The sequence below is a fragment of the Ursus maritimus genome, unplaced genomic scaffold, assembly GCF_017311325.1.
Source record: "Ursus maritimus isolate PB19 unplaced genomic scaffold, ASM1731132v1 scaffold_23, whole genome shotgun sequence".
Lineage (NCBI taxonomy): Eukaryota > Metazoa > Chordata > Mammalia > Carnivora > Ursidae > Ursus > Ursus maritimus.
This window is the reverse complement of record NW_024424786.1, coordinates 33,563,081-33,618,629: the sequence shown is the minus strand read 5'-3', so window position 1 is coordinate 33,618,629 and position 55,549 is coordinate 33,563,081. Positions and strand designations below refer to the sequence as shown.

General features: G+C 38.0%; 4 protein-coding genes across 4 annotated transcripts; all 4 read left to right on the top strand.

The window, feature by feature from the left end:
- Positions 1-6,946: 6,946 nt before the first annotated feature.
- Positions 6,947-7,934, top strand: LOC103666093 (olfactory receptor 1030-like). The gene has a single exon (XM_008694119.2). It carries the CDS (start codon positions 6,999-7,001, stop codon positions 7,932-7,934), a length of 936 nt encoding a protein of 311 aa, XP_008692341.2. The 5' UTR covers positions 6,947-6,998.
- Positions 7,935-17,688: 9,754 nt separating this feature from the next.
- LOC103666089 (olfactory receptor 1030) lies at positions 17,689-26,719 on the top strand. Its single transcript, XM_008694117.2, has 2 exons — positions 17,689-18,639; positions 25,778-26,719. The coding sequence occupies exons 1-2, from the start codon at positions 18,049-18,051 to the stop codon at positions 26,717-26,719; spliced, it is 1,533 nt and encodes a 510-aa protein (XP_008692339.2). The 5' UTR covers positions 17,689-18,048.
- Positions 26,720-36,954: 10,235 nt separating this feature from the next.
- Positions 36,955-37,893, top strand: LOC103666232 (olfactory receptor 5M8). Its single transcript, XM_008694250.2, has one exon. It carries the CDS (start codon positions 36,958-36,960, stop codon positions 37,891-37,893), a length of 936 nt encoding a protein of 311 aa, XP_008692472.1. The 5' UTR covers positions 36,955-36,957.
- Positions 37,894-46,729: 8,836 nt separating this feature from the next.
- LOC103666087 (olfactory receptor 5M3-like) lies at positions 46,730-52,156 on the top strand. Its single transcript, XM_008694115.2, has 2 exons — positions 46,730-47,321; positions 51,159-52,156. The coding sequence occupies exons 1-2, from the start codon at positions 46,730-46,732 to the stop codon at positions 52,076-52,078; spliced, it is 1,512 nt and encodes a 503-aa protein (XP_008692337.2). The 3' UTR covers positions 52,079-52,156.
- Positions 52,157-55,549: the final 3,393 nt, after the last annotated feature.

Genomic DNA, 55,549 nt, shown 5'->3' with positions numbered 1-55,549 from the left:
AAGGCCTTAAGAGATCACTCTGAGACTGGCTCTCCCAATCTCCTTGCTGTGGGCTTTGGCCCTGAATTAACATGTCAGGTAGCCAAGGCAAAGCAGACTTGGGGCTCAGCTTACTTAAACACTTGCTCCTTGCACTTGACTTAATGCTCTCACAGTTTCTTTGGTTTCCATGGGACATGGGCAGCACCCAAATTTCAAAATTTTCTGCCTCCCCTAGTAGGGGAGTATGAAAATACCTACGATGTGAACCCGAGATGTGTTGCATCTGTGAGGCTGAGCACTCCACAGCAGCATTCCCAGGACATGTCTGAAAGAATCTAAGGAGCAGATCTAAGGTGGGGGCCTAGAGTTTCCTCAAGAGCCTACGTGCAGCTGGGTCAGCCGGGAAGCCTTAGCGGGCTGTGTTAGGCCAAGAGAGATGAATGACTGCAAGATGCACTTGTCCCGGTGGGGGGCAGCAGAGCAACCATGCAGATCTGAGGCCAAAAAAGGTCAAAGAGAAGCACAAGCATAAGGGACCCAGATCTAAGCCTCTCTTCCCCCAGTGATAGGGGGCCTCAGAAGTCATAAAAGCAAAAAAATGATTGAAATGTGAAGGACGGGGCATTTACCTAAAGAGAAAGATCAAGCAAAGAGTTTATTTAAAATTGATGGCTCTAAGTCCAAAGGTGTTTAAGTAAAGTCATACTTCACGAGTCTATGTGATATGTAATTATGTCTCAATGTAAGGACTCAGGTAATGTGACAACGAAAGATATTTTGTCATTAAATTTTCTTCTGAAAATATAAGAGAGAAATGTGCAAAATATTTATATATCAGTTGCCATGAACATGTAAAAAGTAAATAAAAAAATCTTTACTTGTCAGGTAGGCTAAAATTGCCCTAGTTAAACAAACAAGCCAACAAAAGAAAACTGTATATAGACTCTTTGTCATTCTGAAAATGCTTTTCTGTTTACTTGGTTTGTTGAGATGGGTAGAAACTCTGGGAAAATATTATAATTATCCCTTATATTTTATAACACTTAGTCCTAAATCCATGCTACCATCAAATCTTTCATGAAATATGCTGGTAAAAAATTTTTTTGTTTGTTTTTTAAAGATTTTATTCATTTATTTGAGAGAGAGAGAGAGAGAGCACAAGTGGGGAGTGAGGAGGGGCAGAGGGAGAGGGAGAAGCAGACTCCTTGCTAAGCAGGGAGCCCAACATGGGGCTCCATCCCAGGACCCTGAGATCATGACCTGAGCTGAAGGCAGACACAACCGACTGAGCCACCCAAGTGCCCCAAAAGAAATTACATTTTAATGTTTAGTTTAAAAATTGTTTCATTTAAGATGATACATTGTATTCATTATAGAAATTTGAATTGCTCACCAATTTTATGATAATTGACCTATGGTTGATGACCTTGCAAATGTTTTTACAATAAACTTCAACATTATACACTTCTGTATACATGCTTTGATAGTTGAAATTTTCTCTGGATTTTCATAAATTCAGTCCAGACAAATGTGGTTAATTGGTTTTATAGCAGATTCACTATAAAAAACATACTTTGAACCTTGTTTTGCCACATCTCTGCACAGCAGAACTGTCTCCAGAGGAGGGGATAAACAATTACAGACAATTTTCAAAGTTGCGTTTTTCACATTTACTTTACCCTATCTGCTGGCAGAGCACACACCTTTGCAACTTGTATGGCAGCTACTCCCATCCCCACGTATTTCTGAGATACCAGCCACTAGTATGCTAAGCATTTAAAAATGAACATCCATCTTCATTACAAGACAAAAGTCAGGTGCATTTAACACTTACAATATCCCTGTAATATAGCTATAATTTATTTCTTACAGATGAAAAGCCTGACACTTGGAGAAATTGAGTGTCTTTTCTCTAAGAACATAGAGAGGTGATTCAAACTGAATGTTCTTTGAGATATTCTGAGGCTGGCTTTGAAAACATTTCAAACCATATGGGTTTGTTAAGATGTTTAAAGGCTAATAATGGATTTTATGGATAATTAGGTTTCAGACATCCTTGAAAAATTATAAGCACACACACACACACACACACACACACACACACATTTCTTATGAAAACTAAAGGCGTGAGGAGTGCTGAAAACTATTATAGATTCCAGGCACAAGGGTTGGGTCTGGTACTAGACTGATAGTAGTTGAGAATAAAAAGTGCTCAGAGCCATGAGTTACTGTTCTTGTGTCATGAATTTTCTTCATAGCATTTCGCCAAAGTTGAACTTTTTATTAAAGAAATGAATTTTATAAAAATTGGGTAATACTTTTTTTGAACGATCTCCCAATACTTTTAAAGCAACATTGAAAGCCTCTCTGAAGTTTCTTTGAATTTCTACAGTTCCTTTTCTCTTCTTTTTTTCCTCTTCCTCCTGCTCCTTCTTCTCAATTTAGGGAAATTTGACTCAAGGTATTTAAAAGCCAAGGAGATACTATTTGGAGGGAATGGGAATGAAAGCAGGAAGTCAAACATAACCAGAGGTTTCTGGAAAGCGTAAATAGATGAAAGGGGGTGCCAACTGTGAGAACGAGGATTGAGGCAGGGGTTTCTAAGTGACTTTGAGGGAAAATCTTTGAAAGATACTTTGGATTCCATTCATAACATTCTTCACATGCTTATCTAAGTAGGGTGAGTGGAGATTGGTGAGATTATGGAAAGGATCCTTGCTGCTTGCTGTCTGTCCAACAACACAAGTCATCCAATTCTCTATGTGATTAATGAACATGTCTCGTCCCCATCAGGTGTGCTGACTGGCCGTGGCTCTGGAAAGGGAAAGAGACCAAGAGTTATGCCAGTGGTCAGCTGAGTCTGGGTGCCTTCAATTTAGCAGAAAGGAACGGAAAACACTGTCATATCCAAGTCTACCTGCAATAATGCTGGTAATGACAATATCTGACTCATATGTATGGTCCTCAGTTGATCCAGGATCCAGAAGCAGGGTAACTCAATGGTCCTTTTGAGCTCCAGGCCTAGAACATTCAAAACCCAGATATATCCCAAAACTTTAACAAAATGACTAATCGTTCTTACCATACTGTTCTTGCTGTTCCTACTCCCACTGCAACATTATTGAATAACTACAGTGTGCTGCTCTGGCCTGTGTTAGGGACACGGCATAAAACATTTCACTCAGACTGTTCGCATGAAGAGAACTTAGTGAGAGGATATACAGAATACAGGCAAAGCTACAGAAAATGGTCAAAGAAGTTGAAGCATCTGGAGGTTAGCTGTAGAAAGTAGTGTCCACCCCATGTTCTGAAATGACCAGGCAGTGAATATAGTCCCCGGACCCAAGGAGAGTTAGAAGCAGGAAGCAAGTCCCTGGCCACCTTCTTCCCCAGCACACAGCTCAGCAGGAGTTTTGCTTGGAAGGCTGCAGCCACTCTAGCACCTTCATTGTGAATCTGGGCGAGAATGAGAACCAAATGGAGCTACTTTTCTCTTTCTCCCACCTCTGCTATCCTGCTGGTTTCTCCCATTGGCCAAGCTCAGCTGAAACTGGACACCAAAGGAGCTTTATTGATGTGATCCACACGGGATAAACTCCAGGGAGACAAAGAAAGGTAGAGAAGAAAGAACAGGCAAAAGGTTTGGGGGGGGGGGCAGTGAGGGAACAAAGGGAGAATCACCGGCACATCTATATTACCTGTATATCTGTAATGTTCCCACAGTACATACATAGCTATGCAAAATTAGTCCTATTAAAAAGACAAAGCACAAAGCTCAGAATTAGTAAATAACTAGCCCAAGTTCAAGAGAAGTTAATTGATCTTCCAGTGGCATGCATGCCGAACTCCAAAACTTTCTCTGTGTACCAGGCACCATCCTACTCCACATGTTGTAACCAAGAGAATCTATCATTCCCCCAATCAAAAAATATTAAGACATTCAAGCATAAGTTAAAATAAATGATGAATCCCATGATGATGAAACTTCATGATTCTCGGGAGATTTGAGTCCCTGTTGGTATTGGGGAATGGGCCAAAACCACGTCCTCGAGGAGCTTAGGTAGGATTCGCAAGAGAATAAGCTAGTGGCTATGCATAGTCTGAACGATTTGTTGCTAGAAATAATTAAACCGTAGGGATTTGGTCTCTATATGACAATTCTGTTATAAACACTTCAGGTTTTTCTATCCATACTGTTATTGGGAAATCATGCTATTTTCAAAGGTAGGATTTGGTATTGTAAAAACATATTTTGGAATGTAGAAATAAATATTTTAATCAACAAAAATAAAATTATGGACTGATGAATTCGCAGATGTCTTGATTTAAATCCTAATGATCTGCTAAAAATAGAATTATTTATAAGTGCTCAATAGAGAAGTAGTTCAACTGGAAACAGAACTAGGCTAGAAAGAACATTCATTCCGTATATAATGATTGGCTCCATTTGGGAAGCACTGTTCTAAGTGCCACTGAGGCTACAACTAATGATTAGATAAACTCTAGTCCCTGAGACTCACACTTCGATGTTGAGTGTTCTTTTAGACTAGACCTGGATTTTTCACCCAATATCATAGGAGCTACAACTTAATAAGTGCTTCCTACATGTCAGACACACTTGAAGTTTTACCTGAATTAAATCTCTCATATGAGGGAGCTGTTATAAGAACCAAATTTTATGCATGAGGAAAATTAGATACAGAGAGATGAACAACTTGGTTAAGTCCCATAGCTAGGAATCGGACACGGGGGCTTTCTGGAAAGGACGCCTTGGTGAAGACTTCCAATATCTGTTCACGTTGATGCCTCAAAACCTAGCCATGTATACCGTCTCTCTTCATGAAGAAAATTAGGGAGTGGTGTTGAATACCTTTCTAGTTCCTTCCAAGTTAATAATGTTACTCTTAATGATTATAAGCATCCTATTGTATAACGTTCTGTACCCCTTCACAGAGAATCAGCCACTCTTAGGTTAATGATCTACATTAATTATTTCAATTGAATTTAAAGAAAAAATAAAGTTAATTAAAATGCATTTCATGCAGATGCCTTCACTAAACCTTTTTCACTCCAAATTGCGTGATGACCACCTATCAGGAGCCATCAGCCTTCTTAAAATAAAGACCAACCTTCTAGACTCTGTGGGTGCTTGTGTAAGTGCCAGCAAGCATCTACTTGAGAAAGTCTCAGGGTGGGGGTGAATGTCAAGAGTGTCGAGCCTCACGTGTCTCCAGGGCCACTTCCGTCTCCCTACAAATGCTTCTCTCTGAGTTCTCTTTGTTCAAATCATGTAGGATGTTGTGTTTTGTTTCTTTAAAGAAAAGTTATTTTCATAAAGTACTCAGTTAAATTATCTGAAGGGTTCAAGCTGGCATTACCCACAGTAACAAATAGAGACATTAATTATTTTGACATTTGATTTGTGAGTCAATAAGTAGATATTTATTAAAAATACCATCCCAGCATCAAAGAGCACTTGGCTATTATGGCAATTACTCCAATCTTAAGAACTTAGAAACACACAAAATAATTGTGATTACATTGATTTAGGTGATTTGTCTTGCATTTTATTATCCTGATCAATAAGTCCAAAGTCCACATGTGCAGTGAGATAATGCAATGGACAAGAATGTCGGAGGCATTTACAAAGTGCCTTACAAAGTGATCCCTGTCTATCCTTGGCCTTGTAGCTATTAGGAAGAGGCAGTTTAACATTGCCATACCCAGGTGTATGTTACTGAAGGATGGTACAGGCTTTCCCTGATGGTCTTTATGGTACTTTTACCCTGCAGAAATGTGAGGAGATGCGCTTGAGGGTATCTTATGTCTTATTTCAGTTGTATAATTAATATGATTATTATTCCAGTAAGAACATTTCCATGTATTGGAAACGTAAGTAGAATTTATGTTATAGAATTTTTCTTAATTTTTGTAGAGTTAAAAGGAGGCAGAGTTACAATAAAGTTATTACAATGCATGGATATGTTTGTTAATCTTTTCTTCACTATTGTCTCCTCCCCTACACTAGGGAACATTTTAATACATGTTTTCCCTAATCTCTCCTCCAATGAATACTTGGTGTCAACAATATATATGTAAGTGTATATCTTATACATATAGATAGTTTATATACAGTACATGTATCTTTTCTTATACCAAATACATAATTGATTTTTAGGTGTCCTGAACAAATTTTTGGCCCTGGTATAAGGCATTAATACACAAAACAAAGGAGATCCTAGGCCGAGTCTTAAAAGTTAAGTAAGATTGGGTGATATGAGGGCCACCTGAGTAGAGGAGACACTAAGGGGAAGGACATGCATGGCAGAGTTAGGAAACAAATGGCTTGAAATTATCTTGAGTTCAGAGGGGCAGGAGGACAAGTTCTACAGGGATAGGCATCAATCCATTCAGCTGCACAAAACAGATGAGATTTATATACAACATCAAAAATATACTGAGAGGGGCGCCTGGGTGGCACAGCGGTTAAGCGTCTGCCTTCGGCTCAGGGCGTGATCCCGGCGTTACGGGATCGAGCCCCACATCAGGCTCCTCTGCTGTGAGCCTGCTTCTTCCTCTCCCACTCCCCCTGCTTGTGTTCCCTCTCTCGCTGGCTGTCTCTATCTCTGTCAAATGAATAAATAAAATCTTAAAAAATATATATATATATATACTGAGAAACAAAGGATTGCAATGTTCAAAAAACTATAGTGTTTAAGGAAATTGTAAGTGAACTAATGCAATAAATCTTGCAGAGAAGATAAAGTCTTTTCAACACGAAGAGACTTGCAGAAAAGCATTTAAAATATGACTGCCTTTATACAAGGAGCTCTCTACTAATTTAGAGGTTTAAAATATCCATTGCATGCTTACTAAGCTATTTCTTTATGTCACAAGTGTTTAAAAGTTTTAGAGAAGACTGATCAGATGACATGATGGGGGTGGGGGACACGTGACAAAAGACACATGTGTTGCTTTCCTTTCTTTTAGCCCTCATTTGAAGCCAAGGACACACAATGTTAAAGAAAAACTACACAGCGGTGAGTGAGTTCATTCTCCTGGGACTGACGGATCGAGCTGAGGTGCAGCCTGTCCTTTTTGTGGTCTTCCTAGGGATCTATCTTATCACAGTGGTCGGCAACGTGGGCATGATTTTGTTAATCAGAAGTGACTCAAAACTTCACACTCCAATGTACTTCTTCCTCAGTCACCTCTCCTTTGTGGATCTCTGTTATGCCACCAATGTCGCTCCACAGATGCTGGTTCATTTCTTATCCAAGAGAAAATCCATTTCCTTCCTGGGTTGCCTTATACAATTCCACTTCTTCATTGCCCTGGTGATCACTGATTATTATATGCTCACAGTGATGGCCTATGACCGCTACATGGCCATCTGCAAACCCTTGCTGTATAGCAGCAAGATGTCCCGATGTGTCTGCCTCTCTCTCGTTGCCACCCCTTATATTTATGGCTTTGCAAACAGTCTGGCACAGACCATCCTGATGCTTCGCCTCTCCTTCTGTGGACCCAATGAAATCAACCACTTTTACTGTGCGGACCCACCTCTCATAGTCCTTGCCTGCTCAGATACTTACGTCAAAGAAACTGCCATGTTTGTGGTGGCTGGTTTCAATCTCACCTGTTCTCTGGCCATCATTCTCATCTCCTACATTTTCATTTTCTCGGCCATTCTGCGCATCCGCTCTGCTGAGGGCAGGCGGAAAGCCTTCTCCACCTGCGGGTCCCATTTGATGGCTGTCACCATCTTCTATGGGACATTGTTCTGCATGTACCTAAGACCCCCTTCTGCGACATCTGTAGAACAGGGGAAAATTGTAGCAGTGTTTTATATCTTTGTGAGTCCTATGTTAAACCCTGTGATCTATAGCCTGCGGAACAAAGATGTTAAAAGAGCAATCAGGAAAGTTCTCCAAAAGAAGTTGTTAAATTAAGTAGACACTTCGGTCATGGGTATGTAGCATATCTTATTATCTGAGCAATTAATGAGCATTTAAAATTAGCAAGTCACTTTCTGTCATCACGTGTTTTTTGTCTTTCATAATTTGTCTATGAGACTTAGAAGATATCAAAATATTTGCTAGCATTTAAAGTGCCATCTCAGTGAATAATAATAATAATAATAATTAATAATAATGAACGTTGCATAGAAATTGAAAGACGACTGAGGTCATTGCTATTGCTCTACTTATCAACAAACTACAACGTGTTCTATCAATACATTTGTACTGGTACAAATCTACAAAAGACAGAGTTCCCGAATGATGCTACGTCAATGATCATTGGTTCGATTTTTATAGTGCTTAATAATTTTCAAACTAATATCCAGAAACTTCTCAACCATAAGCATGTTTTTCTTCGGGTTTTTTTTTTTTTTTTTTGGCCTTTATACAGATGATGTAGTAATGAAGATCTTTAGGTATCTCAGATTACTCTAAGAAATATCTTTACAGTCATAATATTAATTGGATGGAATCCTCATTCATAAGGGTTTTGATGGAATGGTATATTTTACTTAGAAGTTTTTTTTCTTTTTAATCAATATTCACCTTCATCATAAAACTGGCTTTGTGGTTTCACTTGTTAATTTTTAGCTAAGAACTATTTCCAACATACGTGGAAAAATAGAAAATAGCGTAAAGACTGTACAAGCATAACTGATCATTATTAAGTCTTCACCCTTGCCAATTTGCTTCAGACATTTCACATACTAAAATATTCTCAAATTGAGCCCTCCCTGCCTGACTCTGTTCCTCTCTCCTCTGCCTGCACTCAGTTCTCATTGAATTTAATATTTCTTATCCCTATATAGAGTTCTAATATTTGCTGGTGTTTATGTATTCACAGGATTAAATAATGTTACTTTGCTAGATTCAGAATTTGTTATAAATGAATTATGCTCCCTTCTGCAAGTTATTCTATTTTCACTAAATATTGTTAGATTCTTCCCTGCTGGTTCACGTAGCGTCAATTATCACTGAGATAGTCTATGTCAGTATATGAAGATACCACAGACTGTCTATCCATTCTGTTATTGATAGATGAATACATTTTTCCTGTTCCTGGGTAATATGAAAATCTAACAATGCATTTTCCTCTGAAATTCTGGGTGTGTACCAGTTTAAGAGATCCTCTCATGTATTCCTTGGAGGGTAATTTCTGGGTCATAAGTAAAGAACATCTTTAAATTTAGAGGATATTGACAAATTGCTCTACCAAATTGCTCTCATGCAAACAGTGAGATTGGTCTTTACTCCATACCCTTGTCAATACTATATATTACCAGACTTGCAAAATGCTTTCCAATCTGATGGGTGTAAAATGGATTCTCCTTTCTTGTTGAAGCTTTTGTGTTGTCATTAGAAGTGTGGTGAAGTGTTTTTAAGCCCTTTGATGCTAATTGCAGGGTTTTCTTTTCTTTCAGTTGTATGTCTAGATTCTTTGTTTATTGTTCAGATGGGTTATTTTATCTTTCTTTTGTACATTTGTGATAGCTCCTTGTGTATTCTGTACGAGGTGCTCACCTTTTAATGGTATATACGATGTCAACACTTGAACCTGTTTTTAGCTTGTACTTCAGTTTTGTGCCTCATACACTTGGTGGGATGGACATTTTTCATTCTAACAGTTCAAATTTTAATCTTCTCTTTATGGTTGTGCTTTGTATGTCTTGTCTAAACAATTCTTTCTTAATATAGAGATATTCTCTTATATTTTCTTTCAATGCTTTAAAGTTTTGCATATTTAAGTCTTTATTTTTGCTGATATTATAAATGTTGCAAAACAGTCTTTAATCCTGGTTTTTAAAGAAAGTAACACATTTTCTGTTTCTTAAATATTCCATATGTTTCTCATTAAGATTTTAGCGAAAATTCAGTCATGTATCAAGTTTTTTTTTGGGGGGGGTTGTTTATCAGTCTGGTTCTCTCTTGTGGGACCAATCTGTCAATTACTTCATGGATGTGAATCATTTTTATAAAAATAGCTTTACCACCCCTTTTCTGGAATTTTGAACATTGGAGAATTTTCTTGAAGGATCAGTGGCAGAAAATACAATTAAGATGTATAGAAATACTTTATTCTCCAGAGTTCATGTCTGTTATTTTCTCTGAAGGCACACGATACCCACTTCAATGAACCAATGGTGGTGGCAGTGAGAATGACAAGAAGAGAAAAAGCTATTCCTAGTCTACAGTGAGGTCTGTGTCCGCCCTTCTGTTTGGCATTTGCCATCACAAGTCTTCCTGACATGGGGGTTCGCGTATATTACAGTTCGTCATCAGTTCTTCATGCCTCGCTCATCTTTCCCTTCTTTTTTTTCTTCCTTCCTTCTTTCCTTCCTTCCTCCTTCCCTCTCTCCCTCTTGCCCTGCCTTCCTCCCTCCCTCCCTCTTTCTCTTTCTCTCTCTCTTTCCCTCTCTCTCCCTCTTTCTCTTTCTTCTCTTTCTTTTGCAAACTGGTCCAACCCCCAAACTTGAAACTGCCACATCTCACAGAGAAAACAGCAACAAAAGTGGGGTGTTAGGTTTTTCCCTCTTCAGGTGTTACAGGTCGTCCGTTTCCCAATGGACAGTTTGCACACCCATCCATGTCGTGGCACCCTACTTCTCATCTTTGGCTTTTTCTCGTGAGACTACAAGTTCTGTAAGTCAATAATGTTGAAAAAAAAAACAAAAAACACTCTCAGAAGAGATTGGCTGAGCAGAGCAGAGTTCTATGAAGTCCAGGTCAATGTAGCTAATGTTCTTTAATATCTCAGTATCCTTACAAATGTTTTATTGCTTCATATAAAAAAACTGAGAGAGATGCTTATGAACTTTATTTCTCTTTGTAATTTTTTTCCATTTTATTATCTCACGTCCAATAACAAACTTGTATTACTCCTTTTATCATTTTGTATTTTCTATCTCATTTTGGGTGATTAGAATTTGAAGTGTTTTTGCCGTTTCCATTTTATTATCTCACGTCCAATAACAAACTTGTATTATTCCTTTTATCATTTTGTATTTTCTATCCCATTTTGGGTGATTAGAATTTGAAGTGTTTTTGCCTATAGTCATAGGTCACCAGCAGTTTTCGTTGTTTTTGTTAGTTGATTCCTATTATATATATTTGTACCTTTTTGCTTTCAGGTCCTGAGTCTTTTAATTACTGAGTTTCATAATTTACTGTGAATATACATACTTAGATACATTTTCTAACAACTTATTTTGTATTTTTTAAAAAAATTTTTCGTCTTTTTTCCCTTTTGCTAACCTGAATTAAAGTTGTTTTCTAAACAACTTTGATTCATAATTTTATCATCTCCAGATTGTGAGCTCCAGAAGGCAAGTTTTTGTTCATTATTTTATTATTTTATTTTATTTTTATTTTTTCAAGGTTATTTATTTTAGAGAGAAAGAGAGTACATGAGCAGAGGGAGGCGTAGAGGGAGATGGAAAGAATCCTCAAGCAGACTCCCCACTGAGCGTGGAGACTTATGTGGGGCTCAATCCCAAGACCTTGAGATCATGACCTGAGCTGAAACCCAGAATTGGATGCTTACCTGACTGAGCCATCCAGGCACCCCTTGCTCATTATTTTAAAGCCAGCATATTCCCCAAACATAGAATATAGGTGGTTCAATAAATCTGTATTGACGAATAAATTATCTTTATGCCCTTTGCATTATAATTATTTGATGGCAAACTCTACTCTGCACTACTTTCCACCATGATCTTCATGAATTCCTACCAATTGAAAACCCTGCTGTGAAACTTTAATATGCGTACCTCATCCCTCCCACCATGAAGCAGAAACTGTTTAAGGACACAAATGTTTTCACTTTTTCTGATCCTCTCTACATTGGCAGTACAGTGGTAAACACAAGGCTTTCCCTGAATGTTCTTAACCCTGTGGGTGAATGAATGAATGAATGAATGAATGCCAGTAAACCTGGAGGATGTTTAGCATGGTGTGAGCTTGTCACATTTCTTTGCCCAACTATCAACAATGTGATATCAAGGACTATCAATTGGCCTGTTTGAATCCCAGGATCACAATTTACAATTTGCCTCTACCAGAGAAAGTTACTTAATCTCTCTTAGCCTCAGTTTCCCATCTGTAAATTAAGATAAGAGTACTCATGCCCTGTGGAGTGGTGTGAGACATAGCTGAACTAATGTTTGCAAGGTGCTAAGCCTGATACCTGAAACATATTGAGGGTTCAGTGTCTGTCCCCTATAATTAATTACCCTTATTTTGATTTCTTTCCTGTGGTTTCTTAAACAAATTAGTCACTGATTGCATTTCATCTCTCTAGAGATTTCATGTGTGAGGGAGAAAGAAGTATGCTCCATAAAACACAAAGTCACTTGGGGAAGGAAGAACCAAGATTTGTTGTGTGTTCACAGAATTAAGTACACATTACACATTCCTTATATTATTCAGCAAGTGTCTGTTGAACTATTATCTCCCAGGGCCTGGGCTAGATGCTGAGAGCATAGTCCTTGCCTGGAAGGGTTTGCAATGTCGTGGTGGCAAGAGAGATACTGGCAGGTAATTAAACAGAATGTGTTAGACAGGGATGGTGGCAGAGCTAAGAGCACATGGCACAGTGCTCTGATGTCGGATCTGTGGAGGCAGAGAAAGCATCTTTGAAAGCCATCTGTTTGAGCCTTTCCTACTGCTAGAAGCAGCTTGAATCTGGTGGGAATGAGGAAAGTGCTAGATGGACGGGAAGCTCAGGGAATATTTAAATCCAGAGATGGGTAGCAGGACAACGTGTGACTGCAGGTTGAGGCATGGCAGCTACCTACAATTGACAATGAAGTCCAGTGGGCCTGTGAAGACGGGCATCGAATTCTACCCTGCTGCTTAGTAGTTCTGTGGCACTGGGGGACTTAGTCCATCACTGCTGGTTTAGTGGAGACTGTGTCTCTTCAGCTGAACATTCAGGATGGAGACCCTGCCTCTTAGGGTTACTTTGAGGACATTCGATTACCTACGTGAAAGCTGTCCACACGTAGGAAGTGCTCACCAAGGCATTTGCCGATGCCCTGTGTGTTTCACAATTCTACCTGTGCCTGACCCTCTTCAGGACTTTGATATTTACCAGAGGAGACATTCTGAACGCTCTGCATTTTAGGTGAAGAAACAGTTTTAGTGTGAAAGAAAGAAATGGAAAAATCAGATGATCGTCAACATTTGAATATGAACATTTTTTGGAGTGCCTTCCCCAGAGATCTTAGGACAAATATGCAATTTGAAATTATGGAAAATAAGACCGAGGCATATGATTTAGCTTTCTGATCGCAGAGTGTCCTAATTAATCCCCAGAGGCCTGATTCCCCACATAAGGCTCATTGAAGCTATTCTCCAGCTCTTCTGAGACTTGCTTGATGACCTATCTGTACGTCCCACATCCTGGTATAAATGCAACTACATTTCATAGCTTAGAAAGGCCTCAGTGAACTTCCTAATCAGAGGTGAGAAAAGAGGTGCATATCACAACTGGAAGTAAGTGTTTGTGTTTTTATGTTCTTTATTTTTAGTCAAGAGGAGATTGCAAAACTTCTCAAACTGAGCCACAGCAATTTGCACCTCATTTGTGTGAAATATGTCCAGGTAATGTCTTATGTTCTCAGTTCCTGAGTTGAAACACAACTAATTTCCCTGAAAACTGGCTTTTGAAATTTCCATTGATCTTCCTGGATAATATTTTACAGATCTGTCACTGGCACAGAAGAATCAAAAAAAGCAGAAGTTCTGCTTGTTTTTAGAAAAAAACAAGGACCCTTTCCGGCATGGGTTAGAGCTTACTCTAACAGAAGGGTGTTAGAGTTGGAGCCAGGTGATTTATGAGTCCCTTTCTTTTTATCTATCATCTCTCTATCTTTCTATCTATCTATCTATCTATCTATCTATCTATCTATCTATCTATCATCTATCTATCTATCTATCTATCTATCTATCATCTATCTATCTATCTATCTATCTATCATCATCTATCTATCATCTATCTATCATCTATCTATCTATCTATCTATCTATCTATCTATCTATCTATCTATCATCTATCTATCATCTATCTATCTATCTATCTATCTATCTATCTATCTATCTATCTATCATCTATCTATCATCTATCTATCTATCATCTATCTATCTATCTATCTATCTATCTATCTATCTATCTATCTATCTATCATTTATCATCTATCTATCATCTATCTATCTATCTATCTATCTATCTATCTATCTATCATCTATCATCTATCTATCTATCTATCTATCTATCTATCTATCTATCTATCATCTATCTATCATCTATCTATCTATCATCTATCTATCTATCTATCATCTATCTATCTATCTATCTATCTATCTATCATCTATCTATCTATCATCTATCTATCATCTATCTATCATCTATCTATCTATCTATCTATCTATCTATCTATCTATCTATCTATCATCTATCTATCATCTATCTATCATCTATCTATATCTATATCTATCTATCTATCAATCATCTATCTATCTATCTATCTATCATCATCATCATCTATCTATCTATCATCTGTCTATCTATTTATTTACTTTTTGGCAAGATTTTGAGTTTGTGCATTTATCCTGTTTGTGGATCCATAGTTTCAATGGTTTCATTACATTTTTTATAAGCATCCTATTTTAAAGAAAAGGAAGAAGGCTCAGGACCATTCTTTCACTGCATTCTTGCTAAGGGTTCTTCCTTAACTTTACTTCCCTTTTTTAAGGAACAAAGTCTTTTCTCATTCTCTTGTAATTGAACGGGCTACAGAATTTGTCTAGACAGTTAGCCTGTTGAGCTGTGTTGCTCTCTAGCACATTCTCACAGGGCTGAATCCTTGCCTGAGGTTGTTTTTTTTTTTTTTTAAATAATTTTTCTTCTTTTTAGTTCTTCTTTTCACTGGAGTGCTCTCCTCCTTGTATATCCCCAGCTCTGGTAGTCTCTGTGTTCTAAGAACACCTGGCTTCATGGGCAAGCACCCTGTGCGGTTGACCTTACCCTGATTTCAGAAGCGTGTTAAGCTAGGTTTCATGCCCTGTCACCATCTTGAAATGCTTGATAAGTTTTGAACATGAATAACTGACTTTCTTATTTTGTAGTGGACCCTGTTTATTATGTAGCTAATCTTAGTTCCAGGTTTTACCATTTGCAGTTTTGTACTGTCCTTCTGCAACTCCTTTGCTGGTTCTTTCCTCATTAGTTAGGGACTTTTCCTGGTTGTACGCTACTAAACCCATAACTCATTGTTAAGAAGATGCTCACCTTTCACTCTGGCCTGACACAAGCAGCTGGATCACCTGTGATGTTCTTTCTCTGCAAACACATGTTATTTATTATCTTTTTTGTGTCTGTCTCAACTTATCAGAACTTCTGCTCTACTTTCCAGTGGATTATTTCTGGATCTCACCCAGCTCATGGGTCAAGACCATTTCAGATCCCATAGGCAGTCATTAAGTGACATGCAACAAATGAGTTTTTCTGCAAATGAGCCTCTGAAGTCCAATTTCCTTCTGTGCCTTTTATAAATCTGAGATGTCCACATCCTGATCTTTTTTTTTTTTTTCCACTTTTCTCTGTCCTGGGATCACCATCTACACTCTTCCTAGGGTTTCCTGGGTGCAGACGAATATGAAATTATCCCCTAAGTCACCTTGTTGATGTCATTTAAAGAAATATGCTGTTTAAAGGGTAATTTCCTGCTAGACACTTCTGGAAGAGTAGCTACAAGTCTCCACTGACTCCTGTTCTGCAGTGAAGGTCATTGCTATTCTTGGTAGGAAACTCGTAAGTGGAGATGAATCAGGCTTTCAAAGAAGTGAATCATTTACATTTTAGGGAACGTCTAAGCTGGGACTTTTGCACTCCTCTGCATGAAACCTGTACACGTACACACATCCTTAGCAGTTCCAAAGAAAGATCACATATGGTACCTTTGCCTCTGTTCTTTATTCTTCCTAGAACACCCTTCTTAAAATAAGCCTACTGCTTGTGCTCATCCTCCCTCAGTTTGTTGCTAAAAAAAGTCACCTTTTCATGAGAACTTCAGCGATGTTACTATTTAAAAGTTGAACACCCGCTCCACAAAACTCCGTTTTGTTCATTTCTCTCTGTAACACTGCCGTCTGAATCACCGTTCACTCACGTGCGGTACTCTGCGCCTCTGTCCACTAGATGCGAAAGCTGGAAGGGCAGGAATTTTTGAAGGTTCTGTTCGCTTTGGCATCCGCAGGGCCATGTGATTACATGATATGTTGAGTATCAATAAACACTTATTTTATGAACATCTAGTTTGATGTCCACAATGACTTTAGAGGCAGGCAGAACAGATGTTATCATTCCCACGTACAAATGAGGAAATGAAAACTCACGACTAAGGATCATTGCTCATTATCAGTAACTGTTATGTATTCAGCAAATGTTAAGTACTTACCCTTCTGGATAAAGGAGATAAAGTGCAAAAGGCATTGTCATTGGCTCTCTAAAACTTTCAGTGACTCATTTTGAAATGAGATAAGAATTGGGCAAGTTTTAAAAAATTGAATATGAGAAAAAGGGCAAAAAAAGGCATTTGAGAGCAAGGAAGAGGAAATTCAACACTAGTAATGATGTAAAGGACAGCTAAAAACCATGGGGATTGTCATACCCCTAGAGAGATAGAATTTGTGATTGGGACACCAGTTAATAGTCTGCCTTCAGCTCAGGTCACGATCCCAGAGCCCTGGGATCAAGCTCTGCATTGGCTTCCTGCTCAGCGGAAAGTCTGCTTCTCTCTCCCTCTGCCTCTTTCTCTATCTCAAAAAATAAGTAAAACTGTAAAAAAAAAAAAAAAAAAAAAAAAAAAAAAAAAAAGTTGTGATTAACAACTTAAATACCAACTGCAAAACTTATCAACACATTATGTCATCACTGTAGACTGTTTGCAAAATACGGAGTGAGAATTAATAGGATTTGATGATTCTTTGTTCATTTATTTGCTGTAAGTTTACGAGACTGCTGTGATTGCGCCTTTTAAAATTGTGAATCTGGGAACATCTGCTTCATAATTTCCTGGATAATTGCTACATGTGAAGATCCCCATATTCCATATAAGGGGTTCTTAAACAAACTTTCTGTGACTTTTCTTGATTAAAAAGCTTTCTAAGAAATTTTTTTGTACGCTAACATTCACAAAGCTCTTCATTCTCGTAAGGACGTGAGGTCATGTCAAGCTCCGTGGGGATAGAGAGAGGAGTAAAAACACTTGTAAGTAATCCATTTTTCATGCTTACACTGTTTCTTTCTCTTTTCTTTTTAAAATTCAGTACATAGAAAGTCAGAGTGTGCAGGGCATCTGGGTGGCTCAGTTCCTGGAGCGTCCGACTCTTGATTTCAGCTCATGTCATGGTCTCAGTGTTGTGGGATTAAGCCTCCCAACCGGCTGAGTCTGCTTGAGATTCTTTATCCTCCTGTGCCCCTCCCCCGCCACCCCCCCATGCTCTCTCTTTCTAAATAAATAAATAAAATCTTAAAAAAAAAGAAAAAGAAGTCACAGTGCAATAATGAGCTAGACTTTGTCCCTGCCCCTGAGGAAGGACAATATGAAGAATGGAAAATAGACATATTATGGTGATATAATGTGCTACAGAATGAATGAGAAGTATGTAGGGTGGGCTGGAAGCATCAAACATACGGGGCCTTATAGGATAAGTAGAGTTTGAGAGGCAAAAAATATTGCAGAGAGAAAGAGGATATGTAGCTCAGTTGTATATATGGATATAGGAACAGATATAAGTATAGTTATCTCTAAGTATAGCTGTAGGTATAACCATCGGTGTCTAGAGAAATACAGTAGTAATTCAATACAAAGACAAATGAAATAACGGGTTAGTAGAAGTACAGAATCTGTTTAGGGTAGTATTCATTTTGAATGACACATGGAGGTACTGAGAAAAAAATCACTTCAATAGTCAGTAATATGATTTGTACCTTCCTGTCTGCTTTATTTCTATTGTTTCCAGCGCAGGTCTGGACGCTCAGAAAATGTCCATCACGAATGACAGTGCAATAAGGGAATTCATTCTCCTGGGGTTTACAGATCGCCCCGAGCTCCAGCCTCTCCTCTTTGTGCTGTTTCTGGGTGTGTACCTCGCCACCCTCTTGGGCAACCTGGGCATGATACTATTGATCAGGCTGGACTCTCGCCTTCACACACCCATGTACTTCTTCCTCACTAATTTGGCCTTTGTAGACTTGTGCTATGCCTCAAATGCCACCCCGCAGATGTTGACTAATTTCTTATCAGAGAAGAAGACCATCACCTTTGCTGGCTGCTTTACACAGTGTTATGTTTTCATCGCGCTTCTCCTCACTGAGTTTTACATGCTGGCAGCAATGGCCTATGACCGTTATGTGGCCATATGTAACCCCCTGCGCTATAGTATGAAAATGTCCAGGAGAGTCTGCATCTGCTTGGCCACGTTTCCTTATGTCTACGGCTTCTCAGATGGGCTCTTGCAGGCCGTCCTGACCTTCCGCTTGAGCTTCTGTAGATCCAACGTCATCAACCACTTCTACTGTGCTGACCCGCCGCTGATTAAGCTTTCTTGCTCTGATACTTATGTCAAAGAGCACGCCATGCTCATATCAGCTGGCTTCAACCTCTCCAACTCCCTCAGCATCATTCTGGTGTCCTATGCCTTCATTATTGCTGCCATCCTCCGGATCAGATCAGCGGAGGGAAGGCGCAAGGCATTTTCCACCTGTGGTTCCCACATGATGGCTGTGACCCTGTTTTATGGGACACTCTTCTGCATGTATGTAAGACCACCCACGGATAAGACTGTTGAGGAATCCAAAATCATAGCTATCTTCTACACCTTTGTAAGTCCGGTGCTTAATCCATTGATATATAGTCTGCGGAACAAAGATGTAAAGCAAGCCTTGAAGAATGGCCTCAGAAGAAATGTGGTCACTAAGATGGGACTGCCTCCAGTTTCCAATAAATCATAACTAAACTTTTGGCTAAAATATCCTTGTATTCTGATGACGTATTTTGATATTCTCTATGAATATGTCTCAAATATCTCAGCTAAAAATCTCAGGTCTGGGGAAAAAATGAGTTTCACTTCTTCATCTAGGCTCTTGTCCCTTAACATGTGGTCCACAGGCCAGCAGCAACGGGATCATCTTGGGGTTTGTTAGAAATTTAGCACCATATTTTTCACTTAGATCCACTATATCCAAATCTGGGTTTTAATTACATCACAGGTGACTCGCAAGCACATTTTGAGGAGCACTGTCTGTTCTAAGTGAAAATCCCCACTTGATATGGCATGGAACATTCCTGTGTGCTTATTGTTTACAACGATTAATGGGATAAAGATGCTCTCAGCTCAGTTCCTTGGATTTATTCTATTCTTATTACCATCTATCTTTTGGGACTAGGAGTCTTTATGAAAGCACATCCTTCTGTACTTCTCTGAGCTACTAAATAAAACCAAAACCCATGGGTCATGAGAATGGTTCTTGTTTCTTGTGAATGTGCTTTTATAGTGGTCAGTATGGGAGTGGGAAGAGAGGCATAGAGTGATCTCTTTTTCCTCCTAGCTCTGAGCTCGTGGATCCTGTCTGAGGCCTCTGAACTATAGGGACCGACTTCTTCCTTCTGACCTGCAAGCCTGAATCTACACACTCAGGTCTAGGAAAAGAAAAAATACTTTCGGTGTCACTTGGATTTTAAAATTCAAGAATTACTTGGCATTATCTTTTATCTTCTTTTCTACATTTTTATTTTTATTATTTTTATTTTTTTAATTTTTTTTATTATATTATGTTAGTCACCATACAGTACATCCCCGGTTTCCGATGTAAAGTTCGATGATTCATTAGTTGCATATAACACCCAGTGCCCCATGCAATACGTGCCCTCCTTACTACCCATCACCAACCTATCCCATTCCCCCACCCCCCTCCCCTCTGACGCCCTCAGTTTGTTTCTCAGAGTCCATAGTCTCTCATGCTTCATTCCCCCTTCTGATTACCCCCCCCTTTCTTTATCCCTTTCTTCCCCTACTGATCTTCTTGGCATTATCTTTTATCTTCTCTTCTACCTTTTTAAGTGCAAGTTTGGATTAAGGATTTGAGTTTTACTTCTTTTCTTATATAAATGTTTATATAGTTTACCTAAACACTACTTTAGCTGAAAATCACTAAATTTGGTACTTTTTACATTCAGTTTGCAAAATTATTTCCCCTGTGCCTTCTTCTTTAACCAATGGGCTATTTAGAATACCATGCTTAATTACCATATATTTGGAACTTTAAAACATATTTCATTGTTATTCATTTGTAATTTAGTTCTGTTGTCAGAGAACATATGCCTTATGATTTTAATCTTGGAAATTTGCTAAGCCTAGTGTTTTTTCCAGCTTTATTGAGATAAAATTGCCATATAACATTGTGTCTGCTTAAGGTGTACAGTTTAATGACTTGACACATGTCTATGTTGTGAAATGATTATCAAAAGATGATTAGTTAACACATCTATTGTGTCACATAAGCATGATCTTTTTTGTGTGTGTAGTGGTGGTAGTTGTGAAAACGTTGACGATCTACTCTCTTAGCCCTTTCCAGGATACAGGTCAGTATTGTTAACTGTAGTCACCATGCTGTACATTAGATTCCCCAGAACTTACTCATCTTACAACTGAAGGCTTGTTCTCTTGATCAGCATCTCCCCATTTCTCACATCTCCAGCCCTGCCAACCAAGACTGTACTCTGTTTCTGTGAGTCCGACTTTTCCAGATTCCACATAAAAGTTAGATCAGTCTTAGTCTCTCTGACTTATTTCACTTAGCCTAATACCCTCAAGGCTCATCCATGGTGACACAAATGGCAATTTCCATTTTTTAATGCTGGGATAGTCTTCCATTGTACATCATCGTTATTCCTTCATCTGCAAATGGACACTTGTTTCCATGTCTTGACTATGGTGATTAATGCTGCAATTCGTGTGGGGGTGCGGATATCTCTTCGAGATCATGATTTCATTTCCTCTGGATATATCCCCAGAAAGGGGGCTTGCTGGATCACATGATGGTTCTATTTTTGATTTTTTGAGGAAATTCCCCACTGTTTCCATATTGACTGTACTGATTTAAATTTGCATGAGCAAATGCACATGGGTTCCTTTTTCTCCACATCCTCTCCAGCGCTTGTTATCTCTTGGTTTTTGATAATAGCCATTCTAATAGCTGTGAATTTATATCTTACTGTGTCTTTCATTTGCATTTCTCTGATGTTTGGTGATGTGGAGCACCTTTTAATTACCTGTTGGCTATTTGCATGTTTTCTTAGGAAAAAATTATTCACGTCCTTTGCCCACTTCTTAATTGGTTCTTTGCTTTTTGTATTGAGTTGTATAAGTTCTTTATGTATTTTGGATGTTAACCTCTTCCTGGATGTGTGGTTTGCAAATATTTTCTCCCAATCCATAGGTTGTCTTTTCACGTTGTTGATTGTTTCTTTTGCTGTGCAGAAGCTTTTAAGTTTGAAGTAGTCTAATTTTCCTTTTGTTACTTGTGCTTTTGGTGTCATATACAAAGAATCATGGCCAAGACCAATGTCAAAGAACTTTTTTCTTATGGAAGCTCTCATACTTAAGCCCTTAATTCATTTTAAATTAATTTGTGTGTGTGTGGTATAAGATAGAGGTCCAATTTAATTGTTCTGCATATGGTTATCCAGTTTTCCCATCACCACTCTGAGGAGACTATCCTTTCCACGGTGTGTATTTTCGATTCCCTTGTCAAATATTAGTTGACCTTATATGCATGGCTAGGCTCACAATTCTGTTTCGTCAGTCTATGTGTCTGGTTTTTAATTTTCATTTTGTTTTGGTTCTTTTAATGCCAGTACCATACTGTTTTCATTACTATAGCTTTGTAAAATAATTTGAAATCAGGAAGTGTGATGCCTCTGGCTTTGTCCTTTCTCATGTTTGCTTTGGCTATTTGAGGTCTTTTGTGATTTCATATGAATTTTAGGATTATTTACTTTGTTTCTGTGAAAATGTCATTGGATTTTTTTTTTTTCTTTTAACTGGAATGACATTGAATCCACAGATGGCTTTGGAGAGTATGGACATTTTAACAATTTTAACTCTCTTTGAATCCGTAAACATTTGATATCTTTTTAATTTATGTCTTCAATTTCTTTCATCAAAGACTTGTTGTTTTAGTGTACAGATCTTTAATATTTAGGTTAAATTTATTCCTAAGTATTTTATTTTTCTTGGTGCTATTGTAAACAGGATTTTTTTCTTTACTTCTTCCTCAAATATTTCATTGTTAGTATATAAAATCGCAACTTATTTTTGCATGTTGATTTTGTATTCTGCATAAGCTTACTGAGTTCATTTATTCTAACAGTTGTTTGATAGTGTCTTTAGGGTTTTCTATGTATAAGATCATATCATCTGCTGTGACATTTTTCCTTCTTTCTTTCTGATATTGGATGCTTTTTTCCTTGCCTAGTTGTTCTAGCTTGGACTTCCAGTATTATGCTGAATAAGAGTGGTGATAGTGGTCACCTTTGTCTTGTTTCTGACCATAGGAGAAAACTTTCAAATTTTCACCATTGAATATGATATTAGCTGTGGGCTTGTCATATATAGTCTTTATTATATTCATGTATGCTCTTTCTAGACCCAATTTATTGAGAGATTTTATGATAGGACGTTGAGTATTGTAAAATGCTTTTTATGCATCTGTTGAGATGATCTTATAATTTTAATCTTTTATTCTATTAATGAATATATCTTTTTCTTCACAAATGACAAACCCCTGTGGATACCCTGTACTATATAATAGATAATGGGTATAAATGAATTTGAGTTTTGCTTTTAAAGTTTGATATGTGTCCTTTGAGCAAGCCCTTTAACTTCTTTTATTAACTTACTCTTATTTGGTAATAATAGTAATAAAATATTATAGGTTTTTAAAAGTGTTACTTTATTACTGTGTAATTCACATGCAAAAAATGTCCACTTTAAGTATAATTCAATGTGCTTTGACAAAAGTGTACATCCATATACCTGCTGCCACAACTGAGATATAGAACATTTCATCACTTCCAAAATTTCCTTTTTATCCCTTTGCTGATGGTTACTTTCCTGTATTCCCAGTCTTTGGTAATCATAATGTGCTTCCCTAACTATATTTCATATAAATGGAATTAAAGCATATACGGTGTTTTGTGTGTATATTCTTTGACTTAGCAAAATATTTTTGAGAATCATCTAGTTGTTCTATGAATTCATAATTTGATATATTTTCTATTATTGAATAGGATTACATTTTAAAAATTTACCACTACGTGTTTATCCACCCATCTGTTATTAGAATCGGGGTTGTTTCATTAAGTATCAGGCTGTCTTACGTATCAGTCTTAATGAAGGAGTGATTTCAAGTGCACAAGAATATTCTCCCACCAACCTGATATACACTCACATGGAACAGATGTGGTTACAATAAAAATTATGACTTCATACCTTCCTATGTGAAAGATGCCTTTTTCTTTCTTCCTCACCTGATCAAGGCACCATGGATATAAAGTCATCACCTATGAGTTACCTTGCTAGACCTTAATAGGCAGAAGTGATCATTTTCTGTACTATGTTCCTAGTCCACTTTGTGATTTTTTGTGTACATTTCACAGTATATTCGATAATAGGGCCAAAATATTAAATAAAGTTGTGAAGTTGGGATGGGGGATTAGAAGATACATAAGAAGTTTAGGGGTCTTAAGCAAACCGTAGAGCACTTGCCCTTTAATAGAGGAAGCTGCTACTCAGCTCTCATCATTTGCTTCCATGCTAGAATGCAAACCCTGAGAAGTCAGATTATATTGATTTTTAGAAGAATTTCATGATATTGCAATTAGTGCAAAATTTGTCAATTTAAAAACACCACGCCAACCTGAAGACATTGGTAGGTGAAATCCTGCTCCATTTTTTTCAGTAAATTCTTTCAATATATATTTATAGAGCACTTAGTATGTTCTAGTCACTGTACTGAGTGTTGTGTATATAGAGGATATAAAATTTTGGTTTCTTATCTTCTTGGAATTCATGGTCTGGAAGGCAAGACAAATCTTAAGCAAACAAACATTACATTTACAATTAGTATTGTAATGAATGTCATAAAGGCACTGAAAAAGGTCACATAAGCAAGAACAGTTACTGTGTTGAGCAGGTTTAATTTAGGTAGAGGAATACCTTTCTCAGGAATTGACATCGAAGCTAATATCGAAAGGATGGGCAGGCAATAACCCAAGGAAGTTTGGGAGAAGTAGTATTCAAAGCAGTTACAAGGCTTATAAGAAATTTCTGAATTTGAAAGAAGGGGGTCACAAGACCAGTATGGCTAGACCAGTGGATGAGGGACAGAATGACAGAGAATACAGAGGTAGACGATATTAGGAACTTTGATTTCAATACATCATTTGCAGAATGTGCCACAACTGAAGCCTTCACAATTAGACTAAGGATTATGAGCACATGCTCCAGATTCTCTCTCTCCCCCTCTTCTATTGCCCCTCCCCCATGACAGGAGCTCTCTCTCTCTCTCTCTCAGAATAAATAAATAAACCTTAAAAAATGATTACAAACTTGTGCAGTCACATTATGGAAATCCCAAGACTCTAATTAGTATAAGTCTACATAAATTGCTATTTCCCTGGAGTTTTCTCTTTTAGTAATATTGTAATTATTTCTTCAGGGTAGGTAAAAATATTTTAGGAATAAGAGCTTCAAATTACAATTTGGGTATAAATGAGTCCCAGGAACTCATCACTTGGACCACTAGTGTCTCTGAATCTTTCCTGGGTCAGGTAGGAATGACAATTCTACTTCTATACTTGTACTTTCTCTTCCTGTTTCAGTTTTGGATCTTCACCAGTAAGAGGTGACGACAAAAGCAACTTTGAATGTTAGCTTAATTTCTTGGACAGTTAAAACAAGTTGGTATGCATGTTTATTGAAATTGGTCACTAAAAAACATAAAAGTCTCATTGGAATTATGTGTTTACACTAATTATTTTACTTTACAAATAGCATTCTCTCCAGTCACTCATAATTTAATACACATTGAATAACCATATCAGAGGAAGCACTTGATAATCTCATAATTTTTAAGAATAATACCTGTTGAAAGAATAGCTCCCCCCCCAAACTTTATCAAATAATTGAAAAGAGACAGAAGCAGGAATTATTATTATTATTATTCATTCATTCATTCATTCTAGAAAAAAATAAAACTCTTATAGAACTTTATAAATCTCTTTTTAAAAATTATTTGGGAGAGAAACTTTTGGGGCAAATCTAATATTAACATGTCCCCATTTGGTCTGACTCCATTCCTGGGCTCAATGATGAAGCCCATGGTTTTATAGTGAACTGTAAGCGCCAGTTGGAGGTTCGATCCATTTCTAGACAAACTTTGGGTCATAGTCCCCCCATTCCAAAACCAGCTGGTGTCACAGGAGCCATTGTCTTGGGAATCATCTGCACATGATACACCGAGCCAACAGGGGCTCCGACCTTCTTAAAAGTCTCGGCTCCTCCAATTGCAGACACTGATAATAGTTACGTGTGAGAATGACGGAGAGCGTGAGAATGGAGAATGAGAGAAAGAAGAAATCTATGATGGACTTCTCACTCACTTCCTACTTTATTTTAATTCATCTAAGTGAACAATGCTGGCAGCTAAGAAAATGGCCAGAGGAAATTCCACCCTGGTGACCGAATTTGTTCTCATGGGGTTAACAGATCGTCCAGAGCTTCAGCCCATCCTCTTTGTACTGTTCCTCCTGATCTATCTGCTCACTGTGGGGGGGAACCTCGGGATGTTGGTACTGATCACGATAGATTCACGCCTCCACACCCCCATGTACTACTTTCTTGCCAGTTTGTCCTGCTTGGATTTGTGCTATTCCACTAATGTGACTCCCAAGATGTTGGTGAACTTCTTATCAGAGAAGAAAACCATCTCCTATGCTGCTTGTTTAGTCCAGTGTTATTTTTTCATTGCCATGGTGATTACTGAATATTACATGCTGGCTGTAATGGCTTATGATAGGTACATGGCCATCTGTAACCCTTTGCTTTACAGCAGCAAGATGTCCAGAGGGCTCTGTATTCGCCTGATTGTTGGTCCATATGTTTATGGGTTCCTTAGTGGTCTGATGGAAACCATGTGGACCTACCACTTGACCTTCTGTGACTCCAATATTATTAATCACTTCTATTGTGCTGACCCTCCCCTCATCCAGCTCTCCTGCTCTGACACTTTCATTAAAGAGACATCCATGTTTGTGGTAGCAGGATTTAACCTCTCCAACTCCCTCCTCATAATCCTCATCTCCTACATCTTCATACTCATTGCCATCCTGAGGATGCATTCTGCTGAAGGCAGGTACAAAGCTTTTTCCACCTGTGGGTCCCACCTGGTGGCAGTGACTATATTTTATGGGACGCTGTTCTGCATGTATGTTAGACCTCCCACGAACAAGCCAGTGGAGCAGTCTAAAATTATTGCTGTTTTCTATACTTTTGTAAGCCCTATGTTGAACCCCATCATTTATAGTCTGAGGAACAAGAATGTGAAACAAGCTTTTTGGAAACTGATCAGAAGAAGTGTACTTTTGAAGTAAAATTGCAATGTATCTTTCTTTATAAATTAAATAAAAGCTATCTTCATAAGAACTGGATCCAACTTTGCATTCACAGTAAATGTCAATTTTAAATCTATAACGAAAAGCTAAAACTAAACATTGAAGACATAGGTATAGGAGATTTGTGGTTTTACAGGTGGTGTGCATTGAGTGTGTAAATGGATGGAGGTCAGATATGTAGGTATAATGAATGATTTCTCTTACAGACTTTTATATTTATAACATCATGTGTTACTTTCACACTGTAAAAATTATACATTGTTATAGTAAACCATTCAATCTCTATAGAAGAGTACAAAGTAAAAGATATTTTTCTCTTTTTCTTTTCCTCACCCTGATCTTCCACTGTCTCCCTTCAGAGTTACCATTATTAACAGTTTCTTATGTTTTTGGAAAATTTCTCTATATCTACAAACCAATGCATGGCTATTTATGTACACACACACACAGATTTGTCCATACACATGTTGACTGTCATGAGCTCACTTTTAGAAGTTTGTAATTCTGTAGCATTTGCTATGCAGGGGTTTCCATGCCATCGTCTTGAAGAATGTGATCGGAAGTGCTGATTGAGACTTGCTGTCTGCTCTGGGAGAAAGAAGTCATGATAACAGCTCCACATCCATGCCTAACGTCCATTTCTTCCTCTCTACTTGTGAGAATCACTTTCAATAAGAACTTTTCTCCTACTGCCATAAAGTACACAAGAACTTCAGATTCGAAGGAGGCAATGAATGTCTCTTACAAAAACATATGGCTTGCCTCAAAAGAAATTGTGACTCTGTAGAATTTATCCATGACATCCCAGCCTCCTGGGTTCTGCGGTTTTCGTGTCTCCTTCATCTTTGCCTGTTAATCTATTTTTCAGGATGGGGCAGATATTTTCTATTTGTACCATAATTCACATTTTATCCGCAAAAACTGTCCTTTGCCACAATTAGGCATTATATATCTGATTTTAGAATTAGACATGCAGACTTGTTTATAAATATTGTGAGGCTAAAGAATGCAAAAGACAAGTTGATTTTTAAGATGTTAACATTTCAGGTGGCTTTGCAAGCTATAAAGTATAACCAGAGTTGACGGATGTTTACTGGGGATCTATAATAAGCCAAGTACCACTCCAGTACCAAGGAGCGTTCAAGGAGCTCTAGGGTTGTACGGTTTTGTAGAATTCATGGAACTGTAAAGAGGAGAATCAGTACAATTTGTTAATATATAAAATATGATATATTTGTTAATATAATCAATACAATTTGCTATAACATAAGAAAACAGAATTGCTAATACAGCAAAGAAAGAATGTATTCTAAGCTGATGCTGGTCTTATATGATCGTACCAGACGAGAACTTCTTCATCCTCTGTGTACCTGCCCCAGCATGCTCATAGCTACTAGTACGATGTGATGTCAGAGAAGGCAGGGTCTTAACGAAATCCGTGTTAGAACTGATTCATATGTACATGTTACTTTCAATGAAAAAGGAAAAGTCATAGAACTATTATTAGTCACTCCTCCAATGGACACAATTTTCTCAGTTGTATTTCAAAGCTTCTTTTCTCCCTGAAAGCTTGTTTCTGTGCAATGTATTCTACAGGTAACATTTTCACATTTATTAATTCTCTATTATCCCATATAATTACTTCAACCTTTCTATTATTAGATGTTATTCCTTAAATATCTTTATTTTAGAAGTCAAGTTGTCGGTGAATGCTGGTAAAACACACTTCTAAACAAATCACTATTTTTGTAAATTTTAACTTTCAATTAATACCGTGTTGGGTTCTACTTAAACAAATACCCAAGGATCTATTACTGTTTAAGCACATACGCATATGCAGTTACACAAAACCAGCTCCCTTATTTTTCCAATTTTCTGATTTCAGGGTCCATGTCTCTATCTTTACAGACTAGCTTGGCATTAAATGAAGCTTCATTAATGATCGCAGGATAGAAAAACAAAATTAAGTGAACCTCCATTTTGAATGTGAACAAAGTGCTTCCAGTTTTGCAAGTGTAAGAGAATGTCTTTGAATGAAACAACAAATGGCTCCATGGGTACATATAAGTTACAAGCTAACAGTATTGCTCAGAAATACCTGTGACCCATAATGGCATTGACATTTATGACTGGTATTAGCAATATGAAGCCGTAGTTATGCCCACATGCATGAAAGTTTAAGATAAAGAGGGATTTCACCAAGTGCTTTCATGAATTGGTTGGCTGGCTGAAATTACACCATCAGACAGTCTATTTTTTAGTTCATTTTGCACTGTGCTGGACATGTGCTCATGCAAGGCTTTTTGCATTAATGATTTATCTCGGTAAACCCTGGATTTTTCTCTAAAAATCACAGAATTCCCTTATTAATGAAAAAAAAACTTCCATGACGAATTTTAAGAACAAACTCCTAAATTCTTGCTCTTCTTCTTTTAAAGTTAATTTTGCTGGATTCTAGGTTTATTGAACAAATTAAGCAATGTGATGTTGGAAGAATCTATAAGAAAATAGAGAATATTTTCCACACTTCCTTAAAGAACAGTAATTAGAAGATATTTTATACTTTTCTTCCCACCTATTTAAAAGATCATGAATCCAATTGGTCATTTCCTAAGGAAATCTGATCCATGCGTACTTAAAAAAAATAAACAAATGTTCTAGGGAATGATAATGTTGTAAATCTAACATTTTTCTTCATGTATCATGTATTTCCTTGAAGCACTGGATATCTGAAGAATGTTTAGATTCTCACACTCACACATGCACACATGAAGGGGAAAGAAGGGAATGACAATGCTCACCAACGTTCGGGCACTATTTTAATATATATTGTTTCACTTAATTTGCCCAGCAATATTATGATTACAGAATGTCATCTCATTTTAAAGATGAGCAGAGACTCACTGATTAACTGCTTACTTAAAATCACATAGCTGTGAAGAGAAGTCCAAATGTCTCTGTCTTCAACATTTATTGTTTCTTTTTTCTACTATGATATACGTTAAAAAAAATATTTTTAAGTAATCCCTACACCCAACATGGGGCTCAAACTTACAACCCTGAGATCAAGAGTCACATTCTCTACTGACTAAGCCAGCCAGGAGCCAAAAACCCCCCTTTTAAAGATTTTATTTTTACCTACTTTGACATACTTTTTTTCACTATACTTTTATGAAGGGAAAAGCCATGGAATGAGTATAACTATCATTTTCTGCATTCCAAAAATACTGTTGATCAGGTATTTGACAGCCAAATGCACACTGACTAATATAAGCTACTATGAGAAAAGATCCTATTTTATAATGTAGAGACAAATTCAATTTGTTCAGTAAAGTGAGCTTTGTAGTCAGATCCTGACTCCATCATTTAACAGCTAAATTAATAGTTATGAACATAAACTCTGGGAACAGATTTATTGGTCAAGTTACTTAACCTCTCTCTGCCTCAGTTTTTTCCTTTGTAAGATAAATATATATAGTACTTTCTCATAAGGAAGCTGGGTAGAAAAATGGCTTAATACATATGTTGTACACCTGAAACCAAGGTAACATTGTGCATCAACTATACGCAAATAAAAACATTTAAGAAATATCTATAAAGTACTTAGCCCAATGCCTGATACATAGTGTTCACTTAATAAAAGTGAACTGATTTTTATTGTTAACTAGAATGTTACTTCACCTATTTGAGACTTGGTTTCCTCTCATAGCTTTCTGTATTTTTCTGTTATTACATTTATCATTCTTTAGATATAAAGTTATAGTTTTGGTTAATTAATGAATGCCTGTGTTCCCCATCTTGTAAATGCCACAAGGTCAGATGTAAAATTTGAAAGCAATTATTTCCCTATTGCTTAGCTTGGTACATAGTCTGTGCTCCCTCAAAAACCAGAGGGGTGATAGATAGATAGATAGATAGATAGATAGATAGATAGGTGATAGAAACTAGATAATCCTTACAAATTGGAAATTATATTAGTTGTGAAAGTTGATGGCAATCAGAAAACATGAGACACACTGATGGAATCTTAATTGTGTGAGATTTACTCATGCACAATTAGTCGATCTATTTTTATTTTCTTCAACAAAAGACTTCATCTGGCAATGCTCAGGATAAATCAGACCAGAATTTAGCTTCCTGGAGTTGACCAGTTGTCCACTGTGGCAGCTTTTCTTTTTTGTCCTGTCTCTAGTTATTTGTATTCTCTTTCTTGTGGAAATCTTGAGCCTAACTCTGTGGATCACATCCTCATACTATCTCTTCACCGATCTGTCAATCCCACATATTCTGGTTAACTTTTTATTTAAAAAGGCCATTTCCTTGATCAATTTATTCGAACGGTATAACATGATCACTTTCCTGGTAACTCGGTATTTTGTCCCAGGACCCTGAGCTTATGACCAGAGATGAAATCAAGAGTTGGATGCTCAACTGACTGAGCCACCGAGGTGCCCTGGGGTTATAATACATTTGAAATCATTACTTATTCTGATGATCTTGGGTTGGAAGATTTGTTTTAATGAAATGGATTTTTTTCCTAGAAGACTTGCTCCATTTAATGACCTTATTGGTAGCCTTTTCACACAAGCAAGAAAATGTTGAGGACAAGTTACCTCGTGCTTTACACTTCAACTGATAGAAATATCTTTGTATCTTTGTGGTCACATGTTAATTTAACTCAGCTCAACATAAAGTTATTGAGGGCTATCAAAGGCAAGGCATGGCAGATTTTAAAATATAAACCCACTGCTTATGAAGAGTAACACTTATTTACGGAGAAACTTCCACAAATATTTTACCATAAGACTTGCTTGGATAAAGGAAATAGTTGAAGTATTTGTTTAAATTGTTTTCTGAGCACAGAGGAAGAAAAGTATTCATTTTTCTTAAGGCTTTCAAGGTTTTCTCCCAGAGGAGGTAACCATTGAGCTGAGCTTTGGAAGCTGAGTAGAACTTCAAAGGGCAGAGGGTAGGGGAAAGGCGTTTCCTGAAGAAGGAACCAACTGGTCCACGGAGAATAACTTGGTTGCACCTGGGATACAAACCATGGATGAGAAAGAGAGAAAAGATGAGGTTGAAGAGCAAACTGGATTAGATGAGCAGAGAAGGAATGCTTTGTTAACATACTCAGATTTAATCTGGTATAGATGAGGAACCATGAACATTTCTTAACCCGAGTAATGATATAAAGGGAAAATGACTTCTAGTCATGTGACGGGGAGTCAAGAATTCTGTGAAAAGCAGTAATCTTGTTTTAACCAAGGTAGACAGAGACTGCATGACTGGCCATAATCATTATTAATCCAGCAAATGAGAGTTTTCTTTCCAAGCCAAAATTTATAGTTCTTTTCTTCCATTTTGGGATTGACTTTAGGAGAAATATTTGGGTTGGTCATGAATTTATTTATTCCTATGTCCTTGCTATCTTTCTAGCACCCCATGTCCTTACACATTTAGTGTTGCACTGCCCAATTCCCTGCTACCAAGGTCCCAAAATAGGTGGTGGTAAATCTCTCCTCGTCCCCCAAATTGTTGAACAAAAGCTAAGTTCCACTAAGCTCTCAGGAAAAAAAGAAAGTTGTTTATCCTAAACTTCCAATAAGGGGAGTCATTTGTATTTGATTTTCTCAATTTTATTGATATTAAGATCTTTAAAGTGTGGAGCATTTGAATTGAAAGTGACCTAGGATATACTGCAGTATACACTCATGCATTTTATTTTATTTTATTTTATTTTATTAAAAGATTTTATTTATTTATTTGAGAGAGAGAGAGAGAGAATGAACATGGGAGGGGCAGAGGGAGAGGGACAAGCAGACTCCCCATTGAGTGCAGAGCCTGATGCAGGGCTCAATCCCAGGACCCTGACCTTCATGGATTATAAAGATGAAGAAGTCATAACTTGGCTAGTACTAAAGGACTAACCTGTGTAAACAGAATTCTTCAGTGGAACTACACCCAGTTTACTTAGTTCTCTCTCTAACTGAATGTTGTAATAGATTTATTAGAAATTGCTTCCACGAACCTAGAAGGCCTGGGCATTTTTGATGCATTGTTGTAGATGTATAATCCCTTCATGAAATGAGATGATGTTTAATGCACCTCATGAAATGAGATGAGCTGACTGTGAGGAAAGCCATGAATGTTAGCGGCTAAACACAGGAGAGCTGTACTCAGATCTTCTTTCTCATCTCATCCAGGTCACTTAGTAGCTCTTTGATTTTGAGAAAAGTAATTGTCTTTTCTAAGGCTCAGCTTCTTCAACTGTCAAATGGGTTTAATAATATTAACCTGATATTTTTAAATGAGTTTTTGATAAAATCTTACATGAACAAAGTTCAGTATGTCAACTTTAATGAAATTTAGTTACTTTATTAATCAAATATATGAAAAACACGTAACCACTATGAAATTCGGCAGCTACACAAAGCACATCACAGCCTAGAAAAGTAAGGAATCGGAAGCACTATCAATCACGTGCATAACGTAGGTGTCTCCAGTTACTTTCATTTCCTCTTGGACTTTCCTAAACACACACACACACACACACACACACACACACACACACACACACAATAAAACAACCAAAAAAGGGGTCTAAAGTACCTCTTTTAATCAAATGAATATATGATTGCTGCAATAAAACCATATGGTAGGATATGCTTTGCCTCACTGGTGGAAAGGGGCAATTAATGAGTCACTAACTGCAGCTTATTCTGCTGAGTCTTGGAGTCGGTGAGGGGGAATGGGCCTGACAATGGGCCCGGCAATGCAGGTAAGCAGTCAGTAAGGCTGTTACTGAGAGAGATGGAGAAGACACAGAAGAGACTCTTACACCATTCCTAGCTCCCACGTTACTAATCCTTGAATTGTCTTCAGGAAACTTTTAATTGGCAGAACTGATTGCTTCATCTTGATATTTTGAAAATACCATAGGGAAAAATAATCACCCTTATAAACACAAGCAACACTTTCCCTCCCTTGTTTTTGAAGGTGTATTGGTTTTTCAACTTCTTTACAGGTAGGGCTGTTTATTTTGTGTGTGAGGAACGAGCCAAAGTGTTACTAGTTATACTTGGAAGCCAATTTCTTATCTGTAGGGATAAGTGCATGGTTAGAAATAGCTAAATGGCTACCTAGACAGAAACTAGAGCGGGTCATATGACAAATACCAATGTTCATAATTGGGAATTTTTTTATTTTTCTCAATATTAAACAAAGGGTAGATAGACACCAAAATTTTCTTGTGATAGCCTTATATGCCTCACACATGGCCAGATATTTACATGCATTCTAAGTTTTAAAATCCTCAGAGAACAATCCTGCAACAACGTTTTAAATGAGAAGACTCAGGCTCGTAGAGACTAAGACATCTGTCCTCATAGAACTAATAGGGAGCATAGTTGCACTTTTTCAAATCGAATCTGCCCAGCTGCAAAACCGGTGAGATGAACATCAGTATTAAGGATACTGGGAACATTTTAGCACAAAATAGTTTTTAAAGTTTCGGAAAGCACGAAGATACCTCAGTAGATCATTTTTTAAGGAAGGCAGGAGGGAAGGAAAGGGTATGGACACATAGAAAGGTACAGCATGACGTTTCAGTGTCCTCTGGTAAGAGGAGAAAAAGATAGTGAGACACCCCATATATGTACAACAAATAACCATTTTTGAAAGTGCGGGGCAGAGGGAGAGGGAGAAAGGATCTCAAGCAGACTCCACGCTGAGCACAGCGCCCAACAGGGGACTTGATCCCACGAGCCTGAGAGTGCAACCTGAGCTGAAATCAAGAGTCCGACGCTCAACTGACCACGCCACCCAGGTGCCCCCAAATAACCATTTTTCTAAAGATGATGATTCCTATTATACGACAAGCCTTTTAATTTTGCAAAACATCTTGATGTGCTCACTAAACAACCATCAGTCTGGAGCTGAGCTAAAGGACAGGAGCCAGCAAAAGGGGAACTGGTCAGGATAATATGGAGTTCTTGAGGTCATTCCAGGAGAGAAGAGGTAGAGCTGAGAAATATCAGTGGGGAAGATATTAGAGAAACCAGAAATGTTATGAAGTTGGGGATTAAGTGTTGTAAAATAGTCCCTGGAAAAAATCCTCTGTGCTTAGGGTGCAGGAGACTTTAAAGAATAAATGTGACTAATGCTTAAATTTTATTTTTAAATTATTTTGTATTAAGTAGCTTTCATCTGCCTTTGATAAAGTTGCAATGTGTGTGTGTGTGTGCGTGCGTGTGTGAACGTGGAATAGATGTGAAGGAGGTTTACGGCAATTTTAAAAGGTCTCAAGAGGCTTGTGATTATTTAAACACTGTCATCACAATTTTTAAGTCATAAAATGGTCTTTGGGCATAACCTCTGAGGAACTGATTAAATTCTAACTAATAATTGTCACCTGATATAGTGTTACCTTATATAGCTAAAACTTTCTTTTTTCAAGAGGAATCTTGTTGATTGAGTGGGAAATAAAATTCAAGATTACCTAGACCTTTCCCTGGGGACCTATATTTCTCTTCTGGTTATAGCTTAAGACTAGGTTTTTTTTTTTTTTTTTTTTTTAATTGGTGGAGGGGGAAGTTTTTTGAATGAATTTGGATTAAACTAGTAATGACTGATGTTTCTAACCCCTAAGGGGTTTACGTTTGTCACAGATTTTAACTGAGTTTGGTCCACCAAGAGTACAGATTCTAGACTGGCTGGATCTTAAAACCTATAAGAAAAAAGCAGTGGTGAATGCAAATCTGAAGACCAGGGCGAGCTCTATAGAGACGCAGAGCAATCTTGGGCACTGATCCTAGAGGTTTGCATTCGTTGGAAAATGATTTCAATTCCTGCAACAACAGAGCAAAATAATAGTGACGTTAGAAGTCCAACTCTCATTCCTATCAGACTCTGGCTGGTATGTCGGTTCAGCTCTGCCATGACTTTAGTAGTTGCGACTCATTTTGCTGCCATCTCATCCGTGTGTTCTGGGATAGCTCCGTGCTACGTGCACGTGAACTGCCAGTAGGAGGCAGAAAGGAGGAAGGGAAGGGCAAGCCTATGCCATAAAGTGTTGGATAAAAATTGCACCCTTCTCTTTCCCCACATTCTCTTGCCTAGAACCTATTCTTTGGTTCCAGAAAACCTAGTTTGAGAATAAACGAAGAGAAGGGAAGCTTTGTGGTTGTGCTGTTTTGTTTTCTTTAGTTTTGCTTTGTTTTTCTAAGTGCTGTTCCATAAAGACCCACTCTGGCTCCGAGGAGCAAACACTGACATGGATAGAGGGTAGGTATTGCTTCTAGCCCAGGCTCTGTCAAATCCATCTATGGCTCTGGGCTGTCACTTTGCTTTTCCATCTGTTTTCTCAAACGTAGGCAAACATACTAGGCCAAGTCATTTCTATTGTCTGATTCAGGTCTGCTGGACTGAAAAATTAGCTTCACTAAACGTATTGAATTGGCTGGAAAAATGTTAAAAGACTTTTGGAGAACTTTGCTGTGCATTACATCAGTAACCATACATGGTAAAACATTTGCAATCACTCAACTTTTCACAGATTTCTCTTCTTCCATTCCCCCCCCCCAATAACATCTAGTCATTCTCAAGTAGGAAGTACTGATTTCTTATATCCCACAAAGAATGAATTAAGATGCTTCTTTTAATGTATCACTTAGTACCCTTTACAAAGAACCTAAGGGCTTAATGTGGCATGGGCTGGAAGAAATCACTGTTATCAGGAAAAGAAACTCGGGTACAAGGTTCTCAACTTCTGATTAGGTTATCCAGTAAATTCATTTTCAGTGCTGAGTATTTATTTATTGGCACTGATTGGCAAAATCTGGGATGAAAAAAACCGATGTGAGGTTAAGTAAAATATTGAAAATAGACAAAGTAGAAATGCAGATGGGTAAGAAATGTCCTGACAGAAACCAAAAAGGTAAATAGACAAAGAGAAATAAGGGGGATAATTAGCAAAGAAAAAGACTTAAAGCCCACTAGTGACTGGAATGCAGAGGTTTGCATTCCCTAAGTTTAAGTGGATACTGTTTCAATTAAGCCACTATTTCTAGCGTCTCCCAGTACAAAAAATCATAGAAAAGGAAAGAAAACTGTAGAGAAAAAAACCCAAAATGGTATTCTAAGAAAATATGACTTTTTTTTTTTTCACCTTTTAAAACGTTTCTATCCTGATCCAACATTCTCGTTTCCCATTGAAGGAAATTATGAGAAAAAACTCCACCTCAGTGACTGAGTTCATTCTCCTCGGACTGGCCAGTCGCCTGGAATTGCAGATTGTCCTCTTCCTGCTGTTTCTGGTGATTTACGTGGTCACGGTCGCAGGGAATCTTGGCATGATCGTCCTCATCCAGGCCAATGCCCGGCTCCACAAACCCATGTACTTTTTCCTGAGCCACCTGTCCTTTGTAGATCTGTGCTTCTCTTCCAACGTGACTCCCAAGATGCTGGAGATTTTCTTATCAGAGAAGAAAACCATCTCCTATCCTGCTTGTCTGGTGCAGTGCTACTTCTTCATCGCCTTGGTCCACGTGGAGATCTACATCCTGGCTGTGATGGCCTTTGATCGGTACATGGCCATCTGCAACCCTCTGCTTTATGGCAGCAAGATGTCCAGGAGCGTGTGCACATCCCTCATCACGGGGCCTTACGTGTATGGAGCGCTCACGGGCCTCATGGAGACCATGTGGACCTACAACCTAGCCTTCTGTGGCCCCAATGAAATTAACCACTTCTACTGTGCGGACCCACCCCTGATGAAGCTGGCCTGTTCAGACACTTACAACAAGGAGTTGTCAATGTTTGTGGTGGCTGGTTGTAACCTTTCCGTTTCTCTGCTCATCATCCTGGTTTCCTACCTTTATATTTTTCCTGCTATCCTGAGGATTCGTTCCACAGAAGGCAGGCACAAAGCTTTCTCCACCTGTGGCTCCCATCTCACAGCTGTCACCATATTCTATGCTACCCTTTTCTTTATGTATCTCAGACGCCCCTCTAAGGAATCTGTGGAACAGGGAAAAATGGTAGCTGTATTTTATACAACAGTCATCCCCATGTTGAACCCCATGATTTACAGCCTTAGGAATAAAGATGTGAAAGAAGCATTCCCCAAAGAGTGGTTAAGAAAACAAAGATGTTCTTAAAAGCGATCACTATTCTTTTGGCCCCCCAATTTTTCTAAAGCTTTTCCCAACATTATAGGATGAAATTGATAGTGGAATGAGAAATATGGTACATTGAGGGGAACATTGCATTTTTAAAACTTTTAGTAATTTTTTAAAGATCCAAACATGAGAAGTAAAATTCCGTTATGAAAATGGACATGTCTGTACTTGTCATTTTTTTTGCTCACTAGTTATTTTAATTTCTTTGCCTTTTGTGCCCATGCTAGCCTTACCTTTCTCCCGTTTTGGGTTTAGGTGGAAGGGTGTGGCTATTTCTGGACAATGAGTTAGATTAGAATTCATATGTGACACTTCTCAGCTGAGCACTTCATTGTTTGTGAGAAAAACCCTCGGTGGTTTTGTTTTTTGTTTTGTTTTTGTTTTTGTTTTCCTTGCCCTGGTGACCAGCAATATTTAGAATTTAAGTTGTACGCGTGGGTTCTTGAGTGAGGACATGTGGAAAAGTGCCCTCCACAAACTCACACTAGAAATGTGGGATGGATGAGAAGTGCCCTCCGTCTTACAGGCTGCTACCGTATGTTGAGTTGCTTATTTCCATGGCAGTGAGTAGCCTCTTCCGGATGAAATGATATTAATTATACAAAACTCAAACATGTGAATGCATATGAAAGAAATTAAGCACCACGACCCTCAAAAAATCATATTTGAGATTTTATGTTTTTAGTTTTTTCTATTTCTACATATATGCATGTTTTCAGTTAAAATACCCTTATTGTAATTATTTAAACTTGCTAATGTAAAGCATATATATTGTTTTAAATGCCAAATAGTAGTATAGGCTTATATACACTCCTTTCTCACTCCTTTCTCATCTCCCCATAGATAACACCTTGTTGTTACTGTCTTTGGGCATTAACTCATTTTAAATTATAGGTTATATGTCTATGTATTGATTTTCAAACATGTGCACGATTGATTTGCATCTTTTTACTAAAGTTAAAGTATAAAAATTTTCCCACCAAACCCTGCATCCCTACCCACGAACCACCAGTTCTTTCTCCTCATCTTTCCAGTATGGTCACATTTGAAGTTTTTCTTTAATTGATATGTGTGGTTAAAATAACTCTAAGTATATCATTAGTATTACCTGAAGAATAATATAAATAACACTATGAACATTACTAATACTGTTACCAACACTGCAAGTAATATTATGAATGTAATTCTCTTTTTGCACAATTATTTGGTTTTCAACGTTACTAGTTGTTTTACTTTTTTTTTTTTTAATTTACCATTCTTTTCCAAATTCACGCTGAACTAGAAAATACCTGTTACAGAGAAAAACCGTGGGTGATCTATAATTTACACATTTTCTTCCTGGGAGCTTTCTGTCCTTGCTTTGGATTCTGCAGTGATTGCTCTCTAGGTTTGTTGCAGAGCTGTTATCTGGAGATAGTGATTGCTGCTCCTGGTTTAAAATGTTTCATTCATTCAACCTATGTCAGTTACTGGGAAGAGGCTACAAACTAGAGATTCAGCAATACACAAGGCAGGAAACGTCCTGTATTAAGTTTCAGAGGTGGGGTATTTCAATAGCAAGGCATGCACACAAACATAATAAAATGTTTCTGCTGTTGGTCAGTACTGTGCAGAAGGTAAAGCAAGGCAGTGTGAAAGACAGTGACTTGGCAACATCAGAAGTGAGGGTTGTGCTGATGTGTCAATTTCAGTGGCTGGGAAAGGACTCTTAGAGAAGTGACACTTTGAATCCAAGCCTCTTGGATCAGAAGAGGGCAAATACAAACAGATCTTTGGAAACTGTAACCTGGAGAATCACTAGCAACTACAAAGTTTCCGGATGAAGCCTGGCATATTATATGCCTTCTGAAAAGTTTAGATTTCTGCATTTAAAATCTATATAATTTTTCATATCTCTGTATACTTATTTTTTTCTGTTTGCCTTTGAAAAAGCTAAAAAATATATTAAAGATTCAAATTCAATCTTAATTTGCAGTAATATCTTTTTAAATAGTTGGTGCTATATCATTCATCCATCATATCTATTATTGTATCTTCACTATGGATGATACCATTCATCAGTTAAGTGACATTTTCCCTCTTATTTAATGATTTATAATTAAATATACCTTAATTCTACTTTGCTGCATATTAATACTACAGACTCTACTTCTCATAATTTTGAATTCACTTGTCCTGTGCCTTTTAGTCTTGCTCAGTTTTATGTGCATCAACTGTAGGCAAAAATAGGGTTTTGCTGTTGTTGTTGCTGTTGTTGTTGTTGTCTCCCATTGTACAAAGTGGAAACACTTTAATCAGTTGATTTACATTGCGTTTGTCTCATTTGGGGCAGGGACCTTTCAGGAAGAAGAGCAAGCATATCCCAGGTTTTGCTATGCTTTGGTTATTATCCTCAAGCATCTGCATTTATTTTGGTGTCGAATATTGAGGAAACACCCATATGAATTTCTCACAGCTAAGGATCCCTTATCCTCAGTTTGTCTCACGATGCCCTCTTGAACATGCACTGAAATGAGGCTGCAACCTACTTATTTTGCCTACAGAAATCACGTGTTGATTTAGATTTCAGTGAATCTTTGGTATGTTAACTCCGTCATTTTTGCTATTTTGTAGCTCGGGCTTGCGAAGCAAACACCGGTAAGTTGAAGACGGCAGTGCTCTTTCCCTTCTGTGCTTGTTCTTTCACTCATACTTTAAAAGGAAACATTCCAAGTGCCTCAATGACACAGTCCAACGAAGCACTATTGTTCTGTAATCATTTCACGGCATGAAGAAAAAAGGAATTTGTCTTAGATTGCACGTGCTACTCCATGAGAGCAGAGAATGATGGGCTGCAGAGTCTTTTCCTCATTTGAATCCAAATTAGATCGACACAAAGAGGAGTTTGTGAGGAGTCTGGAAGGCAGAAGAGGAGAAAACGCTAGTGCTCGGCATTGGCAGAACCATGGCTCCCAACCCCGGAAATCTGTGAATATTTTACCGCACGTGGCAAATTCACCTAACAAAGTACTTAGTGTTACGTAATTATCAGGGATGAAATGATGAGTAAGACAGTGTGTCTTGTATCAAATTGTTCACTGACCAGCCTTATGAAACAAGCACTTAAAGCTGTCTGAGACACAATGTGATAATTACTGCAGTAGGTACGAAGGTGTATGAAAATACAGGGGAGGAGATTATTAGTTTTACATAGAGACCCTCAAGGAAATGTTTAAAAGGAAAGTAAGTTTTTCATGACCCATATAGGTAGATAATTGCATTAAAAAATCTTCGTGGTCTGGAGAGAATTCTAATTAGAATAATAAAAACTCACTTTCTTGCTCTGTGTCAGTTGTCCTATCTGGATTTCTCTGTGGTAAAGGAGTGGTTGTCATGGCTTCTTACACTGAGAACCACTTCTTAAAATAAAGGCCAGAGGAATCACATGAGGTTATTTAGTGTCTTGTAGAGGCTGGCCTTAAAAACGAAACCTAGCACAATACATAGGTCCTGGGTAGGGCCATGAATAAGGCAACTGCTCTACTGACAATCTTCTTGCAGTGGGGGAGGAAGATGGATATGGGGGGAAAGCAGCAATTCCCTCCACTGATCTCGGTCAGCAGAAGTAGGCTCTTGTTGCAGGAACTGAAGTGGGGCCATAAGACTATAGTGCAGCAATCAGGCCGGAAGAGGGAATAACCTGGAGGGCCTACACTGCCAGGCACTCAAGTAAAGTGATCAAATGCATGTATCACTGAAATACCCACATTTTTTGGCTGTGCAAAGAACATCTTTATGAACACATATTTCATAAAGACCGTGAAAGAATATACTCTATAGAATGTATTATATATACCGGTCGTATAGTGGAAATGAGAGTCATTTTGAATCAGAAATGGAGATTTTGATTTGCCCAATTAGTAGTTGCTTTTGGGCAATAGGATGAGATGAGAAGCCGTACAAACTCTGGAATCAAAGTCTGCAATCAGGAATCTCGTCCCTGATTCATTAGAAGTGTGACCTTGAGCAAGTCACTGAAACTCTCTGAGGTCTAATTTCTTGTCTGTAAAATAAATATAATAATAGTGATCTCAGGAGGTAGTTATGAGCATTAAGTTAAATTAGCATGAGTAAATGTAATATATGTTTTATTGTAGCTATTATTAAATTTGTCATGTTCCTTCTTTATGAAGGATGTGAAGCAGATATATTTTTCCTGCTCTGATATGTCACAGTGTTCATTGCAGGGAATGTTGGTACTTGTTTCATCTTTCACTGGAAAAGCCCGGGAGCACAGAGCGAGGATGCAGAACACGAGATTGCGTCGTGCAGAATGAGTGATACCATCGCTCAGTTGAGAGTGATGTAAACCCAGAGCAAACTGTTATTTGATCCCAGGACACATTCAAAATAACTTGAGTTTGGGGAAAAGACAAATTGTGCAAATCGGCTATTAAAAAAAACAACAACAACAAAACTCAACAGTGGACTCTTCCTCTAGAGAGGTAATTGCCCCCAGGATCCTTTGTAGGCAAAGCTTTTTAACTGGTTCTTCTACATTCTTCCTTTTTTTTTTTTTTTTTTTCCCTAAGGCAAACATTTAAAGGAAACTTCTCTTGTGGATTTCCAGGTTCTCTTTTGCCTGGTGTACAATGTTTATTATCTCTTACGTAGCATTTGCTTTTCACTTCTATATTCTTACTGGGAATATTTCTCTTCATTCTCAGGTTGGTATAAAAATGTATCTGGATCTGTCGGATTAAATTTACATCTTAAATTTTATCTTCTCTTATTCTTTATTGTTGCCCTTAATTATTCCATACATGTTATCTGTGTGTGAAGGTGTGTATTTGTGCATGTGGAAGAGACAGAAAAATAGGAGGGAAGAGACAAAAAAAGAGAGAGAGAAAGACAGATTTTCTGTGGAGATTTGATTATTTGATTATTACAAACTATTAATGGAAGTTATAATATCCAGGAGTGCATTTAATAATAATTGTCCCCTGTGTATATATTTTGTGTGAATATATAATATCTCTTTTTCATACTCATAATTAAACTATGAAATGAGTATTATAATTACTGGTACATCATATTAAGGCATAGAGAAATTAAGGAGAAAATAAACCAGTACAAAAGCAGCCTGAGTTTATGAGTCATGGAGCCAAAATTCAAGCAAAGTCTGACAACAGAAACGGAATTCTTTTTTAATTTTTTTTTTAAAAAGATTTTTAAATTTATTTTAGAAAGAGAGAGAGACAGAGAGAACCAGTGGGGTCAGAGGGAGAGAGAGAGAGAGAGGGAAAGAATGTCCGGAGCCAGATGCTGGGCTTCATCTTAGGACCCTGAGGTCATGACCTGAGCTGAAATCAAGAGTTGGATGCCTAACCGGCTGAGCCACCCCGGCACCCCAAGAAATGGAATTGTTTAATTGCAACACTTAATATTTTCATGTCTGTTTTGGGGGGAAAATTCCATTTTTATTGGTAATTTAATTTGAAATAACGAGTGATACAGCATGGGAAGTCTGTGTATGCATTTTTGCCTTTAGATGGTGAGGAAAATCCTCGAAGTGCTAATGAGGTCCCCTAACCCCCTACTGTTTTCCAGACCTCATTCTTTTTGAGATCAGGCCCAACCACTCCACCCCCTCCTGATGTCACCATTGCTCTCTATTAGCTGGGGAACCACCTCTCAGATGTTCACATATGTAGCTTTTGCGAAGTCCATTCACCACCATCTTTTATACCCTTTCATTGTGCTGTATCATCCCTGCTACTCTGAGAGCAGATCTGACTTTGCAAGTAAGAATTCTTCTATTGCCAACCTTTGGTAAAATGCATAAGGATGAAAAGCACAGGTAGTCACAGGCACATCCCGTTGATGCAGAGATCAGTCGGATCTGTTGATGTGTTTGTTATCACTTCTCAGATTAGAACCTCTCGTCATCGTTGTGTTTCCTCTGTCACCTACAAGGGTGTCTGAAATATATTTGTATTAATTTCTCTTACATATGAATCTGTCCAACATTAAAGATTCAACTTCTTCTTGTTGAGGGATTTCCTCTCTTCCAAAGGTTTTATATATATAAACAAGTATATGTATCTGTGATCTAGTCTCTACCATCTATTTTTTTGCTCCTGTTCCCGCAGACCGTAGATGAGGACAAGCAGCTCACAGTAACACTGCAGCACATTTGAGATAAATACTCAAAACTCATTGCCTCCCCCTCCCAGACCCTCAAAGAGCATGTCCAAACCAGAGAACATAGCAACACATTACAGAGCATCTGTCCAACAAAAGGGGGAAATAGTTTGTAAAGTTCTCATCCTGCTTGATATTAATTTTCCCCCCAAAATGCAAACAATTGTTTTTAGGGCTGGAAGACAAGGCTATAAAAGTAGTTTATAATTTTAGTGGACTTCAATGCTTAAGATTAGTTTAAAATTAGGTTTATGTCAGAACAATTGCACAGAAGTTCTACGGAGAAATAGTGGTAGGAGGGACTCAGCCACCAGGGGTAATAGGTACACAGGCACAGTAGCAGTTTGTAACACATTTACCCCACCCTGTCCAGAGAGAATCAGCACCGCCCATCATAGTCACTTAGTTGCCAGTTGTAATGCGACTGATTTATGATTTTGTTTGCATTGTTTAGCTTTATGGAAATTGTATAAGTGCTACATACCATTACTGTTTAAGCTATTACATAATGCCTCAAGTTTTCATTAATTCACCTGCGATTCTGGACTCATACTTTCTAATCTACTTTGGTTGGCAGCTTTCTCCTTTCTCCTGAGAAAATTACTCTTTCCATGTGGGGTGGGTGGACGTTACCTTTGTGGGTAAGAGTCTGTTTGTTTTCATTACGGCCAGAAATCTATCTTCTTGTCTGCTCTTATCTTTTCTGGTCACTACCCAGTGATAGCAATGGTCCATCAAACTGTCTTGAACAAAGTGTAATGTTGGAGGTTAAAACAAGGGTCTTGGAAACAATCACTGGCTCTAGAAATGACATTTAACCTTTGGAGGGCACAATACAACACCATCTCCAACAAATTCATTGTCCTGTTGAAAAGCTATCTCACAATTCCTATTGAACAGAAGTACACTCTGTATTCTACAGAACATGAATGTTCATGATGCTGATGGAATCTCTCATTTTCTCTCTTTCTTTATCTTTCTCATTGTCAAGCTAAGTAAATGCTACCTAGGCTAATTATAACATAATTTTTTTCCCAAAGGACTTCTCATAGCTTAACTTTACTGGGCAGATTGTGTATCTCTAAGAGACTGGACAGGATATGAAGATTTCTCATCATTATTTAATAAATGAGCACTTGTAGATTTTTCTCCTTAATATTTATTAATATCATGTAAGACACTAGTGTTTTCAGGAAAATAATTTGTGTGATATTGTTCTGGGAAAATGTTTATATAATACAACAAACACATTTGTTAAATAGAAATTTGAAACTAAATACATTGAAAATAAGTTTGCAAAATATCCAAGAAGCTTTCCCAGAGCTCCACTGGATCTCCAAAGTAGAGCGAATCATTCCCCTACTTTCTGACTCCTCTATAATTCTGTAAAAATATATCATGGTTGTAGAAAGTTTGTTTGTAAAATTCCAATATAAGTAGTGACATTAATCTCTTTGTTTTACCTATCTTTGAATCGCCAGAACATAATTGTCATAATATTTAGTAGATTATAATTACATGTGAGATAGGCCAAAGGGTCCACATCCAGGAAATATGTCTAAATGTATGAATGTATATAAGTAGTTTACCCCTTTATACTTGCCTTTGATGACCAACATGATCAGTTTGTCCTTCATCAGTTTAAATGAGTGCAAGCATGAGGTTAAATTAAAAATAATTTTTTGTCTGACACTTAGGGCTGGTGAATTATTTGGTTAAGGGGCTCCATTCTCCTAATCATGAAGAATATGCTTATGATGAAAAAGTGATGAGTTAAAAAAATTTGTTTTTTGCATTGGATTAAAAAGAGAAGTATAAGCCTTCATAAATATCTTAAAATATGAAAGTACCAAACATGCCAGTACTGGAAACAACAGATGTTTAAGAAATAGTCTTGGAGGGGTGCCTGGGTGGCTCAGTCAACTGAGCTCTGACTCTTGATTTTGGCTCAGGTCATGATCTCAGGGTCCTGGGATTGAGCCCGCATCTCACTCCATGCTCAGCAGGGAATCAGCTTGTGGATTCTCTCTCTCCTTCTCCCTCTGCCCATCCCCAACTCATCTGTGCTCTCTTCCTCCCCACCTCTGAAATAAATAAATAAATCTCAAAAAGAAAAAGGTAGGGACACCTGGGTCATTCAGTCTGCTAAAGGACTGCCTTCAGCACAGGTCTTGATCCCTGGGTCCTGGGATCGAGTCCCACATTGGGCTCCTTGCTCTGCAGGGAGGCGGGGGGTCTGTTTCTCCCTCTGCCTGCCATTCCCCTTGCTTTTGCTCTCTCTCTTTCTGACAAATAAACAAATAAATAATCTTTAAAAAAATAATAAAGAAGTAGTCTTGGAAATTTGGCTAAACACAATATTTTGTACTAGCATGTTCCAATCACAATATTTGGTATAACTGTTATGTGCTAGGGCATCTCAGTAACTTTCAGAGAGCCTCTGACATAGCAAGTGCTCAGAAAAGATTTGTTGTAAAGAATGGCAGAGTGCAGGCATAGACATTGAATAAAGAAAGATAAAAAAGGCATGGAAAATATATAAATTCATAAGTAAACAATACCTGATTTGTAAACTTATTTCCTTCCAGTTATCACTAGGATTTATGACAAATATTGACTTGGAATTGAGAAAATGCTCAATTTCACCGATGTGACAGAGTTTATTCTTTTGGGACTGACCAGTCGTCAGGAATGGCAAGTCCTCTTCTTCATCATTTTTCTCGTGGTCTATATTGTCACCGTGGTGGGCAATATTGGCATGATCGCGTTAATTAAGGTCAGTCCACAGCTTAACAGCCCCATGTACTTTTTTCTCAGTCATTTGTCATTTGTGGATGTGTGGTTTTCTTCCAACGTGACCCCCAAAATGCTGGAAAATCTGTTATCCGAGACAAAAACTATTTCTTATGCCGGCTGTCTGGTACAGTGTTTCTTCTTCATCGCCCTCGTCCACGTGGAAGTTTTCATTCTGGCTGTGATGGCCTTTGATAGGTACATGGCAATTGGGAAACCTCTGCTGTACAGCAGCAAAATGTCTCGGGCTGTGTGTGTGCGACTGATTTCTTTCCCTTACATCTATGGTTTTCTGACTAGTCTGGCCGCAACGCTGTGGACATATGGCTTGTCCTTCTGTGGGAATATTGAGATCAACCACTTCTATTGTGCGGACCCACCTCTCATCAAAATGGCGTGCGCTGGGACCTCTGTAAAAGAATATACCATGACCATTCTTGGAGGCATTAATGTGACATATTCTTTGACAGTGGTCATCATTTCTTATCTGTTCATTCTCATTTCCATTCTGCGGATGCACTCAGCGGAAGGGAGGCGGAAGGCCTTTTCCACCTGTGGGTCCCACTTGACAGCTGTCGTCATATTTTATGGGACTCTCATGTTCATGTATCTCAGACGTCCAACAGAGGAGTCCGTGGAGCAGGGGAAAATGGTGGCTGTGTTTTATACCACAGTGATCCCCATGCTGAATCCCATGATCTACAGCCTGAGGAATAAAGGTGTGAAAGAGGCCATGAGCAAAGTGATCAGCAGAACGTGTATAACAAAATAAAATAAAATTCAGTGAATATTGTCGTCTGTGTTTCATAAGCATCTGTCATGTCAATAGATTGTGATTCAGCATATCGCTCAAGACATTTTACAGAACCTAAAGATTTAGTGCATTAAAAATAAAAAAAAAGAGAGACTCAAAATGAGAGGGGAAAAAAGGAGATGAATCCAATTCTTTTGATGTAGGTTGTAAGGATCAATTAAAACTTAAAGAAGTAATTAATTGAAAAGGTTACTGGAACCAGTGTTCATAGGTACACTAATGGAAAGTGTCCAAATACTTAGCTAGAATGAAAAGATTTTGTGTTCCTTATTTGAAAAAATGGAATGGGGGCACCTAGGTGGCTCAGTCATATTAAGTGTCTGCCTACGTCTCAGGTAGTGATCCTGGGTCCTTGGATAGAGTCCACCATCAGGCTCTCTGCTCAGCAGGGAGTCTGTTTCTCCCTCTCTCTGTGCTCTCACTCTTTCTTTCTCTCTCTCAAGTAAATAAATAAAATCTTTTTTTAAAAAAAGGAAAGAAAAAATGGAATGGGTGGGTTCGGGAAATACTTATTGATTTGCCTATTTGGAGAGTAAATGGGGGCAGAAAAAAATAACAGTATATTTATTTTCTATATGACATAAAATTGGTGGTCTCACTTCATTCCATTATTAAAGCATTCTGCTTATCTGCAGTACACAGACTATGGTCGTTTACTAGGGCTGCCATAGCAAAATACCTCAGACTGTGAGGCATAAACAACAGAAATTTAACCCTAATAGTTCTGGAGGCTAGAAGTCCAAGGTCAAAGTGCCAGCAATGCTGGTTTTTTTCTAAGGACTTTCCTTTGGTTTACAGAAGCTGTCATCTTCCTGTGTCTTGTCATGGACCTCACCCTGCGTGTGTCTGTGTCCTAATCTCCTCTTCTTATAAGGACACAAGTCATCCTGGATTGAGACCTACTCCTGGGACCTCATTGGCCTTGATTTTCTCTTCAAAAACCTTGCCTTCTAACACATCATATTCTGAAGTAGGGGGAGTCAGGACTTTGACATACAGATTTCAGAGAAACAGGAGTCAGCCCATAATGCAAAGTGACATGGTAACAGAATTGTGACTCAAAGTTGGGACAATGCTGTGGAAGACACTGTCTCAGAAAACCTGGTTAAGCTGAAAATCACCATGGGAAACAGAATGCCATCTGAGCATCCATGGCTGACGTCACTGTTACTGGATAGACTTCCGGTGTATGAAGGAAAAAGCTGAGCCTGAACGTAAAGGAGAAAAGGCTTCACAGTGGTGAGCTCTCATGTTCGATCTTCACCGTGCCAGCTGTGATTTCTCCAGGGGACTCCGGCAGTGAGAAAAATGATCTAACAAAGTAATTGCCTCCCCTTCACCTGTTTGTGCAGTCTCTTAGGGAAATGGAGTTAACAAACAAATACTACAAATTCTGCCTGCGTTACTCACCAGAAGAGCCACTAATATTCCTTGTAAAGATGGTTGTTCCCCTGTAGCTGGTAGGTGTCTTTATTCTGGGAGTGTGTATAACCATGAACGCTCTGTTACTTATTTGGGCAAACACGAATATTATCAAATTAGATTTATGATTTATAAATGCCTACATGGAAGGGAGAATGCCAATTACCTGGAAGGTGTAGACATTTAGGACTTCTGGTACTGTGATTTATAAAAGTGATCAAGTAATGAGCCGAGAAGATAAGGGAATCAGCACATACTGAATGGCATTCTCTAGAATTCTTCATTTCACATGACTGGGAGCTCACATTTCTTGAGGGCTTGATATGGCTTGTTTATAACGCTATGCAGAGAGCACACTTTATTCCATGTAATCTTCCAAATAGTCCTGCCCATTTATGAAACCCCGTTTGCAGTAGAAGAAACTGAAACCCTAAAATATTAAGTAATATTCCCAGTTGAGTCGGATTGAAAGTGCTAAAGCCGGAAATGGAACTCAACCAGTTGACTACACAGCACATGTTTTGTGCTTGTTGTGTTGTTGTAATCAGAGCATGGGGTTGTGTATAATATTATCCTGTATACTAACCTTGACAAGTTTGCCATCATCCATTGTGATAAGGACCAAATGCAATAGGGTTGTGTGATGGTTAAATGAACACTTGAGTCAGAGCTTGGCCTATAAGACACAGTGATGTAAGTGCTTTTTAAATATTAACACAACTCACCCTCAAAGCAATCCTATGGCATTCCGTTCCTCAGCATTCATATTCGAAGAGTAGCTTCCTGCGGGACATTCTTAAGGAAAATAGATGACTTCAATATAGAAAAATAAACATGGACATTTTAGATAATATTAGGAGTCTGAATTTTTTCCTTGAAAGCAACGGAAGTCAACTCTAGAGACCTTAAGCAAGAAGAAAGTGTTCTGGCCCCCAAACTTTTCTAAACCTTTTCCTATCTGCAGGGATGGAATTGATGTATTTCATTGTTCTTATTTTGTTCAAAGATCTAAGACAGAAAGAAAGGAAAAAAGAAGCTGCTATAGAATTTGTTAATGCTTCCAGACCCAAGGGAGAAGAACATTCTAAAAAGAGGAGGTGATGCTTGAATTTATTCTTACTAGATTTGCTTGTAGTATGGACAAATGGCTGGCAATGATTCAATTCTCAAATAGGTTGAATTTCAAAACTGTAAAAATCTCTAAATCAATGTGATATTTTAAAAGATTTTATCTTTTTTGGATAAGGATAATTGGTTTATAGTAAACCATTTTATGCAATTTTATTAAATAATTTTTATGATAAACAGTTCAATTTATAAGATTCATAATGGACACTGAACTTTCTGATTATGAAATAGCATTTCTTTGTGGCTTTGAGTAAATTTCTACTATATTATAGACCTTCAAAACTCTATAAATCTAGTGAAGAGATAAAATGTATGCATATCTTAAAATGTGTGACTGGTGTTAAAAGGTATTTTCTTTTCAGGAGATAGCAAGTACAAAATTTCTCCATTTGGATTATTATTATCATTATTATTATTTTTTTAATGAGAGGGAGTCGGGGAGGGACAGAGGGAGAGGGAGAGAGAGAATCTTAAGCAGGCTTTACACCCAGTGTGGAGCCCAATGTGGGGCTCAATCTCATGACCCTGAGATCATGACTTGAGTCAAAATCAAGCGTTGGACACTTAACCGACTGAGCCACCCCGGTGCCCATCCTTCTGAAATTTTTGTTTATAGGCAAGAATAACTACTGTAAGTTCTGTCCGTAGATTTCTGTAATTTTATATTATATTCCTCTTTTCCCTAAAACAAAATCTCCTGTAGCAATACATGTATAAGAGAAACAGACACTGCTAAGGAAAATGCATGAGAAAGAAGAGAGAAGTAGAAGGAAACTAGCCGAGGAATTGAAAGAGAATGGGTTAAGAAATGACATTATACACGAAGAACAGGTGTATTTGGTCTGTGTGTTTTCTGATTTCTCTTTATTTTATTAGATAAAATGCATCTTTACCTGGATCAGATTTAAGAAAATGCTCAATTTTACTGATGTGACAGAATTTATTCTCTTGGGGTTAACCAACCGTCCTGAATTACAACTCCTTTTCTTCGTGGTGTTCTTACTGGTTTACATTGGCATGATCCTATTAATCAGGATCAGTCCCCAGCTCCACAGCCCCTTGTACTTTTTCCTGAGCCACTTATCCTTTGCCGATGTGTGGTTCTCCTCTAATGTCACGCCAAAGATGTTAGAAAATTTGGTAGCTGGGATCAAAACCATTTCGTACCCTGGCTGTAGAGTGCAGTGCTTTTTCTTCATTGCCTTTGTCCACGTGGAGGTGTTCATCCTTGCCGTGATGGCCTTTGACAGGTACATGGCGATCGGCAACCCTCTGCTCTATAGCCGCCGAATGTCAAGGACCATCTGTATTCGGCTGATCTCTTTTCCTTACATGTATGGCTTCTTCATTAGTTTGATCTCAACACTGTGGACCCATGGTTTGTACTTCTGTGGGAACATTGAGATCAACCACTTCTACTGTGCAGACCCAGCCCTCATCAAAATGGCCTGTGCAGGAACCTTCGTCAAAGAATACACCATGCGCACACTGGCAGGTCTCAACTTCTCCTATTCCTTGCTCGTCATTATCGTCTCCTACGTATTTATCCTCATTGCCATCCTGAGGATGCCCTCAGCAGAAGGAAGAAAGAAAGCCTTCTCCACATGTGGCTCCCACTTGACAGCTGTCACTATATTTTATGGAACCCTCTTCTTCATGTATCTCAGAAGTCCAACGGAAGAGTCTGTGGAACAGGGCAAGATGGTGGCCGTGTTTTACACCACGGTAATTCCCATGTTGAATCCCATGATCTACAGTCTCAGGAACAAAGATGTAAAGGAGGCCATGAGCAAAGCAGTCAGTAGAACATTTTTGATTAAGTAGAACAGACACTTCAAATGTAGGATGAGACCCATGGTTCAATAGAAGCAGTGTAAATTGACTTTCAAATAATTCTGAGATAACTTGTCATTTATGTTTTCAATAAATAGACACAGAAAACACGATTGAGACAGGAGTGAGGGCGCAAGGGTAAGGGAAGCATATTGTCCACCAGACTCTCTGGGTCTATGAGATCTGAGATGAGAAGATGTGTGGGCATAGGGTCCATTCTTTCCCTTTCACACACTGTCCAATTTGGTGGTTTCTTTTGTGACTGGGAATGTTTGTTCATGGCTTCTCAACAGCTCACAAATTACTGTTTGAGTATGGTTTTAAAAGAACTGACATGGTCTCTTTTTGCACCTAGAATGGGTACTGGTTTGAGATTTAAGTTGTTATTTTTAAACGCTTCAATTTCAATATAATTTCACCATGAGGCATTGTTATAATTGGAGACAACATCCCTGACAATCAGATATTTTACGTAGACTATGCTATAAATCTATGTAACCATAGTAATTGATGTAACTATATGCTGGATGAGTGTTTACATTTTAAATATTTTTTTAAAAGAATTTATTTATTTACTCGACAGAGATAGAGACAGCCAGCGAGAGAGGGAACACAAGCAGGGGGAGTGGGAGAGGAAGAAGCAGGCTCATAGCGAAGGAGCTTGATGTGGGGCTCGATCCCACAATGCCAGGATCACGCCCTAAGCCGAAGGCAGACGCCTAATTGCTGTGCCACCCAGGCGCCCCTACATTTTAAATATTTGATAATTACTTCAATAAACTTCATTTGTCTGTGAACGTACTTGATATCCTATGGTATCCCTTTAAGATCCATTTATGCCTTTGGTTACGATGACTATCAGAAGGTGCTAACACAATCTCAGTGATGTTTTAGAATTTGGGACCTGTTTCCACAAATATATTGCAACAAGTTACATTTAGAAAATTTGGGGAAGATGTAGAGATAGATTTACTCTGTCTTTTTTTCTTTTTTCCTTTATGCTTTTTAAAATAGCACAATCGGGTTTGGTGGCAGTAAGAAACTAGGGGGACCCTTTGTGTTTCTAACCCTTGCCTATGTATCTTGTCATATGTTTCCTATCAGACTTTCATGGGAACACATCATCATTCCATATATAACACATGATCTATCCTTTTTTTTTTTTTTTAAGAATACTATTGCCTCAGTTTCAAAATTTTTTTTTTTAAAAAAAATCAAGATTTCAAGGCAGGAACTGCTAAATGTGATTGTGATGTACAAAACCTATAATCTTATATGCATGCACATGTGTACCTCTGTGTTACACACGTATATACATGTATGTGTGTGTATATTTGTGTGTTCTGTGTGTGTGTGTGTTTCCGAGTAGCCAACTTGATTGCACTTTCCAGGAGTTCTTAGTTAAGAATTTTCTTTAGAATCCAACTTGTTGTCACATAAAATAACCGCCATGATTAAATCATTTTTAATATTATATGTTATAATATGGGCTGTCTTACTGTACTACATTATTTCCACTTTTACTGCATTTAATTTTATATATCCAAACTGCCTACCTTTCCAACGGCAGAACTCCTTTCTCTACACGGCTGTATCCTGACCCACACTGTCAAACCTAGTCTCCTGATAGCCAGAAAATTTCCTCATTTTATTAAAATTTAATTATGCTTGAATTTTCGTGAAGCCAAATGTGACAACATATTCCTTGGGCATTGAAATAATATTTTAATTCTTTTTTGCTTTGTTTTATCTATTTCTCTCTTACAGAATTCATATTTTTTTTGTACTGAAGCAATTATTTTTCTAATAACGGTCTAAGAATGTGATCTCCCTGTACATTAAACTCCATGAGAGAAGAAACCATTTCTGTCTTCATCATGACTGTAATACCAGTATTATAAACTCTGCATATAAGAAGCAGTTACTAAAGATTTGCTAATTATATGAACGGACTGGTTAGTTTATAGGTTACATCTTTTGTTTAAAGCTTGTTGTTCGTCTTCTAACTTAGTTTGGAAATGTGTTCTTAAAACATACTCACACAATGAGATACAACCTCCTACCAGTCAGAATGGCTAAAATTAACCAGACAGGGAAAAACAAATGTTGGTGAGGATGTGGAAAAAGGGGAACATTCTTCCACTGTTGGTGGGAATGCAAGCTGGTGCAGCCACCGTGGAAAACAGTATGGAGTTCCTCAAGAAGTTAAAAATAGACCCAGCAATTGCACTACTAGGTATTTACCCCAAAGATACAGATGTAGTGAAAAAAAGGGGCATCTGCACCCCAATGCTTATAGCACCAATGTCCACAATAGCCAAACTGTGGAAAGAGCCAAAATGTCCATTGTCAGATGAATAGATAAAGAAGATGTGGTTCATATATACAATGAAATATTGCTCAATCATCAGAAAGGATGAATACCCACCATTTACATCGACATGGGTGGAACTGGAAGGTATTAAGTGAATAAGTCAATCAGAGAAACACAATTATCATATGGTTTCACTCACATGTGGAACATAGGGAATAGTGCAGAGGACAGTAAGGGAAGGGAGGGAAAACTAAATGGGAAGAAATCATTGAGGGAGACAAACCATAAGAGGCTTGACTCCAGGAAAGGAACTGATGGTTCTAGAAAGGGAGGTGGATGGGGGGATGGGGTAGCTGGATGATATGATGAGCACTGGGTCAGAAAAATTGTCTTTTAAATTTTCTCTTCTTCTTTTATTGAGTCAGCTTACTACTGTAAATGGTACCTAATGCATTCTCCACAAGTAGATAAAACATATACATGCATATACATACGCACAAACACATACATGTATTCATACAGACATATGTAAGGGATGTATATGGATGTATATATATATACACATATAGTGATCTCGGAGGTAGTTATGAGCATTAAGTTAAACTAGCACGTGCAAATGTAATAGATGTTTTATTGTAGCTATTATTAAATTTGTCATGTTCCTTCTTTATAAAATGAAGGATGTGAAGCAGATATATTTTTCCTGCTCTGATATGCCACAGTGTTCGTTGTAGGGAATGATGCTACTTGTTTCATCTTTCACTGGAAAAGCCCAGGGGCACAGAGCGAGGATGCAGAACACGAGATTGCCTCGCGCAGAATGAGTGACACCATCACCCAGTTGAGAGTGATGCAAACCCAGAGCAAACTGTGTTATCTGATCCCAGGACACATTCAAAATAACTTGAGTTTGGGGAAAAGGCAAATTGTGCAAATCGGCTATTAAAACAACAACAACAAAACTCAACAGTGGACTCTTCCTCTAGAGAGGTAATTGCCCCCAGGGTCCTTTGTAGGCAAAGCTTTTTAACTGGTTCTTCTTCATTCTTCCTTTTTTTTTTTCCCTAAGGCAAACATTTAAAGGAAACTTCTCTTGTGGATTTCCAGGTGCTCTTTTGCCTGGTATACAATGTTTATCATCTCTTATG

What these genes read in the sequence shown, in the direction of transcription:
- LOC103666087 (XM_008694115.2), top strand. Translation starts at nt 46,730, where the DNA reads ATGCTCAATTTCACCGATGTGACAGAGTTTATTCTTTTGGGACTGACC. An exon ending in TGTAAAAGAATATACCATGA is followed by an intron (nt 47,322 to 51,158) that starts CCATTCTTGGAG and finishes CCTGGATCAGAT; the next exon opens with TTAAGAAAATGCTCAATTTT.
- LOC103666232 (XM_008694250.2), top strand. Translation starts at nt 36,958, where the DNA reads ATGAGAAAAAACTCCACCTCAGTGACTGAGTTCATTCTCCTCGGACTG.
- LOC103666089 (XM_008694117.2), top strand. Translation starts at nt 18,049, where the DNA reads ATGTCCATCACGAATGACAGTGCAATAAGGGAATTCATTCTCCTGGGG. An exon ending in ATACTTATGTCAAAGAGCAC is followed by an intron (nt 18,640 to 25,777) that starts GCCATGCTCATA and finishes CTGGCAGCTAAG; the next exon opens with AAAATGGCCAGAGGAAATTC.
- LOC103666093 (XM_008694119.2), top strand. Translation starts at nt 6,999, where the DNA reads ATGTTAAAGAAAAACTACACAGCGGTGAGTGAGTTCATTCTCCTGGGA.